Source organism: Microtus oregoni, unplaced genomic scaffold, assembly GCF_018167655.1.
Source record: "Microtus oregoni isolate MIOR12 unplaced genomic scaffold, Mior012 000055F_ref0000237, whole genome shotgun sequence".
Lineage (NCBI taxonomy): Eukaryota > Metazoa > Chordata > Mammalia > Rodentia > Cricetidae > Microtus > Microtus oregoni.
Genome location: NW_024543831.1, coordinates 10,739,209 through 10,811,297, shown reverse-complemented (window position 1 = coordinate 10,811,297; position 72,089 = coordinate 10,739,209). Strand labels below are relative to the sequence as shown.

The following is a 72,089-nucleotide window of genomic DNA, read 5'->3' as shown; positions in this document are numbered from 1 at the left end:
CCCAAGTAATATCTTGGTTTGCTTCTCAGGGATCTACCAATCTTCTGGAAACATTAAAGGAAAATAAAAGTCACGATCATGTTCCATATTTCAATTTTGACTGTTATGCTTCTATTTCTTTTTATTGTACTAATTCTTTCTAAAAAAAAATTTTTTTATCTTGAAATCAGTTAAGAAAGAGGTTAATAAGCATTCATAGAGCTAAGAATAAACTCTACTTGTTAAAGACTCAGCTATATCTTCTTGGGCATACACCCAAAGGATACTCAATCATACCACAAGGACACTTGCTTAACAATGTTCATAGCAGTATTATTTGTAATAGCCAGAATAGATGCCCCTCAACCGAAGAATGGGTGAAGAAAATGTGATACGTTTACACAACGGAGCATTACTCAGCTGCAAAAGAACAATGACATCATGAAACTTGCAGGCAAATGGATGGAACTAGAAAAAAAACATCCTGAGTGAGGTAACCCAGAAAGCCGAATACAGCATGTACTCACTCATAAGTGGATATTAGACGTAAAACAAAAGATAACCAGACAACAATCTACAGCTCCAGTAACTAATAGAACCAGATGCAGAGATCCACAACCAAGCACAAGGCCAAGCTCTGGGAGTCCAATCAAAGAGAGGGAGGAGGGAATATATGAGCAAGGGAGGTCAAGATCATGACAGAGAAATCTACAGAGACAGCTGAACCAAGCTCATGGAAACTCATGAACTCTAGACTGACAGCTGTGGAGCCTGCATGGGACTGAGCGAGGCCCTCTATATGTGGGAGGCAGTGGTGAAGCTTGGACTATCTGAGGGGCCCCTGGCAGTGGAACCAGGATTTATCCCTGGTTGCATGAGCTAGCTTGTTTGAACCCATCCCAATGATGGAATGCTATGCTGAGCCTTAATGCAGTGGGGAGGGGCTTGGTCCTGCCCCAACTTAATGTGCCAGACTTTGTTGATTTCCTATGGGAGCCCTTACCCATTGGGAGAAGTAGATAGGGAATGGGAGGTGAGAGGGTCCAGGAGGAGGTATGGGAGGGAGACTGTGGTTGTAAAGTTAAAATATAAAATAAAAAAGAATCTACATAAGTTATTTTAAAAACTCATAAGTATGTACAGGTCAAGGAGACAAGTAACGAAATATTAATATTAAGTAACATTGCTATTTTCTGCTTATTTTTTCCTTCTTAGTCTCTCCTTTCCCAACATTTATACTTACTACTCTTGTAATTAAGAAGTTCATAGGGCTGGAGAGATGGTTCAGAGGTTAAGAGAACTGACTGCTGTTCCGGAGGTCCTGAGTTCAATTCCCAGCAATCACATGATGGCTCACACCCATCTATAATGAGATCTGGTGCCCAGAACACTATATACATAATAAATAAATTTCTTTTAAAAAAAAGTTTATGTTCATGCTATACACAGGATCTATACTGGCTTGCTCTAGGTCCTCTATGTTGCAGAATAATATTTTAACTAGGCAAAGATGTGTTACATTTGTTTATGCTGCAGAATATCACTTTAACTGTGTGAAGGTGTGTTACTAATGTTTATGCTGTATTGGTTTAATGACATAAAGATGTGTGTTTAATTATGTAAAGATATATGGCATCTGTTTCACCTTGCCTGCCTAAGGCACCAGTTTGGTCTAATAAAGAGCTGAATGGTCAATAGCTAGGCAGGGGAGAGAATAAATAAGAGGAGAAATCTAGGCTTGTCAGGCAGAGAAAATAAATAGGAGGAGAACTTGAGGCTTGAGAGAGAAGAAAGAACAGCAGAAGAAGGAAGAGAGAACAAGGGGCATGCCTGGGGCAAGAAGCCAGGCAGAGGCCAGCCAGACACAGGGAAGTAGGGAAAGTAAGATCTACAGAAGAAAGGCAAAAAGACCCAAGGCAAAAGGTAGATAAAGAGAAATAGGTTAATTTAAATTAAAAAGAGCTAGCCAGAAACGTGCCTAAACTAGGCCAAGCATTCAAAACTATTAAGTCTCTGCGTCATAATTTGGGAGCTGGCTGGTGGCCCAAAAGGGAAAAGCCTGGTGTACCTCTGCATACATCTTATGGCTTCCAGTGTAGTGATTTTATGGGATTCCTGAGCGTGAACAAGGGGGTCTCTGGTTCTTGTGCCTTCTTTGCGGCTTTTCCTTCTGTTTGTCTTGTCCAACTCCAAAGTGCTAGGTTTTGTTTTATCCTATTGTATTTTATTTTGTTACATTTTTACAAGATAAGTGAATGAGAGAATACCTGGCCACTAGGGTAAAGTTGCTCTAGTGAAGAAAACTGACTTTTCCTCTCCCTGCAAGTGTATCAACCACTCCAGGACAGGCTTCATGCTCAGGAGTAGTTGACCAACAGACAATGGGATCCACAAGGGAGAGAGAAAGGGTGTGAATTCAGTTACAGTTAGGACTTGGGGGGGGTTCGTGGTTTGGGGGGCTTATTGTTGTTTGGAAGATTGTTCGGGTTTTATCTATTTCTTGAGAAAGAACTTAAAGTTGGATGGGGAAGGGGAGACGATCTGGAGGGCCTTTAGAAGGGGACATGTTCATGCTGATTACATGCTAGTTGGATGGGGAAGGGGAGACGATCTGGAAGGCCTTTAGAAGGGGACATGTTCATGCTGATTACATGCTAGTTGTGACCAGTCATACCAGAAGCTCCGTTGTCTCACCCTCACTCCCAGAAGACAGAAACCCATTTGGTTAAAAAGTTGTGTGGCAATAACTTCTGCTGTAATTGCAATAAATTGCCTATGGAAATTTATTCTGCTAGTTAAAAAAAAAAAATGACAGCAAGGCCATGGTTTAGTCGCTCATAAGCATGTGAATTATTCATAAAAGGGAGCGCTGGCTTTTGTCAGGAAGGGACTCTTTTCCGTAATGAGCTGAGGCACAAGTGTCTTTGAAAACAAGTTTTTTTTTCTTCTCACATTTTTCAATAATTAGCAGAATTGAGGTTTTTTTTCAGCCTTTGAAGAGGGTTACTAGATCTCCATCCCTGTCTGCTATTCTTTGTAACTGTTTCTTTTCAGGGTTCTGAGATTTTATTACCTACAATGTCAGTAGGATGTGCGTATGTGTACGTATACAAGTATGTATTCTCGCTGACCCATTTTGATGGGGGAAGTACAATAAAATAAGCAATACATAATAAAGTTTGTGGTGGGTATATAAAAGGAAAGGAATGGGCTGTTTATGAACAGGGGAATTAGTTTGAATTTGTCTATTTGGGAAAAAGTCAAGAGAAAATATTGCATATGCCAAGCCCAGACCAAATAAATCAGTATCATGTATGACTCTAACCTGTATCTCAGGCTGGACTGCCTTGCCCAACCTGTAGGGGGGGTTGGGGAGCTAGTCTTAAGGCAGCTTGATATGCTGTGCTTTGTTGGAGCCCGTGCTAGGCCTGCCTGTCCCTTTCTGAGTGATTACAGAGAAGTGGATTGAATGAATTGAGGGGAGAGGGAGTGGAGGACAAAAGGGAGGAAGACTGCGGTTGGGATGTAAAATAAATAAATATTTTAAAGTAAGAGAATGTGAGTGCATACCTTCATCTCCTCTCCCCTCCCCCTTCTCTGGACTCTTGCTTGGATTATAAACCACATATCAATCCTGCATCAACTATTTAAACGTCATCAATGTCTCCAAGTCGGAAAAACAAGCAGGACCCAATCACACACACACACACACACACACACACACACACACACACAATCTGTTCTTCCCTAGAACGCCTACAAATTCACTGCAGGTTTTGTGTCACCGCAAAACGGCCCGTTTAAGAACTTCTCTCCCACCTGCCTGTAATCTTGTGTTCCTTTCTGTCTTCCCCATAGACACTCTGAGAAATGGGGTGTGTTGCTCTATAAGGCGTCCTCTGGCTTGTGTTCCGTTTTTATTTTCTCTAACCTTGCTGTTTCCCTTGGCAGGTGCCAGCATTACGGTCTGACCCACCCAGCCAAAGACAGTCCTCACTCAAACAGAGGCCTGCGACAGATGGTGAGGTCCAGACCGCACCCCGGACTCGTGGATTACATTCACGCAGAGGTCCCCACGACAGCTGTGTTCCTTTGATCACAACACAGAGAAACACAAGCCCTCACGTCTTTCTCAGGACAGAGACATCCAGAACCCTGGAACAAGAGCAGGCATGCGTGTCAGCTACCCCACAGGACTTCCTATGTAGCAAGTGCACACACTCTCAGAAGAGCTGCTGAGGTGTGGGGTGGCAGAGGTCAGTGTGGGAGGAGGAGGCCTTTGCAGGGAGGGAGCAACTTGTGGAGGAAAGTACACACAGTACACACAGTGTCTGTAGCCATACAGGTGAAGTAGGACCCCAAAAAATTCTATTGAGCCAATGATTGAACAAATATACCACTTCTCTGACACGCATTCATCCTTCAATGTTCATTCTCTCATTCTCTCTCTCTCTCTCTCTCTCTCTCTCTCTCTCCCTCCCTCCCTCCCCCTTTCTCTCTCACAGGTGCATCTCTGTGAGTCTGAGGCCAGCCTGGTCTACAAGAACTAGTTCCAGGACAGGCTCCAAAGAAACACAGAGAAACCCTGTCTCAAAAAACAAAAACAAACAAAAAGACTCCAGAAGGATGTAATATTACCTAAATAAACAAGAAGTACATTGTAAGCAACTTCCAAAACTCTAGAATTGACAGAGACATCTCATTGCCTTGACAATCACCCAAAGTTCTTCTGTATCATTGGGGTAAACAATCTTCAGCCTACAGGCCCATAGTATCCAGCAGACTTTTCCATGAAGCAAGAAATTTCAAAGACAGATTCTCATCTTCTGTGGGAACAAAAGCAGAAATTTTTTTCCAAATCTACATATCCTTAGACTCAAATTTTGAGGACAAGGTACCTTTAAAGTATATATGTTGGTTACTTAGCTCCTTCAAAGTCAAAAATTCAAAGAAAACACAATAATATACATAATCCAGACTCTCTGTGTACATTCCATCTTTATGTGACTTATTTGTTTTAACTCTGTTACTTTTTAATATGTATTTTTATTATCTCTACTCCTTTATTGCTGTCTGTATTCTATCTCTTTAAAGACTTTAAAAACCTTTTTAAAAACCATTTCCTTCTTTTTATAACTATCTATACTCTTTTTCTTTTTTCTCCCAAGCCAGTGTACATTTATCCAACACTGTGGCCCATTTAGAGGTTTTTTTTTTATCTGAATCTGTCTTTATTGTGTATCTGTAATTATTTTCTGACCAGACGTACTTCTTTTTCTTAATGCTAAGTGGGCATGGCTAGGGACTTGCTCTGCCCAGTCCAACATGCCCAAGGCATGTTCATTACTTCTGAAAGCCAAGCACATTGTTCCATTTTTAGGCACATAGCAGGTCTGTGTTGCCATTAAGCAAGTTGTAGCACTCTGTCCACAAACCCCATTTAAATGCTCAGTCTCCTGAAAGAGCCAGAGTTCGTGCTGGCAGCAAGGACCAGAATGCCACTGGTTCAAAAACCACATGACTTTTCTTCTGCTACCACTGAATCAGGAAAACCTCTCTTAAAGGAGCCATGGCATTAAGCCATGCTTAACTCTGTTTTTTATTTGTTTGTTTTGTGCCTAGAATTTGTTCCCAAACTCTCTCAGGTTTTAAGTGGATTTTAGTTGGCCACATTGGCGCCAATTTGTTTTAAGAGGCCACTTGTTCATTTCCTGGCCACCCAGACTACTGAAATAATCATAGAGAAGCCATATTAATTAAATCACTGCTTGGTCTATTAGCTCTAGCTTCTTATTGGCTAGCTCTAACATCTTAATTTAACCCATTTATATTAATTTGTGTGTCGCCACGAGGCTGCAGCTTACTGAATAAAGTTCCAGCATCTGTCTCCAGTGGGGATACATGGTTTATCTCTGACTCTGCTTCCTTTCTCCCTCCAGTTCTATTCTACCCTATCACAGGCTCAAGACAGCTTCTTCATTAACCAATGGTATTCACAGCATACATACAGAGGGGAATCCCACATCAGACTACCACTTAGCAGAAAGGAGCATGTAACACTAAGTTCTAGTCCTCTTATCGTACAAATAGGAACACCAAACTACAATAAAGTTAGGAATCAGTGCTTCTCTTTTATCTGTCATCTTGCAAAACATCCTCACCCCTGACCAAGTGGAGCCCTGTAAAGCAGATTCATTTTAACAGGTCATGACACTGAGGTTCTGATGGAATTAGCAGCTGATAGAGCAGGAGCCAGGCCCTCTGGTGACTCCCAGTGCCCATCCTGCCACACCCTAGCTAGCAACCAAAGTCACATTAGCAGGAACAGAGCCAGCAGGAGATAACTCCCCTCCCAAAACTCCTTCCAGAAAGCAAGAACACTCTGACACCTGATAGGACTGACCACTAGCGACACACAGCCCAATTCGAGTGACTCATTTGCCAGTAGCCTGGGGAACTGCAGTGATGGAAGCTTGCTTCCCCCTCATTTGATGTTGGGTTGTAGGTCAGCCTTGTTATAAAGTTTTAGAAAAAAATGTTAATTTTAACTGTATAAAAATATCATCTGTTTAGAAAATTTTCAGCGTTAAACTAGAACTCTACAAACAGAGATGAAAGCAATAAATTGGACTTGATGACACAGAGTTGCACTTCTAGTGACTTAGATGACTTCAGGCAGGTGGATTTCAAGTTGAAGATGTACCTCAGCTTTGAGTGAAGTCATGGCCAACCTGGGCAATTTAGTGAAGGCAATTTAAAAGGGTAGAGACGTAGCTCAATAGTAGAGCCTGCCTAGGATGCATAAGGTCCTTAAATTCAAACACTACTAAGGGAAAAAAGATAAACCTCAGACTGGGAAAAATACTAACTTGATATAAAAACATTAAGGAAAAAGATTCAGTGTTCAAGGAATAGGAGGTTAACAAGAAGATTAAAAACTCTGTCAAAAAGCAAGCAACATATATAATCACACAAATCACAAGACAAACTGTAATGGCCAAAAGACACATGGAAATGATCATTGTTAATTGATACACACAACAGAGTAATGAGATAACCTTTCACCTAGCCAGATTAATAGACATTTAAAAGTCTTAACAGTTCAAGTACTGACAGGCCGACAAAGACCTTGATTTTGGGAGGGAATAGGACAATATGTAGTAATCTAAAAATGCTCTATGCTCTGGCAAGGATTCCACTTCCATGTACATAATATGTACATAAAGGAACATATGTGTAGAACGGGGTGTACTCTGAGAGAGCCACTGAAGTATTGTTTGTCATCAAAACAAAAAGCACAAGAGCTCATGTTTGGAAATACTATTACCCCATGCTACCATTCCTGTAAGTTAAAAATAATTACAGCCCAGCCTGGTGGCACATGCCTATAACCCTGGCACTTGAGAGGAAGAGGCAAGAGTATTACAATGAGTTAAAAGTCAGCCAGGGCTACATAGCAATACTCTATTTTAAAAAAATCAAATAACTAATTGATGTTAATACTCCTATGAAGCAAACGTTAAAAAAATGGGCTAAATATAGAATCATGATAATGGCTACTACAAAGTAAGAAATAGAAACATAAAGAACTTCAAAATTGTAAGGCTCTTTTTTCTTAATTTTCCCCCAAAAATATAAATTAAATACTCTTAAATATTTTATTTCTTGTTTCTGAAGTAAATAATACTAAAAAAACAAACAAACAAAAATTAATTAAATAAACAAACATTGAATTGGCAAATACATTAAGAAATGAAGAAGGTAGCCCCTCTGGCTGGGATAATAGTTCTCAGACAAAAGTTTTTCAATTTATTCAATCATATTCAAATGACTAAGGAAATCTTGCTAAGAGTCAGATAGAGGGCTGGACAGAATGACTGTTTAATACACTCCTCCTAAAAATAGCATTTGCTGAGTCAAAAGGACACTGTTTCCCTGGACACCTTTGTTTTGAGCACAGTGTCAGAGCTCAGTGTTTGAGGGAAATGGAGTAAGCCCATTGGAACGCAGCCCTATTTAGAGCTGTGCAGTCTGAAACACTATCCCAAGGGGAACCCCCTTATGATTCACCATGAGGAGGGGGTGTTTGAGGAGAATACTGTAGCAGGCAGAAGTATTCTAACTATGAACCTTGGTGGCTTAAGGTCCCTCACTGTTGCTTCCCACATCAAATCCTGTGAGGGACACTCACCTCCTGATAATGGAAAACTATTATTTTGCTAACCAGGTCCCATGTAAGAAAACTGTGAGTTTTCTTAGGACCAGGTCTCAGAAGAAGGCGAGATGTTCCAAACACCACATCTGCCATTTCAGCTAAGGACTGGGGACCTGGAGTTTACAAATTCTTGAGCTCATTTCAATGAAGTGCTTACAAGCTTGGGAGAGTTGTCACAGGGCTTCTCAGCATGCCATGCAACTTTCAGTGATCCGTTTATATAACCTCTGCCTGTGACTGTAAAAGAAGCCTGGGCCCTGGATTTGCAGAATGTTTTATGAGGCTTTGTTCGGCTTCATTCTAATTTAGATGAGGAGTTACATTAAGCATAATCTTAATTCTTAGCACATCATGAGTGATCCATGAACCTCTCTTTCATTTCTATCACCTCATTTTCCCCTATTCCTCCAAAGTCACCATATGTGACATATTTTCTAGCATTACATATATCTTCAGATATTCAGCGTTGTGTTTACCACTTTAGTGTAATTTTGATCCATTTCTTACATTTGTTGTTTCAACACCACTCACAACTTGTGTCTGTCCTAGCTGATCACCTCCGTCAAGCTTCCATCGCACTCTTCATCGGCCATGTGATGTGGGAGGTCCTTCTGCACATGTGTTGCTTTTATTGGTTAATGAATAAAGAAACTCCTTTGGCCTGTGCTAGGGCAGAGTAGAGCTAGGCTGGAAAACTAAACTGAATGCTGGGAGAAAGAAGGCAGAGTCAAGGAGAAGCCATGTAACCTCCATCAGAGACAGAAGCACCTGAACTTTACCTGATAAGACACAGCCACATGGCGATACACAGATTAATAGAAATGGGTTAGTTTAGGATATAAGAGCTAGCTAGCAATATGCTTAAGATATTGACCAAACATTATTGCAAATAATACAGTTTCTGTGTGATTATGTCAGGGCTGAGCAGCCAGGAACAAACTAACAAGCCTCCTCCAACAATTCATGTGTTAATTACCATTCTCTTATGCAATTCTTATTGCTGTTGCTGATGGAAAATAATTTTTCCATTACTAACTGAGGGAGGAGCAGTGTGTGTTCTTGGAAGCTGACCTTGAGTCTAGACATCTTGCCAAATGCAGACTGATTGGGGGGTGGGGGGCACCAGCTCACAAATAATGGTATGGAGATTTATTAATTATGAAAGCTCAGCCTATAGCTTAGGTTTGTTCCTAACTAGCTCTTATAGTTTAATTAACCCATTTCTATAAATCTAGTTATACCATGTGACTTTTTGCCTTTCATTCATTTTGTATGTCTGACTCCCTCCATGTCTTGTTGGCACCTCTCTGCCTCTCAGTTATCTCCTCCTACTTCCTCTCTGTGCCTGGAAGCCCCACCTATACCTCCTGCCTAGCTATTGGCTGTTCAGCTCTTTATTAAAACAATCACAGCAATATCTCTTCACACACTGTATATAGATATCTCACAACTATCAAACATTTTTAATTGGTTCTAATAGGGTAAGCACGCTGAGAAGACTGGGTGCTATGTCATGTCTTTATATCTACATTTTATGTCATTAAGCCTGTTTGTTTTATTAGCACTGGCCAAGACCTGCATCATGCTGGATGTAATACTCAACAAGGGTATTTACAGCCCTGAAGACTGTTAGGAATCCTGACATTTACCCCTGAAGGAACCACCTGTTACATTCTGAAAATGTGTGGTGTGTGTGTGCATGCATACATATACACATGCGTACGTGCCATAGCATGTGTGGAGATCAGAGGACAACTTACAGGCATCAGTTTTTCTCCTTCTAAAACATGGATCCTCGGTATTGAATCCAAGTTGTTAATCTTGGTAGCAGGTATTTTTAGCCGCTGAACCATCTCATAAGCCCCGTGAGGGACTTCTTGAATAGACTATGACAGAGCCACACAATCGTGTGATACACAGCTGTACAAGGAAATGATGAAAACCTCTATTTTATCTTGCTGTAGAATTACTCCTGGGACATAGTGTTGAATTTTAAAATAGGCTAAATCATAAAATAATTATTTCTTTTTGCTTGTTTTGTGAGATAGGGACCCTCTGTGTAGCCCTGGCTCCCTGACTGGCTTGTAACCAATCTGGCCTCAAACTCAGACATGTACCTGCTTCTGCCTCCCCAGTGCTGAGATTAAAGGATGTACTACTATGCCTAGAGAATGAATATTTAACAGCTCAGAAGATCCCAAACCGCCATAGCTGTTTTTTAAAATATAAATTACTAAATTCCCTTTTTTAAAAGAGGTGGGGGGGATCCAGAGTGGGACCAGGTGCTGTGGTTTGTTCTATTTATTTGACTGTTAAGATTCTACAATTGTCCAAATTAAAGCAAGCTGTATTTTGGGGTGCACCTGGAACTGGCCAGCCAGCTGTCTCACGCTAAGTTGGGACTTGAGAGAGCAGCCCTTGCCAGTCTCTTGAGGTCCCTTTTACAAGAGATAAGGTGTTCACAGTGGCGAGAAGATGGCTGTCATACATTGTTAGAAAAATACTACGAAAGGAAGCAAGAGTAATGACATATATCACGTGAATGGGGTCGCAAGTGTAGTGTAGGTTAAAAAACGTGGTGGAGAAACCCTGTCTCGAAAAATCAAAAAAAAAAAAACAAAAACGTGCTTTCCAATTTACATCCGGTCTAAGAGACAGGAACCTATTCTTATTTCCAAGTAGAAATGTTAACTTTCAAAGACTTAACCCAGGACAAACAGGAACTTAACCTGCGAGGTATAATCTCCCTGTTTGGGTCTCACGTGAACAGACAGGGAGAAATACCCAGTCTGTGGGGTGTGACCAAGATGACAAGGTCAGTTAGCGACTGAGAGGAAGGGCTGCCAGATTTGCCTCTTACTTTCTCCCCAGCAGATGACACTGCACAAACACCAAGTTGTGCATATGGGGTGTGAGGTTCTTGCAGCCAAGCCTGGGAGAATATGGCATCTCTAAAGAAAAATAAAATACAATTTTAAGATAAATGCTCTCCCTCCAGTTATTAAAATTCCAGGGCCCATTTGTCCTGTGTTTAATGCAGGATTAGAATGGAAAGTCTTCAATAAAAACGAGTGATATTTAATCTGACCCCAGGAAGGATGGGCTTCTGATGGTCCAGGTTACCCAACTGCCTCTCAGAACTCAGTGTTGCTGAGCAGAGTATACCCCAGGAGTCTCGCCTGAGGGCTCTGAGATTTGAGGTCTCAGTGGATGCATCACTCACAAAGTGCCTGCACCAAAGGGAGCCGGGTCTCCCCGACATTCTGCAGAGCAGGAATAGGCAGGAGGCAAGAATCAGACCCCATTGTCTGAGTGAAGAGGCAGCAAAAATGTCTGACCATCTTCTGTGTCTAATGTCAGCATCGGGAGAGAGGCAGAAGGAGACGGCAAGTGTCTTCCTTCTTCCTAAAATCACAAATTCGCAGTTTCACGACCGGATGTGGAAGCGAACGTTGATTGTGATCGTAACAAATCCTTCCGTCCTTAGTTGGTGGTAGTGCCCAATTTGGGAAATCTTAGAGATTTACAGCCCTAAGAGAAATGCAGCCCTTATAATCCACATGCTCTTTCACCGGTTATATTAACTATCAGAATGGTTGGTGGTAAGGATACGATTCCGTTGAACAAAGTCCCGGGAGGCTTCCGGTTATTTTCCAAAATTTTTATCTCAATGCTGCCACCTAGTGTTCAGTGCCCTCTCTTCTCAAACTTCAGCTTTAAAGTTGAAAGAGCAGCTATTTAACCCTTGAGTGGCAGAGGTCAAACTTCTCTGCCTTGGGAAAATGGCTACGATGTATTTTTGAGTGGGAAGAAAAAGATACAAAGAGGTATGTACGCTCGCATACATACACACGGATCATGTGCATGTATGTGTGCGAACTTTTTCATAGTGTGCATGTTAAAAAATGACATAGGGCTGGAAATATGGCTCAGGAATAAGGCACTTGCCAGGCATGGCATGAGCTCTGGAATCTCAATTCCCAGGACCATATACTGAAGAAGACAGACAGACAGACAGACAGACTGGTAGATTCTCCAAATTGGTGATTGCTATCTCTGGTTGATGGGATTTAGGGATAGTTTGTTATTTCCTTGCTTCACCCGCTGGCTTTCAAGAGCATATATTGGTCACAGATGGTTAGTGTATTCATTTCCTAATTTAAAAAAAAAAAAAAACACTACCCTAAACCTGGTGTCCTAAAGCACACCCCAACTGGATTAACCCATAGTTTGGGCAATCACAAGTCGGAAACCGTTCTCACTGGACTTCTGTGGCCTCTCCATCTTGTGAGTCAGCAAGAGGAGGCTGAGCCTTTCCCACTGGGGTTGTGCCTGTTCAAAATGATAATTTCAGAGAACCATGCCTGCTGACATTAGGTTGATTCCATAAGTCAACTAAGAGTATTTAGATGGGGGCTTGCTAGTTAGAGTACCCGGTTCTCCTCGCACATGGAGGAGATTCCAATTTCCTCATTGTCCTCTGAGGGCAAGGTTGAATCCCATTCTGTTCAGCTCCTCTTCCAGTTTACAGTAGCTTTCCATTGTGGGAAGTCTCAAAGGAAGTCATGCTGGGCAGCAGAAGATGGAAGGTGAAGGGCTGTGTGGGACAGAGAAGACGAAGGGAGTACAGGTTCACATAGAAGGAGGCTATAGCAGTCAGGAAAACCCCAGAGGCCTGGGGTACCGTCCAATGGAAGAGTCCCTCAGAATGAAGGAAAAAAAACAACCGGGCAAACATATAACCAACTCCCTAGGCAAGACACAATCTGCTTCCTCACCCAGGGCTTTGTGTGTGCTACGTGAGTTCTCTACCCCTGGGCTCCATCCCCAGTACACTCTTCAAGCAATAGAAAAAAATGGGTGGGTGGGAAACCTTTCCATCAGTTTCAAAGTCCTTGCTGTGGGCTGGACAATGGCTAGGAGGCAGAAATTGGTCATGCTGAGAGAGAAAACATAAAACTGACACGAAACAGGAAGGCAATAAAACAGAATGTCGCTGGTATTAGAAAGATAGATTTTTTTCACCACAAAAAAAAAAGGAGGCTAATATTTTCATTGGGCCAAAAATTGAAATTATACTCTTGGCAGGAAATGTTATTGCTATGGCAATAAAGCACAAATGATTATTAATCTACACCAGAGAAAAGATACTTGGCATCGTGCTTTTAAAGAGAAGTGATCATATTTTTCAAATTTGATAGTTTGCTCTTAAGTGTAAGTCAGTCTGGTGATGTGGTAGAATAACCTTATAGCTAACAAGCTTCTAAGGTTTTCTTTTTTTCTCCTTTTTAGTATGGAAGGCACCAGACAGCTGCCCTAGATAAGCTGAGAACATATCCCCTTTGGAACAGGTTAACTCAAAGTCATTAAAAATAATCTCCACTCCAGATCTTGCTGTGGACACACTTACACCCCTTGGAAATATCGCTTCTGAAAATGTGGGTTATCTCTACAACACTCAAAATATAAGGTTGTATCCCTGGGGCAGACTAGAGAGCTTGGCATGGATGGAGCTGTGGGTTATTCTGTTTGAGAACTGAGTATTTTATATTGCTTGGCTGGACCCTCAAGTCATTCCTTGCTGTCAGACCCTGGCTGACACCTTAAGAGATAAGGTCGAAATTATGTGCACATTAAAAGGTTAAGCTGGAAACGGCAGTGCAGAACTATAATCCCAGAATTCCAGAGGATGAAATAGGAAGGTCACAAGATCAAGGTCAGCCTGGGCTACATCACAAGACCCTATCTGGGACCCGGGGGTGCGTGCACTAAACAATGGGGTCACAAAGTGCCCAGGCAAGTCAGCAGGGTTAGATCATTCATTCTCTAACAAAGGACCAGTGGAAATCTGAGCAAATGTGCCATTGCACGGGTCTTAGCCCAGAAAGCAACGGTGTCTTCTGGGAGATGCTAGAAGACTTTTCCACAGTAAAAAGACATCCTGCAGAGTGCCATGCCATGCCAATCACACAGAACAGAAGTTAGACAAAACAAACAAGCCTCTTGGGTTTTCTGAGGGCTCATAAAGACCATGAGTTCTGAACTAATTCGATAGTAACGTTAGGAAAATAAGCGTAGTAAAAACATGCCCCTGTTTTATGTCATGGCTTATTTTTAATACCACATCCCTCTGAGCTCCCTTTATTTTTGGATATTTTCCTGGGCTCTTGACACCGAAACAACTGGTTATCTCAAGATGACAAGGGAGGTGACAAGCCTATGAAACTTGAAATAACCGAGGTGTTAGGAAGCGACGTGCTGCCAGATCAGGGGCTGAGCTGCCGCACGCAGAGCACAATAGCCCCAGATAGCCCCAAAGGAGCCCTGGCCGGGAACACTCAGCTCCTGATGGACATTTACTTAGTCCCCATTTTCTTTCAGGCCAGGAAATGGACTAGGACAATTTCTCTCTTACCCGGACTCACCAGCAGGAGGCAGAGCCAGGACTCTACATGCCGGTGCTCATGGTGTCTAGCCTGGGCTGTGTGATCACAGGGTGCTCATGGTATCTAGCCTGGGCTCTGCGTTCACAGGGCCAGCCAGTGAACTCCATCCCTCTTCCTTTAAACCTTTCAGTGAAAAAGGTCACAGGATTTAATACAGTAGGTACATAGTGCTTATGACTGGAACCTTCAAAACTGCCAAGGTTTAGGAGAAATAGCCCAAATCCAAAGCTCAGAGCTCTTTGTATGTGTGGTGTGCATGTATGTATTCATATGTGTGTATGTATGTATTCATATGTGTGTATGTATGTATTCATATGTGTGTATGTATGTATTCATATGTGTGCATGTATGTATTCATGCGTGTGTATGTATCCATATGTGTGTATGTGTTCATATGTGTATGTATGTGTTCATATGTGTGTATGTATGTATTCATATGTGTATGTATGTATCCATATGTGTGTGTATGTATTCATATGTGTGCATGTATGTGTTCATGTGTGTATGTGTTCGTGTGTATGTGTGTGTGCATTCGCATGTGTGTATGTATTCATATGTGTGCATGTATGTGTTCATGTGTGTATGTGTTCATGTGTGTATGTGTGTATGTGTTCATGTGTGTATGTATGTATGTGTTCCTGTGTGTATTCATATGTGTATGTATGTATTCATGTGTGTATGTATGTATTCATATGTGTGTATGTATGTATTCATGTGTGTATTCGTATGTATGTATGTATTCATGTGTGTGTATTCATGTGTGTATGTATGTATTCGTATGTATGTATGTATTCATGTGTGTGTGTATGTATTCATATGTGCAAGTGTGGAGCAAATGCACATGCACATGTATGCAGAAGCCAGAGGGAGATGCCTGGTGTCTTCCTCCATTGCTGTCCACTCTACTTACTTAGGCAGGGTCTCTCACTGAGTCTGGATCTCACACATTACTGGTCTAGCTAACCAGCTTGTCTTGGGGATTCCCTGTCTCCACTTCTCTGCTTCCCTGAGTTACAAGTGGGCCACCATTCTCACCCAGGTTTTACTTGGGTTCTGAGGATCCAAATTTACACCTCGTGGCTATTCATATGTATGTATGTATTCATGTGTGTAGCACTTTTCCCACTCCGAGCCATCTCCCAAGTCTCAAACTCAGCTTCTTTTCCAGGTTCCTGGGGATTAAGATTACTCTTTAGTAGGCTGGGTACTACCAAGTCTAGCACTCTCAAATGGTTGTATGTGGATACTACTTAACTAAGATACAAGGAGACTTAGTATTCAAGTTCAAATTCCTTTCTGAAAACCCTCTGAGTATCTAAATAAGAACGTTTTTCTGGCAGCACTGAGTATCGAACCCAGGGTCTTACACATGCTAGGTAAGTGTTCTTCCACTAAGCTATGCCTCCAGCCCCAAGACTTCAGGGTGTTTTGCTTGCTTATTTAGAGAAACATACTGTGTGCTGGTCTGGCCTTGAGCTCAGATCCTCTTGCCTCAGACTCCCAAGTGCTGGGATTATGTCTTAGTTAGGGTTTCTATTGCTGTGAAGAGACACTATGAGCATAGCAACTCTTATAAAGGAAAACATTTAACTGGGGCTGGCTTCCAGTTTCAGAGGTTTAGTCCATTATCATCCTGGTTCCCACCATGGATATAGCAGCATGCAAGCAGACAAGGTACTGGAGGAGGATCTGTGAGTCCTACATCTTTATCTGCCGGAAGCAGCAGGAGTCTAAGACACACTAGCAAGATTTGAGATTATAAGACCTCAGACCCCACCTCCACAGTGACACACTTCCTCCTTCAAGGTCACACCTACTCCCACAAGGCCACACCTCCTGTAATAACACTCCCTATAGATCAAATATTCAAACACGTGAGTCTATGGAGCCATACCTATTCAAATCACCATAGATTATAAGTGTGCGGCATCAAGGATGGATAATGATTTTGTTTTGGTTTGGTTTTGTTTTGTTTTTATGTTATAAAACAAAACGGAAGGAAGGAAGGAAGGAAGAAAAGGAAAAAAGAAAGCATCATAGTCTGATCATTTTTACTTTCTGCCCACATTGCTGGTTTTACTATTTCAACAATGGTAGAAAACACAGTGTTATAATTTTTCCATGTCAATACATCATGATAAATTAAAAAAAAAAAATACAGGTCCAGGACTAAGGAGAAGAGGGCCTAAACTTGATAGGGTTGTTTTACTTCTGTAAGTCTTACGACTGAAAGACACATTGAAACACCTCTTACGTCTCCCCATCCAAGCACATAGTAGAACTTACATCCTATGCCCTATTAAATTTGGACTGCACATTTGATTTGCTTTGGCCAGTGAAAGATAAAGTAAAGTTTGTCGGTCCCGGGTGGTAAGAAAGAACCAGGATGGGTTTTCATGGTCCCTTTTCTTATCCCTTTGCAACTGCATTGGTCCGTGTTCCAGAGGGACAACTTGAAGCAGGCTCACCATGGGATGACAGCACGGCCTAAAATTAAATCTGTAGTATTCACAACAATAAGGTATTTAGTATTGTTTGTTATGGCTCCAGAACCTAATCCTGATGACTGATACAGCCTCACCTCCTCATGTGTTAGTGGGGATGCAATTTAATATTCTTAAGATGTTGTAAAGCTTAAATAAGACATGCTTGAAAAGACACGGTCCACCACTACCAGCACATCTGTCTTCTACAATAATGAAAATTGCAAGAGGGTTGGGGCGCTGGTCAGTAGAGTGCCAGGGTAAAATTCCCAGTACTCCATAAAATCAGGTATGGTGGCCCACAGCGCTCATAGTGATAATCCTAGCCCCTGGGAAGTGGAGACAGAAGAATCAAGGTGATTTTCAGGAACGCAGCAAGTCCATGGTCAGCCTGAGATGCACGACACTTTATTACATTTTTTAATTTGAAAAAAACATCTCTCAGCTCATCCAACTTTTTTATTTTTTTTCAAGATTTATATATTTATTATGTATACAGTATTCTTGGTATTCTGTCTGCATGTATCCTGCAGGCCAGAAGAGGGCACCAGATCTCATTGCAGATGGTTGTGAGCCACCATGCGGTTGCTGGGAATTGAACTCAGGACCTCTGGAAGAACAGGCAGTGCTCTTAACCAGAGTCATCTCTCCAGCCCAACTTTTTTTTTTTTTTTTTTTTTTTTGATTTTCGAGACAGGGTTTCTCTGTAACTTTGGAGCCTGTCCTGGAACTAGCTCTTGTAGACCAGGCTGACCTCGAACTCACAGGGATCCGCCTGCCTCTGCCTCTCGAGTGTTGGGATTAAAGGCGTGCGCCACCACTGCCCGGCTTCGACTTTTTTTTTTTTTTTTTTTTAAGATAAGATCTGTGAGATCAACTCAACAGAATCTAGGATTGTCTGGGAGCCTCTGGGCATGTCTGTGGGGATTAGCTTAACTGCATTAATTGAGATGGGAAAGTCCACCCACTATGGTGGGACCTTGGACTGTAGAGCTGGAGACAGGGCTGAGGAGCAGCAGGCATCCATCCCCCTCTGCTTCTTGACCGGATGTGACGGGACAGCTGCTTCACGCTCTGGCCACCTTGACGGCTCCGCCATGATGGGCTGTACCCGGGAGCCAGGAGTGAGAACAGGCCCTTTCTCCTGGAAGCCGCTTTCGTCAGAGTATTTTCACAGCAATAAAAAGAAGACAAGATTTTACTATCCATCCTGCCCAGGCTGTCCCCAAACTCACAGTCCTTGTATCTCAGCCTGCCTAGCACATGCGTGCACCACCATCCCCAGCTTCCCTTGGGTCTGTAATGAAAGAACAAACTTCCCACCCCTCAAGCAGCTGGGAAAATGGTTTTCCTCCAATTAGATCTACAGGTTCTCACATCCAAATACAGTCATTTTCACCAATGTATGTCAACACCAGGGGCCATAATTTCCCTTCTATTTGATTTATCATCTCTCAAAAGCATATGTTCATTCCAATCATAAGAAATAGACCTACTAATCCGGGCTTTGGTTTTTCCCAACAGTAGCAAGTGTTTCCTGCGTAGCTACCAGAATACTTTATTCTGCCCTATTAACTGAGGCTGAGCCTTCTTGGGAGAGATTAATGTGTGCTTAATCATCAGACATTGTCCTGAATAATGAATCACCCTTTGGTTTTCTAAGCCATAGCACCATTACTATGTAGCCAAATGAAAACTGGTCTCTCACCAGTAGAGGACCCGCCAGAACAGAGGAAAGACACTGACCCAATAGATACAGTGTTCATTGTTGTCTGTTTATTAGTTTGCTGTTAGGTTGAGTATTAAAAGAGTTTGTTCTAAGTGTCCTCACCACACTGGGTGTAGCCCAAGGCATGTCTCAGCCCATCCTGGCTGTCCTAACAGAAATATCCAGGAGCAGATGGTTTAAAAACAACAGAAGTTGATTGTTCACAGTTGCAGAGACTGGGCGTCTTTAGATTGGGTATCTAATGAGAGTCAGCTTCCTGGTGTTTAAATGGCCAGTTTCTCACTGTTTCCCAACAGGCATAAGGAGGAAGGTAACTCCCTGAAGTCTCTTTTATAAAGGTACCAATCCCACTCAGGACTCTGCCATGGAGACCTACAGGCCTCCCAAGACTTGTAAACACCTCCAAACACCATCACATCGGGGATCGGCTTTCAAACATTCCATCTCTGCCTGCAAGGTTTTGTAATTAAGAGGCTAACAAATTCACCTGAATTGCTAATTAGGGGAATTGACAATGCAAGGCAGAAGGTAGACCTCCAATTCGTGTTTTCACTCGCGTGTCCATTTTCCTCATCTATAATAAATGCATCTGTGGGGCTGGAGAGATGGCTCAGTTGTTAAGAGCACTGGCTGCTCTTCCAGAGGTCGTGAGTTCAATTCCCAGCTACCACATGGTGGCTCACAACCACCTGTAATGAGATCTGGCATCTTCTTCTGGCATGTGGGCATACATGGAAGCAGAATGTTGTATACATAATAAATAAATAAATCTTTAAAAAAAATAAATGTATCACACTTTTGAAAGCTCTGGGGAGCCATACTAAAATAGTGCTTCTATTTAATTGCTCCAGGTTCAACCCTCATTGCTGAAAACAGTTTAAATGTGTGTATATTACAATATACATGTATGCGGAGTAGCCATGGAAAAACACACCCAGCAAGCAAAATTAACACCCAAGATCAGAGAAGGTGGGACTCCACAAGGAAACTCGCCACACCAGCTCTGCACATCTGGAAGTCCTGTCCTGTATGAACTCTGACCTTTTCACCTGGCAAATCCTGAGCAGCGTCAGGTGACAAACTGACAAGCGCTTGAAACATCCACATGTGTGTTGACGGTCACTTGGAGGCAATAAACGTTCCAACAGCCTTTTATATTAGCTCCGTTCTCACTACCCTTTCCATCTAAATTTCCATCCCCGTAATTATCTGTGCTTTGAATTGATTGTTAGAAGACAGCACTGTTTAAAACAAGGAATAAATTGCACGGTGAAGATTTTCACGTTAAGAGATAAAACCCTATGCTATTAAAGCACACAGGTCAAGACGCCGGAGGGCAGGTGATGGTCGGCCGCTCTGATGAGCTTCATCCTCTAAAGCACCGTTTATGTGTGCTGGCAGACTTGGGAATGCTCCCTCCATGTGACTTCTGGAGGGCTGTGTGCTCAGCATTACCTAATTTCCTCAAACCTCTTGCTTTTTAATCAGCTAAGTGGCTCTCTGCTGAATTTCTCTCATTTATTGATATATTGTGAGGGCTGATGCTATGCCCAGAAGCTAAGTAATTCGACGTGGATGAGATGGCACATCATCATAATCATGATGGAAAAGAGAGTCGTGCCCAGGCATACAGAAGGACTCGCGGAGACAAATGTTTACATTAAAAGCTTTCTTAAATGGCAGGCGCCAGGGTGCAGAGCAAATGTCACTCCCAAAACGAGCTTTTCCACAGAGGCCTTCCCAGCAGCTCTCGTGTGGCTGGCTCAGCATCTCCTCAGGACAAGATCTTCTCCCTCAGTGCTCACGGCCTGGGGCCTTGATGCTGACCACAGGTTACAAAACTGGATTCCATCTCCTCCTTAGCCATCAATGGTGAGTTCACTCACTTCATCAATGGTGAGTAAAATGTGTGTTCACAACTGTTAACTGGGGGCATTCCCTGCTGAGGGCAGTCCTGACAATACACTCTTTAAAACAAACACCACAGTCAAGGCGGTGTACATCTTTCATCCCAGCACATGGGGATGCAGAAGCTACTGGATCTCTGGGAGTAAAAAGTCAGTCGTGACTACACAGTGAGACCCTGTCTAAAACAAAAACAAAACCCACCAGGCTAGTGTTCAAAAAAGCTGGGTGTGGTCACAATCGTCTGCAATCTCCAGTCTGGGAGGCAGAGAAAGGCAGATCCCGGGGCTTGAGTGGCCGGAGAATGTAGCTGAGATGATGAGTTCCAGGTTCAGAGAGACCCTGTTTCCAAAGACAAGGTGGACAGCAATAGATGGCTGATGTCAACCTCTGGCCTCTGCACACAAGGGGGCACACACAGGCAAACAGCTCTGCACACAGATGGATACACATCTTCATATTCTCTCTTCTTTCTCCACTCCCCTCTCTCCCTCCTCCTGCCTCCCTCCTCCCTCCCTCCCCAAATACTTTATTTTAAAAATCCTTTAACAAACAACACTGAAGCAATATAAAATGAGATTGCTGTTACAAGTAGTCCTGGGGCTACTACAATTGTTAAAGTGCCACTGGCTGGAACCCCCTGATTAAATAGATATTAATTGGATGTCAGACATCCTAGTTATCAGGGGAGAAATGGTACCTGCCCACCTAAATACAATGGTATCAGCAAAGTCCCTTCTCTATAGTGGCACCACAATCTAGCTGCATATCTCATCCACACGGGGGAGCCAGCGAGCAACTCCATACGGTCCATTGGGTGTTGGGGTTGGAATGAGCCCATAGCTGATGGTGATCTTTTGGAAAGCTCCAAATTCTAGAGTCTACATAGCTGGCATTGATGGGGATAAAAAGAAGAACAGCCATTGAAAACACATTTTAAAGAGACTGTGGAGAATGAGAGACTTTCATTCAGAACAATTAACACTTACTGTGATCATTCAAAAGTATAAAACTGAGGTCAGAAGATCTCCTGAGCAATTGGGAGCACGGGGACCTTGGGAGAGGGTTGGAGGGGAGGGGAGAGTTAGGGAGGGGAGCAGAGAAAAATGTAGTGCTCAAATAAAATCAAGAAAAAAAAACTGAAGTCAGGCAGTGGTGGCAAATAAATAATAAATAAATAAGATAAAGAAGTCAGGCAGAGTTTGAGACCAGTCTCATCCAGGATGGCCAGGCTACACAGAGAAACCTTGTCTCAAAAGAAAAGAAAAAAAAAACCCTACTACAAACTATTGATTGCTACAAAGAACTTGTGGCCACTCAGTCCCAGTGCAGCCCACAAGCAAGCATGTCTGCCTTGCCTCACAGAGCATCTGGTTCTGAAAATTGTGTCTGTACCAAGCTATTTAATATCTACAAAGGACAGTCAGTGTGATCCTGCGAGGATCTCGGGAGGCTGAGGCAGGAGGACTGGGAGTTCAAAGCTAGCCTGGACCACACAGTAAGACAGTCTCACAAGAACAAGACCTGAGAAGATAGCTCAATTGGTACAGCACTTGCTACATGGGTACGAGGAGCTGAGTTCGAATCCCCAGAACCCATGGAAAGTCAGGCATTGCGATGGGATGCTGTATTCCCGATGTTCCTACGGTGAAGTGGGAGGAAGGAGACTAAAGACCCTCCAACAGCTTGTGTGTCACAGTCTGGTGTAGGCATCAGGGAACAGCCAAGAGATGCCTCAGACAAGGGAGACGGCAAGAACTGACACCTGAGACTGACCTCTGACCTCCATCTGAGAGCTGTGGCACGTGCATGCTCACACCCACACATATGTGAGTGCATACATACACATATCATACTCACACACACAGATGCACACAAAGCTAAAAATAAGATACATACACACAGATCAAAGTTCTGAAATAGGATTGGGGGAGGGAAATGGGAAGAGACAGAAATCTTTAATAAATAAATAAATAACAAATACAAAAAAAAAGTTCTGAAATAGGTTAATGGCAAACAAAAATACACAGTGTGAGTCTGTTTCCATGAGTTTAAAGTCTTTTAATAATATGAACACTTGCCCCAAATTTCTTTATTATACTTATACAAAAAGATTTACGTAGTTTTCAGAAGGTGGCATTCCGGGGGCTGACATGATGCTGAGGATTTGTCAGAAACCTGGGCGCGCTGTGACCTGTGGGAAGGAGGAGGGCACGTCTCCTGACAGTCGGGGGCTCCAGGACTCCAGCACGTACTCCTCCTGGAGGATGATTTTACATTTTTCAATCAGGGACAGTCACCACGTTCTCATCTTGCCGTGTGAACTTGCAACACAGATTAATTTTCTAAACTGTAGCTCAGTGAGGTGAGGTCAATGGGGATATTTCTGGGCATCTGAGACATTTCTAACATATCTGGGTTTTAGACACGGGGGGAATTTACTTGGTGAACTCTCAGAGCATGGTGTGGGGCTGAAATGAGGGATGCCCAGTGTAAAAGGCTTTGGGGGCAGTTTGCTCTGGAACTTGGAACACAGCAGCAACTGTGGCTGGCGAGAGGAGCAAGAGATGATGGAGGAGAGGGATTTGTTATAAAAGATAAAAACCAGTTGGGAGAGGACTCCTGGATTCTTGCACTCATTAGCAGCTTTCAAAGTAGACCATGTTATCTTGGGAGTTCTCAAATGCTGCCCTTCCCATCCTCCCTACCACGTGCCGTAAGGGACCAGGCATCGCGGGTGTCTAAATTCCTATGGACTGGGACAGCTCCCAAAGAACAAAAAAACCTGAGGCTTCCACCAGAGGAATCTTATTGCGCAACCGTCCCAGACTGTCTCAACGCCTAACTACCTGAACAGCCCTAGGCTAGGTCCCCCATCCTTCTTTCCCTTCCTACATGTGTCCCTGAGACCTCAGCAAGGGGCCTGCACATGTCTCTCTGACTCTGACAAGTACTGGTACTCACTACACAGAAACACTACCCTTGGGCTCTGCTCTATTTTGGTATTTCTAGTTTGGAACCACTGGTCAATGCTCCTTTCTAAAATCTAACCCCGATGCAATCCGGGGCAGAGGGTGTTCAGTCTGGGGCTGATGTCTCCTCAGATATATCCTTGCCAGTGGCAGGCTCTGCTCTCTCCTGGTGACACCCGGAGTCTGTGGCTTGTCTGATTACAAGACTGCCGAGTGGGTCTCTGAGAGACCGTTCTCCTCCAGCTTCAGTCCCAAGTTGTCGATCCCGATGCTAGTGACAGGGGGCACACTGCTTTCTGCTGGCTCTGCCGTGCGTGTTGGGGTGGAACAGTACAAGACGAAGCCCACCATGATGACTGTGAAGGACAGGATGTAGAGCCCTGAAAACTGGGAGAAGACAGCCGGTTACATTCCCTCACACAGCCCGGTACTGTGGCCTGTTGCCCACTGTTCTATGAGATCCACCTCTTTCTGGATGTTGTCAAAGGAGATGCCACCACCCCCACACCTCCCCCGTATGCTGGTGGATACTGGGCTGGGACAGCAGCACCTGGCTCGACAGTTAGCTGAATCCTTGGGTCTTTTCCGTTTGTTTGTGACAGGTCTTGTGTAGCCCAGGCAGATCTCAAACTCACAGGGTGGCCAGGGCTGACCATGAATGTCTGATCCTCCCATATGGTTTATACAGTGCTGGGAATTTGATCTAAAGCTTCATACAGGCTAGGTCAATACACTACCAACTGAGCAACATCCCTGACCAGATCCCTGGGCTTTGGGAGGAGCCTCTTTGCCTTTCTCCATGGTGATCCATGGATTGGATCCCATCTGAAAAGCACCCTCAAAATGGGATAATTCTTGACCAGCATGCACACCACAAGAAAATCCAGCTTATGGTACTGTTAGCCAGTACAGGACCATGTCCTTAGGCTACACCAATCCAGTGAACTCCATCTGAGCAAATTCAGACATCCAGAAGTAAAGAGAATCAAGTCTTCCTTCCTTCCTTCCTTCCTTCCTTCCTTCCTTCCTTCCTTCCTTCCTTTTTGGTTTTCCAAGTTAGGGTTTCTATGTAGTTTTGAAACCTGTCCTGGAACTAGCTCTTGTAGACCAAGCTGGCCTCGAACTCACAGAGATCCACCTGCCTCTGCCTCCCGAGTGCTGGGATTAAAGGTGTGTGCCGCCACCACCCAGCAGGACATTATTTCTTAGGCAAGTCTGAAGTTCAGTGGAGTGACCAGGGCAAGGACAGCTCAGGGAATGGTTCCCCCGAGTAGCATCTGCTTCCTGTCTCCACAAAGACCAAAACAGAAGGAACCCATGCTGATGGGCACCACAGGATGGAGAGAATTTTGGGTCCCTAACCTGTTCTCTCTTTTCCCTTCATTTTTACATCTAGTATTTAGCATGCTGCCCAACACATCAGTGGTGTTTACTGTTTGCGGAGAGGGATGACTCAGAGACCATTAGAGGAAGTTAAAGTTATTTAATGTACCCTCAACTTTTTCTCCCTTTGAGACTGAATCTCAATAAGTTACTCAAGTTGGTCTGAACTTCTTGGACTCAGGGAATCCTCCTGCCTCAGTCTCCCAAGTAGCTGAGACTGCATGCTTAGGCCACGGTGCTATTGCACCCAGCTTAGTAAACTTTTAAAATCCGAGTTATGAAAATTATTCCTCTTTTCTAGGAAGTGTGCATGTAACCAGTGGGAAAACCTATAGAGCTTGCTCAGAGTATGTCCTGCTTGCTTTAGCGATTTTCCCAGTGTCCTGAGAGGCTGTCACTTCTTTGAAACAGACTGAGTGAAGGAGGTTGGTCTCCTGAAGTCTTTCCCCACTTTTAATTTGATCCTTTCCATTGGGATCTGCATGGGAAGTTTCTAGAGACAATTCTATTCAACAGGCACTCCATCAGGACCAAGACTAGATAGAGATGCCAAGTGTGTAAGAGCTGAAACAGTTTAAGTTTTAAGGAGAATTTAAGCCTCTTTTAAATATTTGCTTGGAGAAAAATATGAGTCAAAGTTATTTTCAGGATTATAAATTTTTTAAACCAGTGTCTTACAAGAAACTACACTTAGGGGACAGGGAGGATGGCTCAGGGGTGAGAGGGCTGGCTGTTTAAACATGGGGTTTAAATTCAGATTCCCAGTACATGCAAAAAAAAAAAAAAAAAAAAAAACCTAGGTGTGACCAGGCAGTGGTGGCTCACATCTTTAATCCCGGCAGTCAGGAGGCGGAGGCAGGCAGATCTCTGTGAGTTTGCAGCCAGCCTGGTCTACAGAGCAAGTTCCAGGACAGCCCGAACTACTACACAGAGAAACCCTGTCTCAAAAAACCAAAAAAATTAAAAAAGAAAAATCTAGGTGTGACCCAGAAGTCTGTCATCCCTGCACTGTGGGACGGCAGGGGCCCCATGTTCTGTGAGAGACCGTGTCTCAAGAAAATAAGGCACATAACGTGTGTCCTCCTCTGGCCTCTGCATACACATATGTGCATGCACACACGTGCGTGCACACACTGCACCTAGAGCTCTGAAGATCATGGTAGAGCTGCCCTTTGCTCTCTGAATCTTCAAACGGCCTTTGACCAAAACCAATAAAGCCTGATATCAACGTGAGCTACTAGACAAGAAGGAACAGGGCGGTCACCCAGCGGCACTCTCCACGTTTGCTGTCATATGCCCAACAACAGGACACATAAAAACACATCTTCGTTTTAATGTCAGGAGCAATTAACAAGAAAGCATTTAAGATCTTAGGCTGAAATATTCACGGTTTATGAAACAAAGTATTTGTTATGATTCAAAATATAATAGGTTGGACAAGTGTACCTTGAACTGGAAGGTTTTATTGTTCTACCTTTATCTCCTCCTGAACAGAAAATAAAAAGCTAAATTACTAATGATAATACGGTTGGTTAAAAAAAATAGAAAAAGTGGGGCCAGGAAAAAGGTTCAGCAGATAAAGGTACCTGCAACCCCAGGTCCTACAAAGCTGAGTCCATCTGCTGAGACCCACATGACGGAGAGAGAGAACTGACTACCAAAAGTTGTTTCCTGACATCTTCAGGTATGCATGTCACAAGAGTGCGTACACACAATAAATAAATGAAATGTAATAATGGTGTTTTTGTAATAATGTTTTTTGTTTGTTTGTTTTGTTTCTTTTTGCTTTGTTTTGTTTTTTGAGACAGGGTTTCTCTGTAGCTTTGGAGCCTGTCCTGGCACTTGCTCTGTAGCCCAGGCTGTCCTCAAACTCACAGAGATCCGCCTGCCTCTGCCTGCCGAGTGCCGGGATTAAAGGCATGCGCCACCACCGCCCAGCTGTAATAATGTTTTTTAAATATAGAGAAAAAATGAACAGGTGAGGAAGGTCACAGACAGCCACTCCCCTAGGCTGGAGTCCCCTTACAGAGCATCCTTGTCCCGAGAGGGCCATGTGCAGCCTCAGCTCCAGAGAGCAACGCCCTCCCTTAGGAGAAAGGTGGCTGCCTTTAACAATTCCCATAGACATAGACATACATACATGCATACAAAAACAATTCATGAAAGAAGAGGCCATGGATTTGAGGGAGAGTGGGAAGAGGTATATGGGAGGGCTTGAGGGGAGGAAAGGGAAGAAGGAAATATTACAATTATAATCTCAAAAAATATAATCCCAAACTGGGCCTATTGTAAAAGCCGCTTCTCTGGGCAGACAGTGGTGGCGCATGTCTTTAAGCCCAGCACTTGGGAGGCAGAGGCAGGAGGATCTTTGTGAATTGGAGGCCAACCTGGTCTATTAGAGTGAATTCCAGGTCAGGCTCCAAAGCTACAGAGAAACCATGACTCGAAAAACAAACAAAAAAACCCACTTCTCTGATTCACTTATTCACTTTAACAATTTTGTGTGATGCTATCAATAATCTATAAACACTTCACCAGTGTTAACTGAGAAATTCATTCACCAACAAGTGTTCAGAGACAACAGCTGGCTTCCGTCCCAGGTCACGATGCAGGGTTAAAGGTTTATACTTGATGTTTCTGAGAACCCAGTGAGCTTTACGTATCAATAATTCAGACAAGCATTGTGAGCTCCTGGCTGCTAGCTCCTGGGGACAGAATAAATCAGCTCCAAGGATTCCTGTTTGGATATCTGGAAGGAAAGCAGGTGGGGTAACACAGGTCTGTAATTCTACCACACAGAATGTGGAAACAAGGGGATCCTGAATTCAAGGTCACCCTCTTCTACACAGTGAGCTTGAAGCTAGCCTAGGCTATGTGGAACCTTATCTCAGAAAACAAAGAAAAACATCACCGCCAAAGATGGAACCATTCCAAGCACACATGCATGGCGATATGCCCATCTCTCCTGCCCTTCCACCAGTTACTCCAGACCTTTTGTTGGTAAAAAGAGTGAACAGAAACTCTGAGCCTGCAGCCTAAATTGGAGTGTTTTTCAAGGTCAACAGCAGCCCCTGGGACGTGCATTAGCATTTCTTACAGCTGGGGTTCTCAACCACACGTCAAAGATGGACCCTGCTGTATTACTTCACCGCTTTGATAAGCCTCAGAAGGGCAATTCTTCTTCCGACCAAGTCCTAAGATGCACAGTAACCAAATGAGTGAAGTCTATCCAATGAGATTATTGTTAAAAGAAAAAGAAAGTTCTACTTTGAAATCCAGAATCTTCAAGAAACTTGTTTTAGAGCTGGGGATGCATCTCAGTTGAGAGAGTGCTTGCTCAGTACCCATGAAGCCCTAGGTCTCATCCCCAGCGTGTGTGATGGAACAGAAGTTGAAGATCGTCCAGCCTCAGCTACATAGTGAACCTCGGGCCAACCTAAGATACCTGAGACTCTATCTCAAATAAATAAGTAAACTTGTTTTAAGTCCAAAATGTTTTCTTATCTGAACATACTCTATTTTCTTACCTTATACCCAAACAGAAAAAGGCCAAAGAAAAGGCTGTAGAGGTCAGCTGTCAGGATGCCCAGGTTGACCGAAGTGGCGCTGGTCACCTTAATCACCAGCGGCATGAAGCTGTACAGGCAAAACATGCAGAGGGCAAACGCCACAAACAGCAGGGCTGGGAAGAAATGGAATAACTCAGGTTAGGAAGAGACAGCAGAAGGCAATGTGCTTAGAGTCTGAACGCAACCCAAAACTCCCTGAGCCTTTGCCAAGCTCTCCACAACGCTTCCCGTTAACAGCCAGCATTCTAAAAAGACTGCAAAGCTTTCCTTAAAAATAATAGTCGTAAAACAACAAGCTGTGAGGATCCAACAGGGAGTCAGATGATCAAGGCCATCAAATCTTCCTTCTGGTGTGACAGAGTCAATAGCCTATATCACCCTGCAGCACCCACCCTCCCAAGACAAAAAGTTGGCTGTGACAGAAAAGCTCAACAAAAGTCAGGTCAGTATCACATGTCAAAAAAAGAAATCCCTCTCTGGCCTTGTTTGCTTTTATTTGGTCGGTTGGTTGGTTGGATGTGGTATGTATGACTGAATTCACAATATAGTATTTTTAGGACATCAAAGATAGACATTAGATCCACTATATTTTATTCAACCCATTGAATTACATGTTCCAAGACAGAACAATAGTATTCTCCACTCTAGGACAGTGCTGGCCATGCAGATGACTGCAGGAGCCATATGTCTTGTAAGAAACTTTAACCACATCCTGTACTCAACACAGATGCATACACATACATCCACTCAGAAACACACACAGTCACACACACACAGACTTACACACACACACACACACACACACACATACACACACATGCACTTTTGGGACATCTAGGATATTTAATTTCCCTGCATTGTCTAAGCGTGGCATACAATCTTCAGCAATGTTTGTGGACTATTTAACTACTTCCTTACATCATTACGGTTCTTATCTTGCTCTCCTAACCCTTCCTGCTTTATTCCCACAAATTTCCAAAGATATCAGAGGAGTGGAGCAGCAGGAGGTAGCCCATGATTACATCCATCCATCGCTTGAGGTTTACGTTCCACACATTGCGTGAAGCCCATGACAAACTTGACAAGTTCAAGGACCTAGGATGTTAGACGTATCTCCTTGATAGCTAGTGTGACAAAGGTCAGCCTTGGTTCTATTCAGAATTCCTAGGAAAGAAGAGCTGTTTCTTACACCGATTAAGCACGAATTCTAGAGGCTTAGCTACCAACTCTCGGAGCAAGCCACCATCACTGATGTCTGTCCCCAGAGTTACGAAAATATGATTAAAATGAAGTGTTCATGTGTTGGTATGCATTTTTGTCAGCTAAAGGACAGAATACTGATTGGTCTTTAAAAGTCATTATACATACCGATTTTCCAGTCCCAGGGAATCCTGGCAATGTCCTTATATTCCACAATCAACCTAAGATCAAAACAAAAGGCTATGTAAAGATTCACATGTTAATTTTTCTTATTTTATAGGAAGTTTGGCTGTTGTAATTCAGCTAAGGTAAAGAGTTATGTTGTTTTACTTTTTCCTCAGAATATAAAATTATCTAGACAGGCATGTGGCTCATACTTGTAATCCGAGAACTCAGGAGGCTGGGGCAGAAGGATTGCCATGAAGCTGGGCAACATAGTGACTAGCCTGAGCTACACTGTAAGATCTTGTCTCAATAACCAAACAAATGTAGTAATAAAAATAAATAACAGAATCCTCTATTAGACTTTTCTCAAGTGACTGATTTCAAATGTGCTCTTGAGTTAAACAAATATTAGTAGTTAGAGAAAGTAATCATCTATCAAATATTTTCTCATTAAAACTCATTTTTAGAAAAAACTCATTTTTAGATTCATTATATGTGTATGAGTGCTTTGACTACATGTATGTCTGTACACCATGTGTTTGCTAGTGCCAGAAGAGGGAGTCAAGTCCCCTGGGACTGGAGTTGTGAGCCATGACGGAGGTGCGGGGAACTGATCCTCTGGGGGCCTCTGGCAAAACAGCAAGAGCTCTTAACGGCTGAGCCATTTCTCTAGGCCCTATTTCTAGTTTTAAAAAAAATCCAAGTTTGCATGTTAAGTAATGGGCTCCATTTTTCTATTTTACTTTTATTATATTTTATTTCGTGTGTGTGTGTGTGTGTGTGTGTGTGTGTGTGCACGCGCATGTGCGCACACACATGTTACAGTGTGCAGTGGAGGTGTGAGGACAACTTGCAGGAGTTTTTTCTCTCTACCGTGTGTGTCCCAGGGATTGACCTCAGGTCATCAGACTTGGCAGCAAGCATCCTTATCTACCAAGGCATTTTGCTGGCTCTTTATTTTGACATATTTCACATATATTATTATACTTTGCTGTAATTCATACCCCCAACTGTCCCGCCCCTACCCCAATACTCGTTCATTTTTGTTTTAATGAAAAACTTCAGATTCTCACAGCTGTATGCCACTGATAACTGTTCCAAACAGGCCCACCATTCCTAAAAACTCCTGTCTGCTCAGCTTCTTCACAATGTACTCTTCACAGGCGTTAGACACAGCGTACAAGGAAGCCCCAAGCAGGACCAAGATGTCACCAATCAGAACATCATTCCCTACAGGGCAGTGAGACAGAAAAAGAAAGGTGTTGTCAAACTCTGTTCATTTAAATAAAACTTTATTTAATACTACTTTCTATAAGTTGAAAGGCTCTTGTCCTTACTGTCTGGCAGAAAACTGCTATGATTTTCACATTCTGACTACCTGGGAAACCAACAGACTGGAAGATGGTGCAATATACCATCATGAAAGAAAGCCATTCAAAAACATGATAAATTCATAGACTGTATTGAAAGGATTTTTTTTAACTCTAGGAAAGAATGGTTGGTAAGGGGAGTGACTTTATCTTGATTTAAGTAGACACACACTGAAGTTGCCTCGGAGACTGGATAACTTCAGACCTGGTTTAGCGTCAATGTTTTCTATTGAAATATACCAAAGCATTTAGAACAGCAGAGTCATTTTAAAAAGTTTGCAGCCAAGTCTCTTTTTTATAAAAATGAAGCACCACTGAGTGTGGCGGTGCAGGTGTGTTGTCCCACAGCGATTGGGGGGTTGAAGAAGAATCTGTGTCCAAGGAAAGGAGGAAGGATGAGAAACAGGGCATGGGAGGAAGGAACGGATGGAAAAGAAAGAAGGGGAAGGGAAGGAAGAGATAAAGAGAGAAGAAACAAAGAAAAAAGGAAGAAAAACAAACAGAAAGAATGACATAAAAAGGAGAGGAAAAGGGCTGGCTCAAGAATACAGGGGTTTGGAGTAACTAATCCAAAATGTCTGAAGCAAAAGATGATTTCTACAATATATTTAAAATGACATTTTAGTTAATGCTTAAATGGGAAAGCGCAATTAAATGGGAAAAAATAATCACCAAACGAAATATTCTGCAGCAAGTGAGCAGCGCGCTCCAGGAAGAGCAGCGTGCTCTGAGGAAGCATGTCAGCAAACCCCACTGACGAGAAGCCAGCCCTGCACGTGGGAGCACGCTTGCCCACAGCATGGACCCTTGCTCGCCTTCAGGAGAGTTCCCCCACCACCCACTTTCTGTCAGTGTAACTTTGCCAGACTGAAAACATGAACGGATGCACTCCGTGAACACAGTCTCACCTGAATTATCTTCTCTCCCTGCTAATATATCTGCGCCAACCATGGTCCCTACACCCAGCAGACAGACAAACACGGCCACGAAGTGGATCACTTTGTATCTTGCACGGAGAATAAACCAGGAGAGAGCCATCAACACAGGAATCCCAAAGCAATCCAAGAGCTGCAGGGAAGGAAAGCAAGCAGCTTCAAACACCTCGGCAGCTTGAAACAAAAAGGCATAACTGAGTAGTTTCAGGAGGACGTACTTATGGAACACAGATTATGGCCGGCCCTACATACAAGTGCTTTACCTGAGCTAACTCGTGATCCTCAGAGTAACTCTCAGATTGGAATTGGAAACCCATGTTAGATACACACACAAAACTCCAAAGGCTAAAGAGAGATTACTTGTCCCAAATCATACAGTTAAAAGTCAGGCTGGGGATGTAGCTCAGTTGGGAGGGTGCTTTTGATCTCTAGTATCACCTAGAACCGGTACTTTGGAGGTAGAGGCAGGGGGATTAGGAGTTCAAGGTTATTGTTGGCTAGGTAGTGAATTCTAGACCCGCCTGGGATACATGATACCTGTCTCAAAACAAAGAGAGACTCAAGGGCTGTCTATTCATTTTGTCCAGGAGCCTCTACATTCCCGTCTGTGTTGATTCCTAAATTCAGGAGACAGGGTCTCCTTCCAGTACCTCCATTTACACAGTCAACAGGCATTTACTAAGCATGTTCAGTGTCCTAGACTCTCTGAGGGTTTGTGTATTCCGCTTAGTGATAGAGCACTTGCCTGGCAGGCACGAGGCTGTGTGTGTGTGTGTGTGTGTGTGTGTGTGTGTGTGTGTGTGTGAGAGAGAGAGAGAGAGAGAGAGAGACTGTGTGTGTCTATGTCTGTGTCTGTGTGTCTACATCATAAAAGGACCTGGGAATACGGCATTGAATAAGACAGATGTTAAGTCCCATTCTGAGGAGTGCAAAATAAACTGGACAGACATACAATTAAAAATCACAAAGTCCAATATTTAATTGTAACTGAGCAAAGTGCTACCCAGTGCAGGCTACTATGAGGACACAAACAGACCCCATCTCCCTAATAGAGTTCAGTTCTCCCGTGTGAGATGAATGCTTGCTCCCAGCACAGATCCCTATTCATCTTTAGCATATGTTCCTCCATCATCTGGGTCCATAAGATACTTGCTATGCCCCTCATACTGCCCATCTGATCAAATGGGGACTAAGGGTATTTAACTATAGCAAATCCAAAATTAATGGTAAGATAAGAAAGAATAGAGACTTTACTTAGTTCTTAATTTGACATTAAAAGATAATGAATTCAAAGATAAAATGTACTGAAATTCTTTTTAATTTGGGGGGCGTGGGTAGGTAAAAAAAAAAAAGAGGATGTTGAGTCTCCTGAAGCTGAGTTGCAGGTGATTGTGAGACACCTAATGTGCACAATGGAAACAATGACAGTTAGTTGCAGGGGCAGTGAGCGCTCCTAGCCACTGAGCCATCTCTCCAACTCCTGAAGGATAACTCTTGATGTCTTAACATATATTCAGGAATAAAGCGTAAATGTATGCCATACACTAATCACAGTCCTGAAACTGCTACTCCATTGCTCACTCTGCGGGGTTTGAAGTTTGTCCCTGGTTCTCTTCTCACTCGTCAAGTCATGGACGGGTCAGTCAGCGCCTTAAACCTCAAGAAGTCCGTGGGTTCCTGACTAAAGCAGTTTATTCCCTGTTTTCACAACAATTGGAGGCACTGGACGCCGGCATACCCCTATGATGGGCCCTGGCCATGCTTTTGTAGGCCTGACTGAACAAACCACCAAGCAATGTGCTGGAAGACACCAGTGGAATCCAGCCAGGATGGCTTAACATGATCTAAGCTATATTTCTGAGAGAGAGAGAGAGAGAGAGAGAGAGAGAGAGAGAGAGAGAGGTGGGGGGGGGAGCCCACTCTAAAAACTATCACGGGAGACTTCCTACCCACAAAGTGTGTCTTCATATCACACCTAAATTTAATCTATCTCTAAGAATCCTTGGTGGGACATGGCTATGAGGGGTTTGCTTATGTCATGGGAAGAACCACAGAGGCTTCAGCCTCAACCCTGTCACTGAGTGATCTCCAGCCAGCCAGACCCTGAGCCAAAATACAAAATCCCGGGAGCAGATCCTATGATCTCAGGTCCCACCGATTCTGAAATGCCACTGCGTCTTGTCTGACACCTGTCACCTTGGGCCATGTATCTACAGACCCTTGCCTAGCATGCACACAGCCTTGGCTTCAGTCCCTAGCTAGTGCTACAGAAAAGGAATGTGGCAGTATATACCTGTAATCACAGCACTTGGGAGGTGGAGGCAAGAAGACCAGAAGTTCTGGATCATCCTTAGCTACAACAGAGACCAACCTGCAATACACAAGACCCTGTCTTAAAAAGATTTTTTTTTGAAGCTATAGAAACAGTAACTCCCCCTGTAACCCTAGCACTTGGTGGCAAGTGGCTGACACAGGAGTGTGCACTTGGTACATGGGGAGTACCCGGGGCTACACGGAGAAACAAAAGGGATGCAGAATCACTGAACTCTGAAGTCTAACTCTGGCAGTGATATACCTCACTTTCACCTTTAATTATAGGACATTTGGCTGTCAAGGCAGGACAGTGCCATGTCCCATCCCTTGCTAACACTAAGACAGCTGGACTTGGTCTTCTCAACCCTACAAAGTTGAGAAGTACCGCTACAAAGGACCATTTCCTTTCGACCCAGCAAGACTAAACCCAACAATGGGCTGGCGAGATGGCCCAGTGGGTGGAGGTGTTTGCTGAGCAAGCTTGGAGGCCCAAGTTCAATCCCCAGAACCCATGGAAAGGTGGATGGGAAGGACTGAGTCCACAGAGTGGTCACCTGACCTACACACACACTAATAATAACGTCTAATTTTTAAATTAAATCTATGGAGAAATAGGGACAAGCGCTTCACCGTTGTTGCCGCCTCTCCCTGGTGTAACCAGTAGAGGCTCCTTCAGCGGCTCCTATGTCCTGATTGGCTTCCAAACCTCCAGCTTTGCAGTATGGAACCACACTTACTTCTGTGTTTGAGCCAAACACACAACAGAACTGTCAGCATCATGACAACAAGTGCCAGCTAAATATTTACCCTCATTTTTGCTCGGCACTGTTCTAATCTGCTATAGTGTGAGCAGCCTGGGAAGTGATTAACGTGTGTACACTGTCAGCAGTTTCAGAAAACGTGGCTCAGCAGCGCATATGCTGTGCTGGAAAACACCTATCATCCACCTGTGTTTGATATGCACAGGCTTCCAATAAAACCAGATGAACACGTTCTCCTCTAGGAAGCATAAAACCCGAGACGTCCAAACTCCCTCTTACCTGGACGCTGGTCAGAGTCGTGTACTGGTATGCTCTGACAATCAGATAATTGGCTTCCACGTCGGCAAGCCCCAGGAGAATGTATTTCCACCATTTTCTTCTCAGAATCTCTAAAAGGTTATCATTGCCTGGTTGAAAGAAAGCTGGGTGAGGACACGGTACACACGACACGACACATTTCAGTCTGCAGAGCAGAAAATCAAAGCAAGGGGCTGCGGTGTTTTTCAAGTGTGGCTTGTCCTAACCACCCAGAGCCAGACATTGGAACCGTCACCATCAGGTCTGTCTCGTATGAAGCTGGAAACTATGCAGCTATGTGAGGAGAACAGTAGGAAGAGAGCTGGAGACAAACAGAAACGTGCGTATGATATTCAGGGCTGGGGATGTAGCTCAGCTGGTAGAGCGCTTGCCTAGCATATATACATCCCCAGCACCACGTGAACCCAGCATGGTACACATATGTAATCAGGAGGTGGAAAAGAGAGGACCAGCAGGTCTAGGTCATTCTTGGCTACACAGGGAATTTTAAGGCCAGCATGGGAGACATAAGGCCCTGCCTCAGACAATAATAACAAATAACATCTATTTTTTGAGCATGCCTGAGGCCATTTTGACAAGCCACAGAGTGCTCTGGGAAAGTGTCATGTTTTGACAAACTAATTGGTTACTGAACCCCCTAGCATGGGTTTCTTTGAAGGAAACACAGCAAGGTCACTCTTTGGAAAGAGATGTACCTTTCAAGTGCAGCTGAAGCTGGTGATAAGCTTAGGGAACATTTTTAGGGGCACCATTGACAAATGCTTTCTAACCACTCCCACACAGCACAATTCTACCGCTTTAAATGAACTAGAATTTGCTCATCTCTGGATAAACAGGAGGCAAAGAATTCACACATATGTTGGGGAGGCTTTGTGATAAGATCATCTATAAAGAAATACTGGGTGTGGTGGTAAAAGCCTTTAATCCCAGCACTTGGTAGGTAGAGGAGGGTGAGTTCAAAGCCAATTTGGTCCACGTGAGGGAGCTCCAAATCAGCCAAGGCTGTATAGTTGAGACCCTATCTAAAAAAAAAAAAAAAAAAAAAAAAAAAAAAAAAAAAAAAAAAAAAAAAAAAAACAGCAACAGAAAGAGAGGAGAGAGAGGGAGGGAGGGAGGGAGGGAGAAAAGGAGGGAGGGGGGAGGGAAGAAAGAGAGGGAGGGAAGGAGGGAGGAAAGAAAGAGGGAGGGAGGGAGGAAAGAAAGAGAGGGAGGTGGGGAAGAAGGGAAGGAAAGGAGGGGAGGAAAGAAGGAAAGAAAGAAAGAAAGAAAGAAAGAAAGAAAGAAAGAAAGAAAGAAAGAAAGAAAGAGGAGAGGGAGGGAAGGAGGAAGGAAAGGAGGGAAGGAAGGGAGAGAGAGAAAGAAGGGAGGAAAGAAAGGAAAGAAAGGGAGGGAGGGAGGGAGGGAGGGAGGGAGGAAAGCACTGAGAATCACAATTATGGTAGTTAATACTGTCAGCCTGACAAGAACTAGAATCACCTAAGAGACGGACCTCCAGGCTCCACGCCTACCCACCGTGATAGGCTGTCCCCTTGAACTGTGAGCCAGAATAAACCCTTTCTCCCTTAGGCTGTATTTGGCAGACATGTAGTCACAGACATGAAATCCATACCATAGCTGAATAGCTATGGCTTCTTGGCATCTTGGCTAAGATCAAGTATAGTAATTAATTTAAGAAGAATAAGGTTTTTATTTATTTATTTATTATTATACAATATTCTGTCTGTGTGTATGCCTGAAGGCCAGAAGAGGGCACCAGACCTCTTTACAGATGGTTGTGAGCCACCATGTGGTTGCTGGGAATTGAACTCAGGACCTTTGGAAGAGCAGACAATGCTCTTAACCGCTGAGCCATCTCTCCAGCCCAAGAATAAGATTTTTAAAAAGGCCAATTATTAGATATTGGTGTTTTTATTTATTTGGTGATTCACTTAAAGCGCTGTATACTGCCTGTTGTCAAGCATGATTTCACTTGGTACCTGGAACAGAATAATCAGGACAAATCGCTAAACAAAGGTCGTTGCCCTTAACAACCTGCTGATGGGCCACATACGTTTCTGTATGCTTGCTTCCCTGGCCCACCTTGGTGTTTTAGAGTATAAAATGAGAATACAAACCAGACCCAGCACTGAAGCCTTTCAGGAACCGTCCTGGCTTCGGTCCACTGGGGACATCTCCTCTCCTCCCAAGTGTTTATTCCAGAAAGATTCCCGCAACATAACTACCACTGAAACCCAGTTACCAAGAACGTTCTGAAAACTCAGAGCTGGTATTCTCAACACATGACAGAAAAGCACGTGACAGCCATGGCTCCAAGGGACCGCACTGATGCATTAATGAATGACACTGACTTCCTGAAGGCAAGGGCCTCCCAGAAAGCAGAGCCCAGAGCTACCACTCACTTGCTAGTTCCGCCCACCCCATTGCCCTAGAGATCTTGCCAACTGTGATACCTTAACAAGTTCCTCTAATCTCACAACTGGCTTCTACCTCCTACAGTAGTGATGATAATTAACAGTAATGAGGTTCATAGGCAGGTCTGGTGGCCATAATCCCAGCTCCTCGGGGGCTCAAAAGAACAACCTGGCAAGATCCTGCCTCGAGATTAAGATTTACAAAGGGCTAGAGAGATGGCCTAGTGGTTAAAGCACTTGCTGCACAATCATGAGGAGAAGAGTTCAGATCTCAGAATCCGAGGAAGAAACTGGCATCCGGCACACACCTCTAACCCCAGCAAAGTGAGTGGGGATCTCTGGGGCTTGCTGACTTCCAGCCCAGCTGAAGAAAACATAGCTCTAAGTTTCGGGAGACCCTGCCTCTATGCATACCCCAACACACATAGACTCACATGGACACATAAGCATGTGTAATAAATAAATAAATAAAATTTAAAATATGCAAAGAGAGGATTGGGGACAATACCATAGGTTCAACCCCCTAGTACCACAAAACAAAGTTATTAATCTTGCCGCACAGAAACAACACTGATTGATTCCCTTAGGGAGTAACAAGATAGTAGTGGCTTTAAATGAGGGAAATAGAAGTCCCACACCCTCCAGGTCAGTTTAGGTCATGCACACACTTAAACACATCACATGCAAATATGTATACACACACGCACCACACATACACATGCAACAAAGGTTTAAGGGAAATTACGAACATTTGTGGAGCAGATGGCCCCCACATTTGACGTACCAGATCGAAACGCCAGCACCACCGTGTAGACCAGGAACAGCAGGCAGTAGTTGATGAAGCTCTGAAGCATGGGTGTGTTCACCCGGTACTTTTCCGCCAAATACTGGCTGGTGATGGCTGTGCCACATATACATAAGGACAGCATCTGGCCCAGAGCTATGGTCTTCAGAATATCCCTGGAAAATAGAGGGATAACTCAGGTCGACTTGCAAGAACCAGGAGCTCACACATACGCACACTTTTTGCTATAAAAACAATATGAATTATTCTAAATTTTATTCTCATAACTGTTCTAAATAGTTATTCTTTATATCTTTGTGCATATGTGTACAATGTGTAATCATTCTTTATTTCTTTGTGCATATGTGCACAATGTGTATGTGTGATGTATCTATATGTATATGTGTGTATAATGAGTAATTAATCTTTATTTGTCCATATGTGCACAATGTGTATGTGTAACATATATGTATGTATATATGTGTACAATGTTAATTATTCTTTATTTCTTTGTGCTATGTGTGCACTATGTGTATTATGATGTGTCTATATGCATATGTGTGTATAATGTGTAATTAGTATTTATCTATTTGTCCATATGTGTACAGTGTGTATGTGTGTGTGTCTGTATGTATTGATGTGTCTGCAGTCTCGTGTGTAGCAGTCAGAGGACAGCCTTGGGTATGCATCTTCCTGTTTCAACTTTGTGAGACGGGGTTGTCTTATCGCTTCACCACTGTGTGTCCCAGTGAACTGGCCTCCAAGCTTCAAAGATCCTCCTGTCCCCAGCTCCCATCTCCCTGCAGAACCACTGGGGTTACACAGGTCTACTACTGTGCCCAACTTTACAGGGTTCAGGTCTTCACATTTGCATAGCCAGCACTTGGCCCACGAAGCCCATTTACTCACTTAATTTAGAGACACAGTGTCCGGTGGCCGAGGCTGGGCTCGCACTTGCAATGGAGTGGAGAATGACTCTGGACTCATGGCCTTCTCGCCGCCACCTTCCTAGGGTTACAGCCATGTCCTACCATACCCAGTTTACGACATACTAGAAATGGAACCCAGAGCTGCGTCCATGGTGGGTAAGCATTCTACCAACCGAAACATATCCCAAGCCTCTCGAACTCATCTCATTGCTTACTTCATGGGCACAAAAGCTCAATTAATAGAGTTTAAAAGGTTGTATTTTTTATTCTCTTTTATTTTTCTCATACTCCACCCCCCATTTCCACGGAGAGCTACTCTTCCACTCACTGGCCATCCATTTAAAGATCATTTTGTTCATTTAGCTCTTCATGTCCCACTGGTGCTGGGTGGGGTGTATCATGCATGTGCTCCTATACACACACACACTAAATAAATAAGAAGTAAAAGAGAGGAGGCGACAGGAAAGTGACTCAACATGTAAATGCACTTGCTACCAAGTGATGACCTGAGTTCAAGTCCCAGGACCCATGTGCTGGGAGGAGAGAACAACCCCTGCAAGCTGTCCTGTGATCTACACACATGCGTACACACACGCGCGCACACGCGCGCGCACACACACACATTGTGGGGGGTGAATAGCCCAATGATAGAATGCTTACCTAACAACAAATCCTGGGTGTAACCCATAGTACCTCAGAGATAAACAATCAATATCAAACTAAGATTAAAGACTCCAATGTAAAAAAAAAAAATGCAGCCACAGACATTCTATAAAAATACGGAAGAATTTTTAAATATTTTATTACATTTCTTTATTGTGTTAGGCATACTCACTTAAACGCCCGTGGCGGCCAGAGAACAACTTGCAGGAACCCATTCTCTCCTACCCTGTGGGTTCTAGAGACGGAATTCAAGTCGCCCGCTTTGGCGGCAGCTTCACCACTGAGCCCTCACCAGCACCCTCCGTGCTCTTCCACTGCTGACTGTCGGGTTCTGGGGACACGGCCCAGTTGTGTGGTGTTCCTGCAGAGGCTCTGTGGTTTGGGAAGCGGTAGCCTTTCCTAACTGCTCCTCTGAGGCACCCCCTCTCCCCAAACCCAGTCTCCACACTGCTGGAGTCCCTTTCTAAAGTCTGAGCTCACGGATCGTTCCTGTCTAAAGCCGTAAGTGGTTCCCCTCTGCCCTCACTTGAGCGCACAACTTTAAAATGGCTGATAAGGTCACCCAGTGTCTGACCTCTGTGCCTGGCTCCAGTTAAATCTGGAAATGTTCTTCCTTGTGGCTTATTTAATTATCAAATTTTCTTCTTTGTTTTCCATCTCTTTAATTTTTTTTTTCTCTGATAAAGGGCTGATGCAGCCCAGGCTGACCTCAAACTTACTATACTACAGGATGCCCTTGAGCTTCCGATCCTCCTGCCTCTACTCCTCCAGCATGGGGATTATGTGCAAGCAGCATTTTAAGCAGTCCTGTGGATAGAACTCAGGGCTTCGTGAATGCTAAGCAAGCCCTCTAGCAACTGAGACACATGCGCCCCCCAGCCGCAACTACTAAAATTTCTTACAGGACATCTAGTGTATAACAAAGTTGTCCCCAGGGCCTCAGTTCCAGGACCTGCTGCAGAAGTCAAGTTCAATGAAGGCTGAGCACCCTCCGTAAAATAGTGTCATGTTTTGATACGACCTGCGCACACCCTCTCATGTGCTACATCACATCCGGGTCTATAATGCCTAGTACAATGTCGGTGCCATGTGAGTAGCCGCTGGTATGTGCTTCTCAGGGTCTGATGCCAGATCTGCACATGTTCAGTGCAAGTGCCATGTTGTTTCTCAATACTTTTAAACGAAATTGGTTGGCTCCATAGGGTAAAACGTACAGCTACGGAGAACCAAGTTTCTACTGTCTAACCGATATGGACTGCCTACCGGGGGCCTGGAGAAAAATAACCAGCAACACCAACACTCTTGGTTCTCCCCAGTTATTTTTGGACTTTCTCTAGGGCTGAATGCTTTTGAAAACTTGCTATTTATTATTTGCATACATTTCAACCAACATTCATGCAAGGATTACTAGTTGTAAATGTTCATTTTCTACCTAACCCTTCACTTCTGAGAAGCTGTTTCCCTCTCGCCTCTGGACAGTATTGTGCTGTGCGACTCTATCACACTTTATTCCTTTGCTGATTGATTATTTCGGTTAGATTGCAGCTTTTTGTTGTTTTTATAAACAATGCCCCTACAAACATTCTTGCATAGGTTCCCTAATCACATATCTGGTTTTGTACAAACGAGCCACAAACATGTGAAGAGAGCCCTCCTGGCGCTCTGGGGTATCTGGTGAGAGCCACCGGAGGCTTCTTGCAAGAGGCCAGCTTTTGCTGCAGCTCCAGTGTCCCAGGGTGACTTACTGCTTGGGTCATAGTTTAAAGCAGTTACGGTGAAGGAGAGACTGGTGTTAGGATGGAAGAGCGCCCCACTTCACTGGTTTGCTAGATCCCTCTTCAAAAAACTATTCTTCCCTGTGGCTCAGTCCGTTACAACCCCAAAGAAGGCACGGAAAGGATCTCCACCCATCGAGAAGAATGACCTCATGGACTAGCCAATCCCCAGCAGACCCTTGAAAGGTATTTTCACCAAGAAGAACATAGGCTCAAAACTGGCACCCAGCAGGTATGATTGTTTTCCAGACATTTCACTTCTATGGACCAAGGCCTGAGCAAGACCTGAGGGAGGCTACCTCCCCACCTGGAGCTCACCTCACTGAAGGGGCGTGGTTTGCACTGGGTGCGGCTGAGGAGGCCCTACCCAGACAACAGCAACTATGGCAGCAACAGGTGAAACTCAAATCCCCTCGGGTCTTACTGTCCCTCCTATGGTAACCCCAACAAGTGAGGTCATCCCAGATTTGCATCTTCTCCTCACTCTTGCTGGCCCCTCCCTACCACTGTGCACGATCCTTCTGTCCACCAGGGTTCTACAACATAGCTTCTACTGGAAGACCTCTTCTTCAAAGCCCCACCCTCACCCTGCCATTAAAAAGAAACCCCACCCCAGCCTCTCCCATCACACCCCTTCCTCAAGCAAAACCAGCAAGTTGGGTATTCACAGGAGAAAGCAATCCCTGAGAAACCGATCAAACCCAGACTGTGGTTCACAGCCCATCACGGACTTGAAAGCAACAATAAGTGTGAAATGAGTGAGAATACGAAATGTGGAGGCACTGAGCCCTCTAGCCGGCTCATTTTTGTAGCCTGCAAGAACCCAATTAAGCACACTGTCGTCCAAGAGTTAAGTATAACTGCCTCCTCAAAGGGGGGAGGGGATGCGTGTGTGTTCCAAACTGAATGTGGAGATTTAAGGTGACAGAAATGTACTTCTCCTGGCTCCAAATCCTGATGACCTCATCTATAATGGGAGCGGGGAGCGGGGAGGGAGGGAGGGAGGGAGGGAGAGAGAGACAGAGAGAAGTTGGAGTGGGTAAAGGTTTAAGAAAGAAGGGAAATCACAGAAGACCTCAGAACAACCTCAGGCCCCACATGCACGCCTGCATGTTACCAGAAGGGGGATAGTGAGGATAGATTCTGAGCAGACTCCACACCGTAGAAAGCATTCCCTGGCTAAAGGAGGCTTCAGGAAACAACACGCAGCCCACTGTGGACCATATCCTGGCACAGTCTTTTTAAATAGAACCTCCACTGAAGTGAACCTCAAAGGGCCGGATGTGCTCTGCCTGTGAGACGCACTTCCCAGTTTCTGCCTGCTCGCTGTGGGAGCAGGGTCTCCAGGAACCCAGGCACTGCCCCACCCAGAGTGCAAAGGCAGAAAACGGGCTGAGTACTCTTCTGCTACATTTTCTGTTTGCACAAAGCCTATGAATTTGAGAACCTATAAAAATGAAAGAAGAAAGGGCATTTTATTACCCCTCTTCTTTCTTCCAGGAAAGTCTAAAGTACATAGCTTAATATCTGTCACTTCGAAACACCAAAACACAGCTGTGCACTGCTTTTAAGTAAAGTTATACTTTTTTTTATTAATGTGGTAAATTCTTTTAAAGTGTTTTATTAATATGTACCAATCACACATGACACTGGGTTTCATAACGTATTTTGATCATATCTATCCCCACTTCCCTCTCTTCAGCCCTTCCTCCTCTTGACTGGTCACCTCCTTCTTTCACGCTCATGTGGGCTGGGTGTGTGTGTGAGTCTGTATGAAATAGCTTAATTAGGGTTAATTACAGGAGTATGGGCAACTTGCCAGTGGCTACACCACTGATGAAAATATTTCTCCCTGGGGGCTGGAGAGATGGCTCAGCGGTTAAGAGCATTGCCTGCTCTTCCAAAGGTCCTGAGTTCAATTCCCAGCAACCACATGGTGGCTGACAACCATCTGTAATGAGGTCTGGTGCCCTCTTCAGGCCTGCACACAGACAGAATATTGTATGCATAATAAATAAATAAATATTAAAAAAAAAAAGAAAAGAAAATATTTCTCCCTTCCCAAGCAACCATTAACTGCCTACAGATCCCAGAGAGGAGCAGGGGGCCTTGGGAGTCCCTTCCCACTTCCGTGATGGAATGTTGATAGGCCCAATCATGTTGGGGCCTTGTGCAGTCAATCATGGCTGCTAAGAGTTCGAGAGTACAAGGGCCACATCACACCTGAAAGACAGCATTCCGCAACACTTATCCTCCTCCTCCAGTTTTTAACATTCTTTCTGCCTCACTCAGTAAATTTGAAAGTGAATTCTGGATGTCGGTATGCACCAAACCCAAGGAATCTAGAATTTTTTTTCAATGTACCTATTTCCCAGTCCAGACTCTTTCCACAAGCCCCACAGACTCCTTATGGCTCACACTCCAAAACCCTAGGTTCCAAGAGCAGGGCACTGCAGCCTTTGTGATCAACACAATGTCTACATGGAAAGGGCCTAAGGCATGTTTACTTGTGATGTCTCCGTGAGGATCTAGACCCAAACCATGCAGAGAGGATACAATGGGAAGGCAAGAACAAGAGCTGTGCTGGCAGCCAAGGGCCAGGACTTCTTGCAGGAGGTTCCCAAAGGAAGAGAGGATGGGATACTCCCTGAAAAACTTCAAGGGAAATTGAAGGAAGGTTACCATTTAGTTTTGTGCCTAATTCAAACGCAAACTTTGCACAGTATACATAAGAGACAGACGCAATGACCCTTAGCCCTGTCTCCGGCACTTCTCACAATGACCATCACCCCTATTCCTGGCACATGTATTCAAAATGACCATCTTTGATCCCTGTCCCCAAATCTTCTTCACAATGGCCATCAGTCCTGTCTCTAGCACTTCTTTAATGCAGCTTCAAGTTGGGCCAGATGTCCTTTACTTAAATATATATTTCAAAATCATCAGAGGCTAAAAAACAAATAATAGCCAAAACCTCTGCTTAGACCAACTTGATCAGATTCTTGAGAAGTAGAGTCTAAACATCAGTGGGTTTACTTAAGCATCTCCTAAGAAGTGTAAGACATGATTAGAAAGGTAACTACTCAATTATTCTCTCCTTTTCATTTGGTTTTTTTGAAGAGGTCCAAACGACTGATAAAACAGGTCACTTGACTGATCCCTGGCTCCCCTCTACTGAATGTCTCAATAAACCTGTGCAGCCAGGTTCCATGTTGTCAGCTGAAGACAATTTTAGGATTAAATCTGAAAGACATCTATGAAGTGTATCTACTTTGGGCAGATTCAAAACTCCATCTTGTCTACCACCTCATGGGGAATAATAATTTTCCACACATTTATTAAAAAAAAAAAACCTGAAGAGAAATACTCATTGAGGCTAAGTCCTCACACTTAACACATAAGCTACCCAGCTCTGTTTCTAGAGCATTTTAGTTACATGCATACAAACTCAATTAATTCAGGTAGGCTTTCTCTACGCAGCGTGATGGTTGATCTTCACTGCCAACAAGAATGAATTTAGATTCATCGTGAAAGCATACCTTTGGGTGTTGTGGTGGTTTCAAAGAAAATGACCCCCATTAGCCCATAGGGAGTGATGCTATTAGAAGGTGTGGCCTTATTGGAGTAGGTGTGGCTTTGCTAGAGGAAATGTGTCACTGTGGGGGTGGGCTTTGAGGTCTCAGATGCTCAAACCAGGCCAGTGGCTCACACAGTCTCTTCCTGCTGCCCTCAGATCTGGATGTAGAACTCTCAGCTACCTCTCCGGCACCATGCATGCCTGTGTGCCACCATGCTTCCCACCATGATGACAATGGACTAAACCTCTGAACTGTAAGCCGGCCCCATTAAAGGTTTTCCTTTATAAAAGTTGCAAGGTCATGGTGTCTCTTCACAGCAATAGAAACCATAACTAAGACAGGTGTGTTCATGAGGGTTTTTCCAAAAAGGTTTAATGGAAGAAGGAAGAGCCACTTTGAATGCAGACAGCACCATCTCAAGGACCAAATAAAAGGGAGAAAGTGGGCATGAAGCCGCTATTCATGGCTCTGCTCCCTGACCCTAGATGCCATGTGAGCAGCCTCCTGCTCTTGCCACCATGCCTTCCCTGACACGACATCCTCAACCTGGGAGCCGGATGAACTTCCTTCAGGGGCTTTTGCCAGGCATTTGTCACAGCCTGGTGACTAATGTACACAGTGAGTGGCAGCTGACAGAACAGGCGTTCTTGGTACAGTAAGGATGGTGCAGTGGACCAAAATGCATGCAGGTATAGTAAAGATGCTGCAGTGGACTGAGGTGCATACAGGTACGGTAAGAATGCTGAAGTTGGCTGAGATGCATGCAAGTACCGTAAGGATGGTGCAGTGGGCTGAAATGCATGCAGGTACAATAAGGATGCTGCAGTGGGCCAAAATGCATACAAATACAGTAATGATGGTGCAGTGGACTAAAATGCATACAGGTACGGTAAGGATGGTGTAGTGGACAGAGACATAAAATGTTTGTTCCTGGGACTTAACAGCAGCACCAACTTGAGAAGGGACACTCCTTGGCCTTAGAAAGACTCATTACTTAAGAACGAATAAATGATCCTACTGCACGTACTGGCTTTGGAGGAGCCTAGGCAGTTTGGATGCTTACCTTACTAAACCTGGATGGAGGTGGGCGGTCCTTGGACTTCCCACAGGTCAGGGAACCCTGATTGCTCTTCAAGCTGATGAGGGAGAGGGACTTGATCGGGGGAGGGGGAGGGAAAAGGGAGGCGGTGGCGGGGAGGAGGCAGAAATCCTTAATAAATAAATAAATTTAAAAAAATAAAAAAAAGAACGAATAAATGAGAGGAAGCATAAACATTACCCTGCTTTTTCTTGGTTTTTATTCTTTTTTTTTTTTCTTTTTTTTTTTTTTTTTTGGATTTTCGAGACAGGGTTTCTCCGTAGCTTTTGGTTCCTACCCTGGAACTAGCTCTTGTATACTAGGCTGACCTCGAACTCACAGAGATCCGCCTGCCTCTGCCTCCCAAGTGCTGGGATTAAAGGCAGTTTATTCATTTATCTTATGTGTATTGGTGTTTTGTCTGCATGTCTGTGTGAGGGTATCGGATCCCATGGAACTTGAGTTACAGACAGTTGTGAGCTGCCATGTGGGAGCTGAACCCAGGTCCTCTGGAAGAACAACCAATGTTCTTAAACTGCTGAGCCATCTCTCCAGCCCCTCCTCTGCCTTGTCTGTCCAAATTATGTACCATGAGGTGAAGGAGGAGAGTTTGTAGAACTCTGGAAAATTAATGATGATGAAATAAGAGAGACGTGATCACTTTATAAGCCATAATTTAAAAAAAAAAAACAGCTATAAGTTAGGCATTGTGGGACACACCTTTAACCCCAAGACTTGAGAAGCAAAGTAAAGGTGGATCTCTATGAGTCTGAATGTAGTCTGGTCTACTCTGAGCTCCAGGGCAGCAGAGACTACATGGTGGGACTCTGTCTTCAAATACACACATACACACACACACACACACATACAGAGTTGTATGGTCTCATATACCCCAGGCTGACCTCAAATACACACATACACAACTCTGTATATATGTATGTATATACATATATATGTATACATATAATTTTTTGGAAATAGGGTCTCATATACCCCAAACTGACCTCAAATTCATTATGAATAATCCTCCCGCTTCCACCTCCAGAGTGCCAGCATCAGAGTCATGCATCACCATGCCCAGTGACAAGATTTTTTCACACACACTGAAACATCACATATGTGTGGTCTCAGTTATAATTATACTGAGTGTGGTCACACTCATTTGCTCTTGCTAATCAGGAGTTCTAGCATGTGATTAGTTAAAAGATAGCAAAAATAATTTCTCTATTCACAAATGCAAGGATGGGAACAACGTGTAGTAATCTTTCAGAACACAGAATGCCTACATTTCTAACCAAAATAAGAAGGAAAGTCAAAAAGAATTTCCATGGAGGAAGACCTAAAGTTAAACAGAGTATCTGTTTCTGTCTGGATCCCTGTGCAAGGCTCAGGCTCTAAAAGGCAGCTTCACACTCATCTCTGGCAGGGTATGAGTCAATAAGAACTTACTGAGCCACAGCAAGGGTAACACCGCAGGGAGAGCCCGGCTTTCAAGGACTGCAGAGGCCCATCCACAGCACATCCTGAGACAAAACCAATCTAGAGTGCAACTCAGAAACATGTTAGGAACAGAGTGATCTTAGTCTTGCACAAAGGAACACACAACAAAAATTTAAGTAATTTAGCAAAGCAAGTGTGTGTGCCGGAACCCAAACTGGACGAGCAAGCACACTTGGCCAAGAGGGCTTCTTTCTTTTATCCCTGTTGTAGGTGGTGACTGCATCTTATCTCATTGGTGGGAGCTCAACTTCACAATCTGAAGGCAGTTGGTTAATCTGTACAAATGGGAAGATTCTAGAAATAAGAGCCTTTACGAGGCTAAATATCTCTGATGTGGGGAGAGGGGAAAGGTTCCTAATAGTGTAGAACCACAGATAAATGCCAACAAGCATGTATTTAAATATGGTGGTGTCAGGCACGGAAGCAAGTGTTTATAATCCAGCACTTGGGAGGAGAGGCAGGAGGCTAAGGAGTTCAAGGCCATCTGCGAGAACAGCGTGGTACAGGTCAGTCTGGGCTGGACTCTGTCTCAAAACCCAGGACCAAGAGAGACAGTGGCTTGGTAGCTAAGAGCATAGACATTTCTTGAAAGTTCTTGCAGAGGATCAAGTTCAATTCCCAGCACCCTTGTCAATTCAGTCACCAACTCCAGCTCCAGGGGATCCAATGCTCCCTTCTGGCCTTCTTGACAGATACATATATGTACACATAAAATTAAACAAATAAGTAAATCTGATAATGATAATAATAATAATTATTATTATTATTATAATGATAATAATAATAATAATTATTATTATTATTATTATAAACAGTAATAATGTGGGGCTGCAGTGTAATTCAATGGTGGACACAAGGCCCTAGGACTGATCCCAGGCATGACAAAAATAAAAATACAAAATAAGTTACAATGCACAGTGAAATGAACAGAGCGGCAATGATCGGTTCTGCTGGGCAGCATGAATTCCGGGAAAAGGAAACTTGGCAACTGGGGACTGTCTTGGTCCATTAGCAAGACTTCTCTACCTGAATGGAAGACAGAGCCCAAGGGGACAGGATAGAAGGATGGAGAAAAGTATGGGGGGTACCAAAAGAAAAGAGAATCCCTCACCATGGAGTCTGGGTCAGAGCCTCTCAGGCTGAGAACCAAAAACTCCACTACAGTTAACGACATTTGTCTTGAAGGTTGCCAACACAGAAACATTACATCAAATGTTAAAATAACAAGGAGGCTTGCTTAGGTCCCAAGCCTACATGACCTTTAAGTACAGTCTTACTCCTTCTTACTGGAAATCTCAAAAACAAGGCTAAAGCTTTGTTTATAGTCAAAAACAAAAATATTCTTAATATTCTCCCTACAACTCTTGTGAACAAGACTTTCACCTTATTGACTGCAGTCCTGCCCAAAGCATAGGAACCACCCTAGGACGTCATTTAAATTCCTGAGATGCAACTTCAAGAAACTACCCAATCAGTAAAGACTTCATCGGTGCCCCTTTGATATGCCCCCACACCGACGTGTCTTCCTTCCTTCCTTCCTTCCTTCCTTCCTTCCCATGCACCTGTCTTTCTCTCAACTCTTGTGCTTTTCCCAGCTGGGGCAGTGGTGGCGCACGCCTTTAATCCCAGCACTCAGGAGGCAGAAGCAGGAGTATCTCTGTGAGTTAGAGGTCAGCCTGGTCTACAAGAGCTAGTTCCAGGACAGGCTCCAAAGATACAGCAAACCCTGTCTCGAAAAACAAAAACAAAAACAAACAAAAAAAAAATCACCTTTCCCTAAACTCTTACTCAGCGTCTTACTGGCTCATCCTAAAATTCTGTTCCACCATAAGAGCCCAAGTCCTTAAAAGATAAGAAACCTTCAGGGGCTGCTTCAGCTGGGTGGTGGTTTGCCCCAAGGCCTCTGAACTGCAAGAGAAGAAGGAAAAGGTCCCTGAAGTAGAGCTCCATAACTGGATTCACCAAGAAACTCCGGCTCTTTTCTTCCTCGCAATGGTGTTGCAGGCTAGCTACCATGCTCATCCAGCATCTGCAGGGCTTCTGAACTCTGGTCCTCCTGCTTGCACAGCAAGCGATTTAACTGCTGAGCCCCCTCTTCAGTGATATCAGTTAGCAATAGTTTTAGGACCTAAGGGATCTTACCAATCTGTCACTCTGAAAACAAAGAGAAGTAGAGACACAGCCCCTGACCTCAGGAAATTCACAACACAGCAGGGAAGAGCAGAAAAGAAACTACAGAAAGCGTGGTGGGTGTACTCAAAGGATGGGCAGCTAGGTGGGGTTTCATGGGAGACTTTGGTCGTGGCATTTCATAGACTTGAAGAATAAGCAGAGGTTATTCATGTCAAGAGAAGAGCTGTGGGGGATGGGAGGTATCTCAGACTGTGTGCAAGCATGACGACTGAAGCCCCAGAAGATGTAGAAAGTTGAGCACGGTGACACGCACTTCTAACCCCAGCAGTAGAAAGGCAAAAGCAGGAAGATCCCTGGGGCTGGCCTAGCCAAATCAGTCAGCTCCAGGCCAGAGTGAGAGACAGTCTTTTGAAAAAGATGGACAGGGGCGAGAGATGGCTCAGTGTTTAAGAGTCCTTGTTGCACAGAGCGGTGGTGGTTCGCGCCTTTAATCCCAGTACTTGGGAGGCAGAGGCAGGCAGATCTCAGAGTCTGAGGTCAGCCTGGTCTGCAGAGTGAGCTCTGGGACAGCCAGGGTTACACAGAGAAACCCTATAACAAAAAACTAATAAATAAATAAATCGTATTTGTTCTTGCAGAGGGCATGGATTGAGTTCTAGGACAGCCAGCGTTACACAGAAGAACCTGTCTCCAAATAAACAAGTAAGTAAATGAGTACTTGTTCTTACAGAGGACGTGGGTTTGGTTCCCAGCACCTAGAGTGGCTCACCACCAGAAGAGCCATCCTGAGGAACAATATTCAAGCTTGTTCTTTGGTCTCCACACCACACATGCACATGCAAAAACACTCATACACGAACATATGTGTCCACAAGCACACATACAAGGGATGGGTATGGAAAGAGTCCATGGGAACCATTATCCCATGAGACACAAGGAACAATGTGGAGGAGTAACTCATCCAAGGGTGTCAGTCAGCATCTACAAAACCTCTCTCAAGCCTGTGGTACCACTAGAAACCAGTCGTAGCAGCCCTGACGTAAGTTATTGCTACATTGTTACCAAATGCGGACTGCACACGCTGTCCCAGAGCTCCCTACTGGCCCTACATTACTTCAGCTCCCCAAATGATTATAGGTGTGCACATCCACCCTTAAAGCTATGTGTTTTGTTGTAACCGTTTTAGATCCTGTGAGTAAATGTGGGTGGGAAGCGAAGGCCATTCCACAAACAGCCACACTCTTCCCCCAAACTTGTAAAGAGGACACGGGGAAAGACCCTTGAGCTAGGGACACTGTCACTGATTACCCAGGAAGGCCCGGTAAGGAAGAACTTTTCCCAGCTTCTCAGAGGAAGATACAACTACAGACGGATTAGAGATGCTGGCTTGGGAGATGAGAAAGGGCCAGGGGACAAGACATGATTCTAGAAGCAGGAAAAGAAAGGACCGGATTTCCAACTAGAGCTTCTATAAAAGGCGACAGCTCTACCAATACTAATTTTGGCCCAATGAGCCTTCTGATGGTTGGCCTTCAGAGCCACGAAAGAAAACAAAGTCATGTTGCTTTGGCCATTAAACTTAATGCAGACGAAATAACAGAGACATGATCACTTTATAAGCCATAATTTTAAAACCAAGGCGATAGCCGGGCGGTGGTGGCGCACGCCTTTAATCCCAGCACTCGGGAGGCAGAGGCAGGCGGATCTCTGTGAGTTCGAGACCAGCCTGGTCTACAAGAGCTAGTTCCAGGACAGGCTCCAAAACCACAGAGAAACCCTGTATCGAAAAACCAAAAAAAAAAAAAAAAACAACAACAACAAAAAAAAAAAAAACCAAGGCGATAGGCTAGGCATTGTGGGGCATGCTTTTGGTTCCAGCCCTTGAGGGGCAGAGGCAAGTAGTTTGTTATGGTAGCTGCAGATAACTAACAGACAAAACTAACTATGCATGAGCTACTTAAAAACAGTACGAGTCACACTGTTGGAACTACTTACATTCTTAGTAAATTTGCTTAGGAGAACGATAATCACATCAACTAGAGAGTCTATTAAATAGCAGCGGGCAAAGTCAATCAAGAGCCACTTTGGATTTAAACACTCACCACTTGTACGGGGGATAAAAACCAGACCTTCAAGCCAGAAACTGATAAAATAGTTTTACACAAATGAAAAAACATTAAACTTGTAAATCTGGTGGTTTCTTCTTGCATCTTAAACTCTGTGTGAGCCTTGGAGAGTCAAGAATATAGAGGGCGTGTTAATATTCTCTCTCCCCTGTACAGTAAAAGGAACTAGGGACACATAGGCCACCATACTGAGTTCCCACATCTATTATCTTGCTGGATTGCCACACAACAGTAAGAGTAGATATTACCTCCTCAAAGTTTATGTCGCCTAACCAAGTTCAAATGGTAAATCAATCTAGGAACACTAAAGTCCAAAGACAATGTTAGGGGCTGCCGGTGTTCTCTCCATTCTGCCAGACTTGGAAGACGAAATAAGGGAGAAGAGAGAAGTAAGAAAAGAGATGGGGGCTGGCAAGCTGGCTCTGTGGGTAAAGGCGTTTGCTGCTAAGCCTAACTATCTGAGTGCCATGCCTGGGACCTGCATGGAAGGAGGGGAGAACTGACTGCAGTGGCTCGTCACCTTGCTTTCACACATGCACCATGGCATGCGTGCGCGCGTACACACACGCACACACACACGCACACACACATGCACACACACGCGCACACACACATACATGCACACACACACATGCACACACGCACACACACATACATGCACACACACGCACACACACATACATACACACACATACATGCACACACATGCGCGCACACAACGCACACAAACACACACATACATGCACACACACACACACACACACACACACACACAGGAAAAGGGCCCAGTACCAGAATGTCAACCTATAAATTCCCATTTCCTTTTGATTCTAATCTTCCTAATCCCTTTTTCTACATTGACATTATACATTGCATTTGTTTTACTGGTCTGTAAATGCAGACACTATCATGGATATTCTGCCTGCTTCCCCATATCTACAGTCACAGAAACCATCTAGTGGTAACAGTAATGGTAAGGACTGTGCCTGAGAGCACACCACAGAGCCCTGGTCTAAGGATTCACATCCCTACTTCATTTTTAACCCAGCAGCCTATGAGGGAGGCGCTATTGTTGCTCCTGTTTTCCTATTAATAGACAAAGACGCAGAGATGCGAAGTTGTGCTGAAAAAGAACTACCCCTGTCTCTGAGGACCTAAAAAAAAAAAAGATTAATAACAACCTTCATATATCCTAACAGACGTGAGGCAGTGTAATGAAAATACCTGTGAGCCAGATAGCACATTAAACAGCCTTTTGCGTCACTAAAATCCGTGCAAAACTCTTGCAAGACAGGGACTACGGGAACAGTTACATAGGCAAGAGACTGAGCTTCAGCCACTCAGAGGAATAACTTGCCTATGTCAGGGAATTATTAAGTCTGTCTTTTTCCTGCTTTGCACAGTATCATAAATAAAATACGATATTATTGAGGATTACGATGCCACACAGAGACCAGCTGACATGAATTACCCACACCTCTAACAACGGGCACTGATGAGCAGCCCACTGAGGACATGTTTCACAAATACTTTAATGCATGGTGTTTGGGTGAAAATATGGGAGAAGGGATAAAATCTATCCTGAAAGGGGCTGAGGGTAGGATGAAGAGGCGCAGGATTGACCTGGGGTGACATCGACATGGCTGTTTCAAGCCTGACCTACAAGAGTTTCCGCCCCTGAGACAATCCAAAGGCAGGCTCTGCCCAGCACCTGGCAGAAGAACTGAGGGCGGACTAACCCTGTGCTTAAGAGGAAACCAGGAAGCAACAGCCCATAAAACACACAGTGCTTAATGCTGCCTGCCGGGCGAGACTTCATAGAAAGTTCTCAAAGACTTTTTTTTTTTTTTTTAACATCTGGGTTTACCTGTTTGTAGATTAGCAAAACAAAAGTCATTTTCCCTCTGGTCGTGGTGTAGCTTACACTGTAGAATGCCCACAGTGAGAATCAAGGAGCCCACAGTGAAGGCGGGGCGCAGAGCAGGAGCCCTGGTGTGGTTTGGGATCCTGGCTCCAGCTGCCTCCAGGCTGTGGTTTGGCAGTTCCGCACTCCTCGACTCTGTAAAGCAACACATCCTTTCCCATACCAGTGATGAGCTGGGTTTCCCTAAGAGCCCATCTACCACAGGCATCAAGTGCCAGCCAGTCGTCTGAGGACAGAAGTGAGAAATGGATCTCAGAGCTCCTGGGGACAGGGCTCAGTGAGAGACTGGGGAGGGGAAGTGCTTGGGGAGACTTCCTGTGAGTCACTGGGTCCTTTGCCGGCTTCCCACACCCACCAGCTTCAGACCAGAAAGACTGTCACACTCCTGCTTGAGTCAGGCTCCCTTACGTGGGCTGGCGTTGATTTCAGCTGGTCCACTCGCCCTCAGTGCTCTCAAACTTTTTTTGTTGTTGTTGTTTTTTGTTTTTCAAGACAGGGTTTCTCTGTGGCTTTGGAGCCTGTCCTGGAACTAGCTCTTCTAGACCAGGCTCAAACTCACAGAGATCCGCCTGCCTCTGCCTCCCAAGTACTGGGATTAAAGGCGTGTGCCACCACTGCCCGGCTACTCTCAAACTTTTTAAGAGAACTTCTACCACCAGACCAGAGGGAAACAGCATCAATGGAAAGCTGGTGTGAGCTCGCGCACGCGCGCGCGCACACACACACACACACACACACACACACACACAAGCTTTCAGTCATAGAAACCTCTACAACACATAGAATGTATTATGTCATGGCTATAAAGATGGCTTAGCCATTAAGAATGTTTACTGTACAACCGTGAAGACCAGAGTTGGGACTCCAGTACACACAACATAACAAGCTGGTCATCTTGCAAGTGTCTGTAACTGCTGCTCCAAGGCATCTACCCCTTCTTTGGTTCTCTGCGTGTGCACAGGCACACACCACACAGACATTTGCACATACACGCACAGATAGCATGCATAAATAAAATAAAATTTTAAGTGCATATGCTCCGTTTAGTGTAAGAATGATGTTATCAGAAGCTAAATAAGAATAATATTGTGCAAAAAAAGCCACTGCATTCTACAGAAGTAGAAAGACAGGCAGCAAATAACCACACCCAAGGTCCACTTCATGGGCCAGGCATGGTCCCTCGCTTCTGGAATCCCAATCTTTGTGAAGATGGAGCAGAAGAACTTCAGGCTAGCTTGGTCCTCATATCAAATCCTAGGGTAGCCTGGGCTAAAAAATGAGACCCTTTTTATTTTATTCTCAGATAAAAACAATTAGTCTGAGGAAATGGTTCTGGTAGCGTGATTTAGTTTTTACCTTGCAAACACAAGGACATGAGTTCAATCCTCAAAATCCACACCACCCCCCTCCCCCCAAAAAATAAACAAAAAACACCAAAAGCCAAATGTGGTGGCTCAGGCTTCTAATCCTTGTGTGGGAAGGTGGGAAACAGGCCCAGGCAGCCTAGCCTACTGACTGAGTTCCAGGTCTGGGAGAGGAACGATACCCAAGGTGATCCTCTGGTCTCCAGGTGCACTCTTGTATGTATGAATACACAACAGACACACACAGAGACACACACACACTAGTAACCAAATCTGTGAATTAAGAGACTTACATTGGTGTGGCTGTTGAAAATGCCAAGTCTCACAACAGCGAGTGTGAGAAAGGAGCTGGCTCCACAAGGTTTCTCCCGTGTGTAAGAGTGTACCTGGCAGGGTGTAAATCAGTACCACTTTGGGAACCAGTTTGATACTGTCTTACAAAGCTCAAATCTCACAGCCCGCAAACCTTTCCTAGGCGAAAGCGTATTTAAACATGTAAATCTACTAGCTGAAGTGTAAACATAGGAAAAAATAAAGATGCTGGGATGCGAAGGGAAGGCTGAGCCCCCTGCACCGCAGAGGCTAAGTCATTCTCGTGTGTCTGAGTCTTCATATCGCGGACCCGCAAAAACACACACGTCCATGCTGAATTACTCGCGACAATAATCTTTTAGGAATACCTTTTAGGCCAGGTCTAGCTGTGCACATCTTTAATCCCAGCATTCTGGAGGCAGAGACGGGAAGACCTCTGTGAGTTGGAGGCCAGCCTGGTCTACGGAGTGAGTTACAAGCCAGCCAAGGTTACATAGTGAGAACCTTTTTCACAAAGGGGGGAGGGGGGGTGGAGGGAAGAGAAAGTCATAAAGATAAAAATTATATTTAAAATACACACACACACATATATATTATATGTTTTATATATATGAAAGCAAGCGAATGGTGACAGGAAGATTCAGGTGGTGCCTATCTATAATTATCTGTAGTCAGACAAGGGAATGACTCCTGGGTGCGTAGAAATTCTAGTTTAGGAATAGCAGCGGTTTTATGGGAATGTATTACATTAAAAAATTAATTAAGCCATTCATGTGCCCACACTGAGAGTATATCATGAGCCAGGAATTAAGATTAATCTGCTTTGTGCAACTGGAGTCTACAGAAATAAGTTAAATGATGTTTCCAGAGATATCTATCTCGAAGTTTATGTTCTGTCAGGCATGCCTGGAGATACAAATGGCTCAGCAGGAGGTTGCCAAAGGTCTGTTTGGGGTGAGTGGGTTGTTTGCTTGCTTGCTTTTACCATCCATCTCACAAGATGCAAGAAAATACCCAAGGCTAGCAGCACAGAAGGCTGGGCCACACTGCCTGACTAGAAGGGAGCTCGGTTGGTTCCGGGTACAACTCAGGAGGAGGAAGCAGAAGGTTGACTAGTTGAAGTGAGTACATGAGACCCTGTTTCTAAAAATCGAAACAAAAACAAACAAGACATTCTTTAAGGTGGGTGTAGTGGCTCACACCTTTAATCCCAACGTTCGGGAGGTTAAGACCAACTGATTCGAATGAGTTCCAGGCCATCCCACATCACGGAGGAAAAGAAGTTAGCAGAAGGATGATATGAACTAACTAATGAACCTGGAAGCCCTGGAATACCGTGGAAGCCCTGGAGTACACAGGGAGCCACGCTCAGCAAAGCTTGGCTCTTTTGGTTTATCTCTCACCCAACAATCTATGTGAAAACCAGGAGCGCTGGAAACAATGTTGCACACCTCTAATCCTAGCCACCAGGAGACAGAAGCAGCAGCACAGCCAAAAGTTCAAGGCTAGCCTGGTCATCATCTCATCTCAGTGCACCCCACCCCTTCACAGAAGCTTAAAAATTACTCTTTCCAAATTTATTCTAAATTCTTCTAAAGCAGGAATGTCTCCAGAGTGCTCTAGGCAGATCAATTGCACCCTGCACGAACCCAACCTCAAGTTCTCAGTGGTGGCACTGACTGGGGAAACTGAGTCAAATTCTCTCTTAAATATTCTGGTTTTAAAGAAATAACTAGTCAGGACGTGATGATTCATGTCTTTAATCCCAGCACTCGGGAGGTAGAAAGAAGCAGGAGGATCTCTGTGTTCGAGGCCAGCCTGATCTACAAAATGAGTTCCAGGACAGCCAGAGCTAAAAAGTGAAACCCTTTTTTTGTCTCAAAAAAACAAAAACAAAAAACAAAAAACTAGCCAAGTGATGGTGGCGCACAGCTTTAATCCCAGCACTTAGGGAGTAGAGACAGGAGAATCTTCAAGTTCAAGGCCAGCCTAGCCTACAGAGTGAGCTCCAGAACAGCCAGGAAAAGAAAGAGAAACCCAAAAACCAAAAATGAAGAGAGAGAACAAACGAACTAAAAAGGAGTTTTAGACTTCACTGTGATCTTCCGTGGAAACTGGTTCACAGCATTTGCATAATAGCTAACTTGTCCAATTGTTTTAATTCTATAGACTCATATAATCAACCAAAAGAAACATCCCCAAACCTGTGAATGAAGTCCTTTCATAAACCAGGCAGGGTGGCACATGCTTTCTTGCAGCCTCAGCATTCAGGTAGAGGCAAGAGGATCAGAAGTTCAAGGTCATTCTTGGCTACACAGTGAGTTCAAGGCCAGCCTGGACTACAAGAGATAATCTGTTATAACTTATTAAGAATCAAAACCACTGCAGTCTTCATGCAGGCCTGTTCCTACTTTGCCTGCGAGTAGTTCTGAGGCACTAAGTCGTTTGGTTCCTGGAGGGTTTAATAGGTAGAAACGATACTTTTAAAGGAACACGGGTTTCCAGAGATCTGCTTGATAACTCAGAAAAAAAAAAGCCACGTGTGACCACGTGGGAGTGAAAGTTAGAAGAAAGAAGACAAATAATTCACTTAGATGCCCCAGAGCACATTCTTGTTGCTCAGCAGAATAAGCTGAGCCCACGCGGATGGAAGCGGTGCCAGGGCCAAGGCACTGAGTTATGGAAGGGAGCGTGTTCTCGGGTTGCAAACGTGCAGTGAAGAGTTTAACTGTACCTCTTGGGGCTAGAAGGACGGCTCAGTGGTTACGAGAACTTGCTGTACAACCGGAAGGACCAGAGTTCAAATCCTAGCACCCATGCCTCAGTCTCTCATCAGTGGAACTTCAAAAGTGTACCATGATGCCCAATTAAGAATTTCAAAAAAAAAAAAAAGTTTTCTTCTTCTTGCCAAAATCTCTAGGATTAGCAGCAAATGGGCCTCCTAAGTAATTAAATGGATTGACCTACCCTAGAGAGTTGCCCAGGACCAGCCAACTCTATTGGAGAATAGCTGCCAAAAATTCTGCATAGATAAATTAGCCGAAGTGAGAGATCATTACACAAGAAGTGCCATTAGGTTCGATTTTTAAGGAAAGTTCACGTTTAGAAGAGAGGGCTTAAAGCTTTCTGCAAAACCAGTCTGTTTGAAATAAGTAAGTAATAGAAGGAAATTGCTCTAGCTTTTTTGTGTGAGGGGCAGGGATAAAGGGTGTTTGTTGTAAAGATCTAACTGTTCAGTTGTGGTTGTTTTGAGACAGGGTGGCCTGTAGCCCTGATGGGCCAGGAGATGGTCAAGGCTGGACTGAACTTGAACTCCTGATCCTTCTCCTCAGATGAAAGAGCTGTGCGCCACCATCCCAGTTTAGGAAGTGCTGTGGAAATGAACCCAGGTCCTTTGGTGTGCTGGGCTTTACACACTGAGCTACGGCCTCAATGCCTAACTTTTAAATGAGCTTACCAAAACATTCATCAAAACAGTTTCCAGGCTTGGTGACTCACATCGTCTGCCCACGTAGCCACCTTCTAAACATCTCTGAAAGCTGCCCTTCAGAAAGCACCTACTCTTACTCCCGTTCTCGCTCCCATCTTATTTACCACATCAAATAAAAGGAGGGGAGCCGGGAGATGGTGGCGCATGCCTTTAATCCCATCACTCAAGAGGCAGAGGCAGGAGGATCTCTGGGAGTTTGAGGCCAGCCTGGGCTACAGAGCAAGTGCCAGGACAGGCTCCAAAGCTACAGAGAAACCCTGTCTCAAAAAACCGAAAGAAAGAAAGAAAGAAAGAAAGAAGAAAGAAAAGGAGGGGACCACACATGGATTCTCCCAGAATATGAGTTATTAAATGAAAATTCCAGTACCAGGTATAGGATAGCTCCCTTTGAGGTCAGGGAGGTCCCACAGGCCCCCAAAACAACCCAGGCTACTGCCATTGCTCTTGGTTAGCTGCTAGAACCAGGTGGGAAGACTCTAGCACTGAGACAATACACTTTAAGTGCAAGACAGAGGAACCAAGCTGTAAGTGACCTGAAAACACCCTCTGATGACTAGTGCCAGAAGATGCTATGTAGACACCAATGGGACCCATGCAGCCAACCCTCTATGCTACAATACCACCCTGAAAGGTAAGACGAGTCAGGTGATGTAATAGTGGCATGAATGGCATGGGGGCAAGCAATGGCTTTTAGACTGAATTTGAGACCGGCTTCACGGGAAGGAATTCATGTCTGGTATAAGCTTGGTCAAAAGCCCATAGCTCCGGGGAGGTCACAAGGCCCAAGAGGAACCTATTCCTGTCATTTTGCTAAACAGCACTGCTTTCTAAATATTCATGCTTACACTTATAAATGAGCATTTTCCTCAACTTTGGCCACAAAAACTTCTCTCTGCAGTGGTCAGCAGTTAATACGGAGACTCGTCACTAGCCAAGTGCTAAGAATAAGTGTCTATTGTCCCTAAATGGGACATCTCTAGCAACCTCTCCTCATCCTTCAGGCTCAGGAAAGAGGTGGGAAAACGTAGGGACTGGAGGATGGAGAAGAGTATGTGAAATTCTCTCTTTGAGTCATGATATGGCTTTTGCACCCATAAACTCAATACATCTATAAGCTCAGCAAGCAGTCATCAAGCTCAGAGTCATTAACAACAAAAGCAGAGAGGATACAAGGGGGACGGGAGGTGCAGGGACTTTCTGGGGGGAGTTGGTGGTGCATATAATCAGCCAGCATTATTTACATGTATAAGATAATAAGATATTCCATTTTTTAAAAATTGGTTGTTGTTGGGGTTTTTTTTAAGTGTTTCCACAGAACTGTCCCATCTCCAGAATGGGAAGAACTGCTACCATTTTGGATTTGTGCCAAGGGCAAAGTACTACAGGAGCTTCCAAGATGAACTACAGCCTCTGCCCTAAGGCATGTTCCAGGGCTAGTGGTAATTATTGTCAAGTTCAACAGTAAGCGCAGTGCGGGTTGGGGACATATCATACAGTTAGAGAAGAGGGGCCTCCAACCGAGATGGGGGGAGCAGGTTGGAAAGAGCCACACATCCACTCTTTTTTTTTGTTTTTTGGTTTCTCTGTAGCTTTGGAGCCTGTCTTGGCACTAGCTCTTGTAGACCAGGCTGGCCTCGAACTCACGGAGATCCACCTGCCTCTGCCTCCTGAGGGCTGGGATAAAGGCATGCGCCACCACCGCCTGGCACACACATCCATTCTTTAAGCCTCCACGAGAAGAAGGCAGCAAGCAGTAAGGAGGAAGCCCCAGAAAAAAGGCTGGGTGGTGACAAGGGAAGCGCAGATGTCTCTATCGCTGAAGCAGTAGGTGAACCAGGAGTGGGAAGTGTGCAGGTGACAGAGACTTTGTACTCCCACAGAGACAAATACAGTAGGAGTCCAGGCCATCACCAGACAGCATCTAGAGAAGTCAGATTCACAGACGAAGTAGACAGAGGTTGGCCATATGGCAGAGCAGGTAAAGGTCCTTACTGCCAAGCCTGATGACCTGAGTTCAATCCCCAGAGCCCGCATGGCGGAAGAAGAGAATGACTCCTATACTCCTGCAGCATGAGCATACCCACATATACACAGATGGATATAATGAATACACAGATATTTTTAAAGGCAAGGAAAGGAAGCAGGAAAGGAGGAAAGGAAAAAAGAAAGGAAGGTATGAAGATCGAAGACAGGGACGGGTGCTGCCAGGGCCGAGAAGGCAGGGAATAGTCTGGTTTGTTTGTGTTTGTGGTTTGTTTGGAATTAGAAACGCATTCTGCAAGAGGACAGTGGTGAAGGCTACACTGTCTAATGACGCCTGCCTCTGTTGTCTGCGAAAAGCACACACAGAAGTAGCTAAAAAGGAAAAGGTCAAACTATGGGCATTTCAGCATCATTTTTAAAACCGAAATCAACTATCATGAACAGGTAAAAAGGAAGAAGAGAGAAATGAAGAAGGGAGGAGGGAGGCTGTCAGGAGAGAGACATGCAGTCATGTGACCTCTATTGGGCGAGCAGTGGATCTCAGGCTTGTGTTAGCTGTAGCTTTCTACAAACACAGACGATAGACTAAACGTTGTTACCCTCCCCAAGTTCTTGTGTTGGGATCTCATCCCCAAGCTGACTGTATTTGGAGGCACAGCTTTGGGAGATGCTTAGCTCGTGAGGATGTGTGCTGGTTATTTTTGTCAATTTGATATAAACAAGTAACCAGAGAAGATGGAAACATGGAACGTCATCTGAGGAACTGCCTCCATCAAACTAACCTATAGGCAAGTCTGGGGGGAGGGGGCATTTTATTGATTAATGATTGACATGAGAAAGCCAAACCACCCCTGCCAGTGGCATCCCTGGGGAGGTCCTGAGGTATACAAGAAAACCAGCTGAATGGAGCCACAGGGAGTAAGCCAGTAAGCAATGTTCCTCCCTGATCTCTGCTTTAGTCCCTGACTTGAGTTCCTTCCTTGGTTTCCCTGCATAACAGATGAAAGCAAACCCATTCCTCCCCAGGTTGCTTAGGAGCACAGTGTTTTTCACAATAGAGAAGGTAACTGGGACAAGGTTTTTCTCTATGCCCGGGATTGGCACACAGAAGAGAGTGCTCTCTAACCCTCTGCCACATAAGGGCGCTGTGAGAAGAAGGCTGTCCGTGAGGCAGTAGATATGCCTACACCAGACACCAAGTCTGCAGGAGCCTCAGCCTCAGACACCCCACTCTCCAGCGACAAGAAATGACTTCCTGCCTTCTCCAAGCCGCCCAGCCTGGACGCTGCTATTAATAATCTGGACGTCTTGCATAAAATCCCAGTTATACAAAAGAGCAACAGCAATGTGTCTGTGGATGCCAGAGACCAGCTGAGAAACTCACCAGGTCCCATTCTTCACTCGCTCCCCAGGGTAACCTCTGGGGAACCTCCAGGGACCCCCAAGATACGTCTCAGTTCGTACACCGTCGGTGCAGGTGAAAGGCGGCATCCTACAGCCTGGGCTGAAGATACGACGTGGTGAGGCTTCCGAACTAGTAAAGCAGGTTCACTTTGGAATCAGCCACAACTCTCTCTCTCTGCAGCTCGCCAGCTATGTGACCCAAGCGAGTTACTCATCTGATCCGTCAAATGAGAAACCAAACTGCGTAGGTGTGTCACAGGACTGGTGAAATGCAAGCAGGGAATTCTCATTTGATGACAGCTGTTGCTGCCCTTCTGTTTGATCTGACACCTCTCTGACTGTGTGACGCCCTGGATGGAAGCCACAAGAGTCCAGATGAGAGGTGGTAAAGGTGGACGCTGAAGTCAGGACTGAAGGACTGAAGGGGAGATGGGCTCTAGGAATAGTCTAGAAACAATGTGAAGATGAAGAACAAGCTCTGGCAGCCACCCATCCTCTCTACTTTCAAATTAGTCTGGGAAAGGAGCAAAGAGAAGCAGGACAAACCCAGAGGTCGTCGAGAACTATTCTGGGAAAGGCACTACATCCTGGGTAGCGTGGACAGAGGCCAGTGGAGGGTCTGCTGGAAGAGAACCTTTAAGTTCTACCCTCTCTTCTCCCCTGTGCCACACAGAGGCAATCCCTGCATGTCCTCTGACTCTGTGCAGTGCCCAGGAAGTGACGGCACAGGTCAGATGGGAGCAGCACCCAGCAAAGCCCTCAACTGTGTGCTGTGGCCCAGGGTTGGCAGGAGAATGAACGCTCAGTACAGAGCTGTGCTCTGAGGGTGGAAACGGGAAGTCACTGGGCGCCATGAAGCCCACATATCTGAGGCAGTTAAAAACAAACATGCAACCATGTCCGGAGACATTTTTGGTTGTCATATTGGATGTGTGTTGTGCCGGCATCTGTTGGACAGAGGCCAGGATGCACAGCTGCCTGCAATCAGGAATCATCCAGTTCAAAGTGTGCTAGAATAAAGTATATAACAGTGGACAAAACTTGGCTTTTCTCCTGCCTCCTGAGTCTAGAAGCAGACAGTAATTAATTGTGTAATAGAAGGTGGCTGGGAGAATTTACGGAGACTGCTAGAATAAAGGACTTCCCATGTCCTCACAGCACAAAGCATATGAAAGCTCCCATTTCATATAACTTCCTTAAACAATACTATATAACAACACCCTTCGTAGGGCTAGAGAGATGAATCAGCAATTAAAAGACTGCTCTTCCAGAAGACAGGGGTTCGGTCCCTAGCACCCACATGGGGTCACAACTGTAACTCCAGTCCAAGGTGATCTAATGTCATCTGACCTCCTTAGGCACCAAGCAGGTATGTGGTGCACAGACATACATCTAGACAAAACACCCTTCACCTGATGTTCCTATAGATGGTGAACAGTATCAAGGAGTGATACCTCCTGTGGACTGATGGATGGTGACAAGGAGTGCTCCCCTCCTGTGGACTGATGGTGACAAGGAGTGCTCCCCTCCTGTGACTGATGGGTGGTGACAAGGAGTGCTCCCATCCTGTGACTGATGGGTGGTGACAAGGAGTACTCCCCTCCTGTGGACTGATGGGTGGAGACAAGGAGTGCTCCCCTCCTGTGGACTGATGAGTGGGGACAAGGAGTGCTCCCCTCCTGTGGACTGATGGGTGGGGACAAGGAGTGCTCCCATCCTGTGAACTGATGGTGACAAAGAGTGCTCCCCTCCTGTGAACTGATGGGTGGGGACAAGGAGTGCTCCCCTACTGTGGACTGATGGGTAGGGACAAGGAGTGCTCCCCTCCTGTGGACTGATGGGTGGGGACAAGGCGTGCTCCCCTCCTGTGGACTGTCCTATACACGGACAGAAATAAAGAGCTCGCTTGTAGGCTGATGGGCGACTACGGCTCAGCCTCCTCCAGTCCGTGCCCTCCACACACTAAGCTCCTCCCAGTCCTTTAAGCAAAATCCTCTCTAGCCCTTCCAATCTTGCTACCTCTCTCACCCGGTAGGAAGAAAACCTCAAGCTTCTCAGCTGCCCCTCACCCTGGCAGGCCTGTTCTCTGCTCTCCTCTGTGCCAACCCTGAACTTTGGAAGGCAACTCTCTTCACTACTGTAGCCCAGCACCACCACTGAACTTTGGACTTACTCCTCTGGCACTTGCCATGATTCCTTTACTATAATTTGATTATGAACCTTCTTGGAAACAGGAATTAAACAGGGCCTGGACCTGGATATAGATAGCTAAGGTGTATTGAATGAAAAAAAGAAACCTGACCGGCATGGCATTACAAAAATACAAAAAGAATACAATAGAAAGTTCTGTCTCAAAACTTTATCCTTCATTGGTTAAGGAAAAAGATAAGCACATGAAATAATTAAGTTTTCTGCTAGAGATAGAAAGTTGACAATCATACAGAATATGCATTTTGAAATATATGAATAAATTAAGGCCTTGTCAGACGGTAAACTGCCTGATAGTGTAAAAATACTAAGTGTCTCTGGCACTTCTGGAAATCCAAGCTTTTTGTTAGAATATTTCATTTGATTCGAGAGCCATAAACAACAAAAGTCAGGTTCAAGGTGAGGGTGGTGGCGGTGTGTGCTTTTAATTCCAGCACTTGGGAGGCAGAGGCAGGTAGACCTCTGAGTTCAAGGCCAGTCTGTTTCATAGAGCAAGAGCAAGTTCAAGGACAGCTAGGGCTACGCAAAGAAACCACGTTTAGGAAAAACAAAGTCAGGTTCTGCGCCAGAACCTGTTGGGGGATATTCTGGGGCTGTTACCCTGAATGCTTCAGACAATTAGTGCCATTGAACTTGTGGAATGAGTACTCCAAGGATTCGAGACGTTTCCCTCTCCTCTGTCTTTGAGACAAGGGGTCACTATGGTTGGCCTTGAACTCCCAGCATGCCTTTGAACATTCCCTCCCACTTTCTGAGTGCTGGGGACTACAGTTAGGTACCACCATAATCAGCTAGTCATCAACCCCAAAGAAAAATGTCTGTACCCTAAGACAAGAGTTGGGGTCACCTAGAATATACGCTTCAGATAAAGAAGGCAATCCGCTTCAGGCCATTAACTTTTTCCTGTATTTAGTACCCACATGTCAAAAGTGGTATTCTCGGTGAAAAGAACAGAAAAGGAAAAACAAAACAAAATTTAAAAAACTCTATGATCTTGAAAAAAAACTCTATGAAACTATAAGCTATCTCCCTGTGTCCTGTCTTTTCTCCACTCCCCACAGTTCCCTGGACAAGAATGTTAGGAGTTCAAGACCAGCTGCAGATGATGCAGCAACTTGAAAACCAGCGTGGCCTACTTGACACACCAAAAAACAGCAATAACAAAGAAGGAAAATTGCAGGCCATGACCCTCAGAATAAACATCAACACAGGGAGGCATTTGGAGTGTGGTTAATGAATAGGAGGCCTAATGAACTTTGTCATGGAAACCAGATACATACACCTTGTAGTTCCAGGTACTCAGGGGTTCGGGCAAGAGGATCATTTAAACACTAGAGTAAGTGACCAGCTTGAAGACAACAGAGAGACACCGCATAAAAAAAAGGGTGTGGGTGGCTAAAAGCAGAAGATGAGCAAATGTTCGTGGGCTCTGCCATGACTCCAGCACCATACTGCTGAGCTAAACTTCCTTTCCTAGCATGCAATTCTGGATAAGAAAAAGAAATGGTTTATGACCAAAGAAAAGTAGGAATAAAAGAACTTTGTCATCTCTCAGCTATTCATTCATTCATTCATTCTTGAGCTAAGGACTGTGCAAAATGCACAAGGGAGAAGAGCAAGGCCTGCTGTAATGCAGGCCCATCCACCAGAAGTGTAAAACACCCACAAACCACCACCACACAAGAGAGTAAAAGGCCTCGGGGGGTGCAAAATAAACCTCAGAGAAGGAAAAAATCCCATGGGGCTCCTAGACTCTCCTGATCATAAAACATACTATCTGAAAACACTGTGCTACGAAGAGAAAAATCACGCTTGCTAGTTCTTGGTACTTCTTGATGAGCTGAGATCTGCTAGATTATCTACCCCAGCCTTAGGGTCACTGGCATCTTCCCAGTAACCACCTGTTCCCATTACCGAGGAATGGAGAGCGCTGATGGTGACAACTAGCCCATGCAGATCACTGAAAAGGGCTCTCTCTTCCCACTGCTGTGTGGTCAACCAGCGAATCCTCTCACAGCCCTGCAGGCTAAGCAGGTGGGGGGAAGTGATGGCGAAGACTGTTAGTAATCTTTTCTTGCATTATTTATTTATTTATTTACAGCCCATGTATGTTTATATGTGTGGTCTACATGCCACAGCACACGTGTAGAGAGATCAGAGGATAGTTAGGGGAACTTGAAGCTCCTTCCATCGTGTATGTTCTGGGTATTGAACTCAGGTAATCAGGCTTGGTGGCAGGAGCCTTTCCAACCCACCCCCATTTTTTTTTCTCTTGTTGAGAACTGAACCCAGCTAAGCATGAACTCTCTCTCACACTGCGCTGCGATACCGCCACGATCTTCAAATAGCACACAAGAACTGGGTGACTTGTCCAAGCAAGGCCAGCTCACTAAGATTTGAATTCAAAGTCTGTCCCCTTATTTATGTCACGGTAACATCTCCCCGCTAAGAAATCACTGCTAAAATACCAGGACATTACACAGCTGGAAGAGAATGGTCGATTTGGGGCCAATCTACTCCTTTGAACATGTGCATCTATTTTAAAACTATGCTTATTTGTGACAAAAAAAATGCATGTATACACATTTATTGACCAGCTCTGAAAGTGAGATGCCTTTTCAAGGGTGTAGCTTTCAAAATCTTTCCTGAAATTCATTGCTCAGGGTGGACAGTGACATGCCTGTAACCCTGGCTCTCTCATAATCCCCAGGTGAACGAAAGGCTTAGCCTTGTGTTTCCCTACCTAGAAAGTGGGTCTAACAATAGCGCCATATCCTAAAGTGAAGGAGATGCGGTGCTATTGTCCACATAAATGGCTAAGCGCAGTGCCTGGCACGGGGTGAATGCTCGGTAAATGGATTTCATTATTTGGATGTTAGCCTCTATGTGTCTTCAGAACGCAAGTCGTCCAGCGACCACAGAAAGCTTTCCCCAGAGTCGCTGCCAAGTCTTTAAGAACATCCCTCCCTACCTAGGGCCCCACGGAGCACAGTGACATCAGCCACCTGCTTCCCTGGACCGTCGCTCCGGAGGTGGTCACGTCACCTCGCTCAGGCCCCAAAACAGGGTAGACGCAGCCTCCGTCCGGTTTACCACAGCAGAAAACTTAACCCAGCTTGCTCACTTGAGTGAACTCCGGTTGGAGGCTGAAAGAATGCGGGCGCCGCGCCAGGAAGGGCAGCACTTCACCTGCCACGCGACAGGGTGGGCAGCCCTCCTCCACTGCGTCCACGGGGACACCCACCCTGCCGCGGGAGCGCGGGGACCGATCTCACAGTGCCAGCTGGATGAATCCCCTTGCACATCCTCTGAAAACCACCGCCGCGGTTTCTAAGGGTGTGCCACGGTATGGGAGCACCCAGTTGAAACGTCTCGAGACCTTCCGGGTGCGAGTGGGGAGTGCTCCGAACCCAAGTCGGGGCGCCGCCGCCCCCGCAGACACGTGTGCGCGGGTCCCGCCACCCGGGCCCGCCCCGCGCTGCACTCACCAGGTGAAGAGTTTGCTACGGATCCTGCTCAGGTGGCTGCCGATCGTGGCCACGGAGCCCAACGCCTGGGGCTCCGTGACCCCTGCGCTCGCTGGCGTTTCGGCCTCCATGGGGTCCCTACGAGTCTCTCGTGCCCGGAATCCCGAGAAGTGCCCCGGCCCGGAAGACAGGAGGCGGCGCCTGTGAGGACAGCGCGGTCTCGGCTCGCGCCTTGCCTTGCTCTCCTGCTGCGCTCGCTCGCGCGCTCGCGTCCCCGGCTCGTGCGACAAATCATTAACTGTCAAGCCCTTAGGGCCAGAGGATGCTTTTACAGATCATCTCCTGGCACCTCAGGGAAACTGGGAAGCTGGGGGGCGGGGGGGAGTTGGGGAGAGAAAAGGCAGGTTTATTTTCTCAGCTAGTGTCGGTGCTGGGTAGGACACAGTGTAAATTTAAGAGGTTGGGGGTTGGGCTTCTTCTCCCCACCCCCCACCCCGAACCCGGGTGGGTGGAGTTGATTTGGCTAGCTTGTTTGACCTCACTCTGTAGTCCTGACAATTCTGGAACGCCTCACGTAGCCGAGGCTAATCTCGAACTCGCAACACTCTTCCTGCTTCCAGAGGGCTGGGATTCACAGGCCAGCACTACCACACCCGGCACAATTCAGGATTTTATAGTTCCTTGTTTGAAATCAGCAAACTAGGTGATGCCTTAAGAGGTTATTTTGGCTGGCTCCTAGCGTGTCCTACGGGACGCAGCGAGTAGGTGCCAGCCTGAACTTTGCTAACTGAAAGGACCGACTGACCCCGCGCCTGTGTCCTGATCTCCCTCCCACTCCCTGAAAGAACTGAAGAAAAGCTACAGTTCTTTTCCTCGCAAAACAAAGATCTGGGAAGTGTGTCTTTGTGGCGCAGGCGAAGCCTATCTGTCTGGCGGGTGTGTTGGGTTGCCTTGTGACACTCAGCACCGTCCTGGCCTTGGTCCGGGCTCACCTTCTGATGCTTGACTAGTCCCAGAAGGGACAAGAGGGAATAAAATAAAAGGTGGGGTGGGGAATTTCCTGGTTCTTGCCAACAGAAAGAAGTCTGGAGTGCTGATCAAGCACTTTTTTCCTGAAAGAGACCAAGAAGATGAAAGAAAAGGTGTTGAGACCCATCCCCACCTCTTCAGTTCCTCCCCAGCCTCCTCCTTTCCTGAATAAATGAACACAGTCAACAGTAAATTCTAGAAAACTGTGGATGCAGAAAAGCAGGCAGTTCTGTAAGAAACACTAAGAAGAACCGGGTTTTAAACCATCTGGTAACTCATGTCTTCAGTCGCAGTTCCTAGGACCTAGGCAGTTGAAGTAGGAGCATCCCTTGAGCTGGAGGCTAGCCTAGAACAGTGTGGTTCTGGATCAGCCTAAGCTAAAGGGAGATCTTGCCTCAAATAAACACCGAGGGGTGAGCCGAGCGTGGGGGTGTGGCTCCACTGGTAAAGCAGGCTTCAGTCTGTGTTTCATTCCTAAAACCGACATGGTGAGTGGAGAGAATGGACTCGGGCAAGTTGAACCCCACATCCAGGCAGCAGTACACAAAAACACACAAATCAATACAAAAAAATTGTTGATGTACAAAAGGTAATAGATTTTGAAAACTGTAGCTAAAAGAGCCTCTGCTTTACCAACTACAAATGTGGCAAAGTTTAAATATGATTATTTTGTTTGTTTTTGTATTTTTGAGACAAAATCTCACTCCATAGACCAAGCTGATTTGAAACTCAACTATGTAGCCCAGGCTGGCCTCCAATTTAAGGCAGTGCTCCCAAGGGCTGGGGCATGTACCATCATGCCTAGCTAAAATGATTGCTGAAATATTTTTCTAATTTTCTTTTTTTTTTGTTTTTGTTTTTTTCTTTTTTTTTGTTTTTCGAGACAGGGTTTCTCTGTAGCTTTGGAGCCTGTCCTGGAACTCCCTTTGTAGACCAGGCTGGCCTTGAACTCACAGAGATCCTCCTGCCTCTGCCTCCCAAGTGCTGGGATTAAAGGCGTGCGCCACCACTGCCCGGCTTCTAATTTTCTTTATTCATTTTGTTGTTTTGTGTATTTGTTTTATTTTGATACGGGGTCTCTCTAAACCATCCCGGCTGTCCTGGAACTCACCCTCGAACCCACAGCAATTCACCTGCTTCTGCCTCCCAAGCGCTGGGTAAAGGCGTGGGCCATCATACGTGGCTATTTTTCCCAACGTCAAAAGGACTTAATCAAAATTTCTTTATAAGCACTTGAAAAAAAGACAGTTTGATGAGCCTTCTGAGAACATTAGAAGCACATGTAGGGCTTGGGATGTGGCTCAGTTGGCAGCTCTGGCCTGGGTTCAATCTCCTATATTGAAGTAAACCAGGAGTGGCGACACTTGCCTGTAATCCCAGCACTGGGGAAGTAGAGGCAGAATAAGAACTTGAAGGTCATGTTCAACTCGGGACACAGGAGAGCCTGTCTCGGGTGGAGTGGGGTAGGGGAAGGACTAAAGAACAGCGTCCCACTGGACTCTGCACACTGACAATGTGGAATGCCTAGGCCTTTAACTTAGAACCTGGGAGGCAGAGGCAGGTGAATCTCTCTGAGCTGCTATTAGCCTGGTTGACACAGCAAGCTCTAAGACAGCCAGAGAGCTACACAGAGAAACTGAAAGAAAAGAAGAAAAAAACACTACAACATGGAATGTCACCTGAACCCTGTACTCATCTACGTTCTTGTAAATGGCAGTACAAAGAAGTAGCTTCCCCGTGTGATTGTGTAAGATCCAATGACCTTTCAGATTCCCATCCTTCCTTCATAAATGATAGACTGAACCACCGATGCCCAAGAGTAACCAGAGCAAAGTACTTGTTAACAAAATTTTAATTAATTGATGAGACTGTTTTTGTTTAGTTGGCTGACTGGTTTGATTTTTTTTTTGTTTGTGTGTGTGTTTGTTTTTCGTTGTTTTTGTTTTTGAGACAAGGTTTCTCTGTGTATCCCTGACTGTCCTGGAACTCTCTCTACCAGGCTGGCCTCGAACTCAGATATCCACCTTTCTCTGCCTCCTGAGTGCTGGATTTACTGCCTGACTGCTGACTCTATTTAGAAATAGAGTATCTATGTCACAGAGGCTGGCCTAGGAATCTTGATCCTCCTGCCTCAGCCTCCCACGTGCTTTAATTATACAATTATCACCACACCTAGCTTTAACCCAAG

At 44.8% G+C, this 72,089-nt stretch overlaps 1 protein-coding gene across 1 annotated transcript; it reads right to left on the bottom strand.

Annotated features, from left to right (window-relative positions):
* Window positions 1-22,810: 22,810 nt before the first annotated feature.
* Slc35f2 (solute carrier family 35 member F2) lies at window positions 22,811-69,124 on the bottom strand. Its single transcript, XM_041638573.1, has 8 exons — window positions 68,894-69,124; window positions 38,939-39,114; window positions 35,705-35,832; window positions 32,325-32,484; window positions 31,120-31,276; window positions 30,050-30,102; window positions 28,640-28,794; window positions 22,811-24,116 (listed from the first exon to the last, which is right to left on the bottom strand). Exons 1-8 carry the CDS (start codon window positions 69,001-69,003, stop codon window positions 23,928-23,930), a joined length of 1,128 nt encoding a protein of 375 aa, XP_041494507.1. The 5' UTR covers window positions 69,004-69,124; the 3' UTR covers window positions 22,811-23,927.
* Between the last annotated feature and the right edge of the window lie 2,965 nt (window positions 69,125-72,089).

What these genes read in the sequence shown, in the direction of transcription:
- Slc35f2 (XM_041638573.1), bottom strand. Translation starts at nt 69,003, where the DNA reads ATGGAGGCCGAAACGCCAGCGAGCGCAGGGGTCACGGAGCCCCAGGCG. An exon ending in CGTAGCAAACTCTTCACCTG is followed by an intron (nt 39,115 to 68,893) that starts GTGAGTGCAGCG and finishes TCTATTTTCCAG; the next exon opens with GGATATTCTGAAGACCATAG. An exon ending in TTTTTCTGTTTGGGTATAAG is followed by an intron (nt 24,117 to 28,639) that starts GTAAGAAAATAG and finishes GTCTTCTCCCAG; the next exon opens with TTTTCAGGGCTCTACATCCT.